Raw genomic sequence first — 72,089 nt, 5'->3', positions numbered from 1 at the left:
TTGCAAACATATATGTGTGCTATTATTGCCTATTTTATTATGTGAAGTAGCCTAAGAGATGTTCTATCATGTTTTTATGTTTTTCAAACAAATCTTCTTTAAAATGTAAATGCCTTTTCAAGAAATTTTTAAAATTATCTTTTCCAGAGTTTTATGTTTGGGATCTTGATGTTGTAAAACTTCAACATTCGGGATTAAAGCATCTGGGATTGCATTTTTTGAGATTATGGCTGAAACGTGCAGAAAATAGTGCAAGTGCATGAGTTAAAGAAAAACCTTCCCTAACTTCCACAGAATTTCTGTAAGCTTTTAGTTATTTATGTAATCCTGGAGTCCTGGATACTGATCTATAAGCAGATGTTATATCCTTTTCCTTCTACTTAGCAGATACGATAGTTTCCCTATGTGGAATACAGTAGTTTAAAATGGTAACATTGCTAGATTCTAAAAGAAAAAAAAAAATGCTTTGGAGTCATTTTCCTTGAACTGATCTGGAGTCTTTGTGATGGATCTGACAGCCCACTCCAAGGGCAGAAAATGGTACCACAAAATTCATAAATGGTGTCCACACTTTATAAAATGCCAGGAACCAAAGTGGCATCCCTGATGTGAGGACACATTAAAAGGAACAGCTTCCTGAGGTGGCAGAAAAGGGCACACCTGAGACTGAGCCCATAATTAATCCATTAAATAAAGATCTTTTCTTTGTAGCTAATTGAAAGAGGCCTGTCTCCTCGACACACAAACTTTCATGTGCACACTCACCATGAGGAAAACAAAATTCACTTGAAAGCTATCCCTTTATTTTTTTTCTTTTCATACAAGAGTTCTGTTTTCTAGTCTGTTCTTATAATCTTTTTTTATTGTTGGTTGTTCAAAACATTACATAGTTCTTGATATATCATATTTCACACTTTGATTCAAGTGGGTTATGAACTCCCATTTTTACCCCATATACAGATTGCAGAATCACATCAGTTACACTTCCATTGATTTACATATTGACATACTCGTGTCTGTTGTATTCTGCTGCCTTTCCTATCCTCTACTATCCCCCCTTCCCTCCCCTCTCCTCCCCTCTTCTCTCTCTACCCCCTCTACTGTAATTCATTCCTCCCCCTTGTATTATTTTTTCCTTTCCCCTCACTTCTTCTTGTATGTAATTTTGTATAACCCTGAGGGTCTCCTTCCATTTCCATGCAATTTCCCTTCTCTCTCCCTTTCCCTCCCAACCTCTCATCCCAGTTTAATGTTAATCCTCTTCTCATGCTCTTTGTCCCTACTCTGTTCTTAGTTACTCTCCTTTTATCAAAGAAAACATTTGGCATTTGTTGTTTAGGGATTGGCTAGCTTCACTTAGCATAATCTGCTCTAGTGCCATCCATTTCCCTCCAAATTCTATGATTTTGTCATTTTTAAATGCAGAGCAATACTCCATTGTGTATAAATGCCACATTTTTTTTTTATCCATTCGTCTATTGAAGGGCATCTAGGTTGGTTCCACAATCTTGCTATTGTGAATTGTGCTGCCATGAACATCGGATGTACCAGTATCCCTGTAGCATGCTCTTTTTAGGTCTTTAGGGAATAGACCAAGAAGGGGAATAGCTGGGTCAAATGGTGGTTCCATTCCCAGCTTTCCAAGAAATCTCCATACTGCTTTCCAAATTGGCTGCACCAATTTGCAGTCCCACCAACAATGAACAAGTGTACCCTTTTCCCCGCATCCTCTCCAGCACTTGTTGTTGTTGGACTTCATGATGGCTGCCAATCTTACTGGAGTGAGATGGTATCTTAGGGTGGTTTTGATTTGCATTTCTCTGATTGCTAGAGATAGTGAGCATTTTTTCATGTACTTGTTGATTGATTGTATGTCCTCCTCTGAGAAGTGTCTGTTCAGGTCCTTGGCCCATTTGTTGATTGGGTTATTTGTTATCTTATTGTCTAATTTTTTGAGTTCTTTGTATACTCTGGATATTAGGGCTCTATCTGAAGTGTGAGGAGTAAAGATTTGTTCCCAGGATGTAGGCTCCCTATTTACCTCTCTTATTGTTTCTTTTGCTGAGAAAAAACTTTTTAGTTTGAGTAAGTCCCATTTGTTGATTCTAGTTATTAACTCTTGTGCTATGGGTGTCCTATTGAGGAATTTGGAGCCCGACCCCACAGTATGTAGAGATCGTAGCCAACTTTTTCTTCTAGCAGACGCCATGTCTCTGATTTGATATCAAGCTCCTTGATCCATTTTGAGTTAACTTTTGTGCATGTCAAGAGAAAGGGATTCAGTTTCATTTTGTTGCATATGGATTTCCAGTTTTCCCAGCACCATTTGTTGAAGATGCTATCCTTCCTCCATTGCATGGAAAGCTATCCCTTTAGAAGTAGTGGAAGATAAAGCCGACTTGCCTAGGCCTCCTGTGACAACCTGTTACAGAACTATTCCCTTTAACTTAGCCTGAGGCCAATTCATTTCTAAAGATTTCTCCTGGTATAATTAAAGAACCACTGCCACACGCTGGCAAGCTTTACAAATGTACTTTTTTAAAAACTTCAAACTCCATTTAACTGGCATTTGCCTATGTTTCCTCTCTTGTCATCATGGATCAGCAGGATATTTATATGTAAACAGAAGCTGTCTCAGTTCTAATCAGCCTGCCCATTGCCTCTGGTGACTCATGCAAGAAGCACCTGCTGTGGCCACAGCTGGTCAGCTGGTTGGTCCACAGTAGCTTAGTGAAGGGCAGCTCTTCGGTCTTGGGCCTGAGGTGGTTAGTGAGCCATGGCCCCGGGTCACAGACTTTATACACATTATTTTTTTGGAAAAAAAAAAACCAATATTTTTAGGAAAGAACATTTCCTGTACATTTTTTAGTGCTCATATATTGCCTGGCACATAGAAGAAGCTCAATAAATATTTATTAGCTGAATATTGAATGTTTTTTTTATTTTCCTGATATAGAAGCTCAAGTTCAGCAAGGTTAACTGAGTTGGAATCAGATGAAATTATAGATCTGAGTATTTACAGCTCACCCAACCTGTACCAGAGACTCCATACCTTGTGTTATTTGTGCAGGGTCTTTCTTTATCTGTCTTAGCAATTAGGCCTTTCTGATCAATCATATTTTTGTCCTCATGAAGCCCCATTTGCTATGTGTGTCCAGAGAACTTACATGAAGACTCTAGATAATTAAATTCTCATGTCCCTCAGTTGCCATGAGTATTGATGACTTCAAGTGCATGCCAAGCATCATGGTTAGGCTGACTTGTCATTTGTAGCATTTGTGTGGGTTAGAGGAAGCCTGGGGTCAGAAAGTGAGACTTCTGATTTTGACTTGACCTTCTAACTAGAAAGTAAACTTAAATCACTTAGCAGCTCTGATCACTTCTCTTCACTTTTCCCATGAAAATAGAGATGACTGTTCTGCATACTATATAAAATCTTGTCTATAAGATGATTTTCAAGGTATAAAATACTACATTAGTTTAGTTGTTGCAAAATAGTACAACTATGAAGTAAACAACTGGGAAAAGGCTGAATTTATTGCAAACTTTGTCTATCGTGTGTGTGTCAGTATTGCCTGCTAGAAATACAAGTGCCCCAAAGAGGAGAAGGTCAGTGGACTTGAAGTCATGGTGATCAGCATTAACATTTGAAGAACCTTGAATAAACAGTAATGGGGAAAATTAGCAATGCTGATTGACTCCCAATTTTAAAAAAGAACAAAAATATTTGATTGCTATTACATTTGATAGCCTCTGGTGAAAGGTACAATGAAATATTGATCATTCTTTCCCTCATAAAGCTTAAGTCCCAGCAAGGCTGCTGAAGGATGAAGAGGAGACCTACATTAACAAGCAGGTCTTGAGGGACTTTGTGCAGATGACTTCTAAGCTGAGAGGGAAGGAAAAGGCACACAGAGCGGGGGAGGACATATGGCATATTTTGTATTTTCCAAATAATCTGAAAAAAAAATCTGACTGAAAAAAATGTATTACACTAATTTGTTTTTTTAGAAAATAGTTCCCTAGTTTTCCAAAAAATGTAAAAAGCGTGCCCTCTCTGTCTTCCTCTCTGGATTCACTTTCTCATTTAAAAATATCAGTAGGCTCCATCTAGATTGGGATTCTCCACAAGTAACGGAGAATCCCATTACTTCCTCTCCCTCGACCATTTCCACAATTGTGTCACACAATCTAGTCAACTTTAGTTCCTACTTATGTCTAAATGTAGACCCCTCTTTTATCTACCAAGCCTTAGGGAAGAGCTTCATTGTTTATAACAGCCCCCAGGCTGCTCCCATTTTATTCATCTCCCATGTACATTTTTTTCAATGATCTGTAATAGAATTGATTTTCTAGCAAAATCTTTATCAGCTCAATTCCCTGCTTGTATCTAGAAATGACTTTTCTTCACCTGAGAATGGGATAAAAATGCTGCTTGATACATAAGGTGTTGCCTCCTGTGGTTTTCTGTTGCTTGAGAACTTACATCAGCACTCTCTGCCTTGTTTCTGCACATCAGTGGTGAACACTAAAAAGAAGGCCTGTTAGTACCTAGACCAGGATTTGATCGGCTGTGTTCAAGTGTATTTGTTTGTATATCCAGACTAACACTTATCTCTGACCAAAATATGTGTATCTGACATGAAAATATTAAGTAATATAGATTTAAAATCTTTTAATTTTATTTATTTATATTTCCATAAATGTTTCTGGATACACATACATTTAAGTGTATACACACACACACACACACACACACAAAACACACTGGATGTGTTTTATAATAATTGCCATGCATGTTCCTATCCTAATGTTTTCTCTTAATGTGCTTTCAGATATTTTCACTGCTTTTGTCCTTTTCTGGTATAACAGGGTTAAGAAAGATCATCATATGTCCTATTTTTAAAATGCTTGAGTTTTTCCTCTCTCTTTTTGAATGTAACAATATTTATTAGAAAAAAAGTAAACAGAGTCCCAGAAGCAGGTGGGGTCCCAAGAGAGGATTGCCAATAAGTGTCCATTTTCTAGGGGGCTTTATGGGTTTAATCTGTTGTTGCAGATGATAGATGGGATGACATGTAAGTGTAGGATTCAGAAAGAAGTCAATCAACTCTATTTTGTCTTCCTCAGCAATTCTGGATAAAAGTGATTTCTAAGTCTTTATTAGCACAAGGCTGGGGGTAAAGATTTGTTGGTGCAACAGGAAATGCTTTAGAGAAGGTTTTGTGGTTGGTCATTGCTAGGGTCTGTTCAGGAACTGTCCTTGTGGCTAGGACCAGCTGGTGTAAGAAGCCTGATTTCCCATTCTCTCTTCTTCCTTTTCTTCTCTGAGACAATTTTCCTGGCTGCCTATGGGCAACCTATCTTCCTGTCTCAGAGACCAAAGATTCGTCTTCAAGGGACTAACAGAAACTTTGAGGTTTTACAGAAAAGAAGAACAAAGATAAGAGTTGGGGATTCACATGGCGAGGTAGGGGGTGGGAAGTGTGGCTGGTAGAGTAAGTCCTCCTGGTCAGGGCATATTCTGGATGATAATGCTCTATGAAGCTCTGAGGTTATCATCTGAGGTTATTATCCCATCATGGGATGATGGTTTCAGCTTCGAGAGGCGGCTTCAGTTCATCATGCAGGATTGCTCCCACTTACAGGGGCAACCTCATCACACAAAAGAAAGTGTCTCAGGAAGGAAAAAAAAATGTTAAAAAGGCAAATGCATTCAGAAAGGAGCAAAATGGAGTTGGTTAGGTGAGTGATGAGACCCTCCTTCAACCCTACTCAATATAAATATTTTCATTATGCATGAAATCTTCCTTAATACCTCTTTGTAATCAATTTCTCTCTTTACTCTATTTTCCTAGGCAACCTGTGATCTGCTTTTTGTCACTATATATCAGTTTTGATTTTCTAGGTATTTTATAATTAATGAAATCTTAGAATGTGGGGTCGTATTTTCCTGTCTTATTTCAGTCAACATAAAATCTTGAGAATCATGTGTGATATTCTGAGTCTCAATAGCCTATTGATCATTTTGGTTAGCATTTTATTATGTGGGTATACCATAATCATTCGTTCATTTGCCTTTTGGTGAACATTTGGGCATTTCCAATTTGGGGGCTGATACAAGTAGATACAAACACTCACGTACATGTCTTTTTGGTAATATGTATTCATTTTCCTTAATAAATGCCTATCAATGGCTAGATTGCACAGTAGGTATATGTTTGTGGAAAAAAAATAACTTAAAATTCTATATTCAACATATCTCTGAGAAAGCAAATAGAGATGTTGTCGAATATTTAAGAACTAATAATAGGGTTGGGGGTATGGCTCACAGTAGAGCACTTGCCTAGAATGTGAGAGGCCCTGGGTTTGATTCCTATCACTGAAAAAAAAGGAAAACAAAAACACCTCAAGATAGCCATCTTGTACCCAATGTTAAAAGTTATTACAAGGTGTACTTCAGAAAAACCAGGAATCGCAACTCTTCTAGAATGCATCAGAAAACGGAGGTCACAGGGTCACTCACTCTCCTAAAGTGTAAGAACATCACAATGCCTAATGCAAAAGCCAGAACCATGTTTCAGTTGATGTCTGATGATGAAGGTTGTGTGAAAGCTCTACTTTTTGTCAGCTCAGAGGTAGCGCTTCAGTTGTTTGTGTAAAGCAATGGAACTTTATGCTAAAAGAGGAATGGACAAGTCAGTGCATTTGAGGACAAAGCAATTACTGCAGAAGAAAAAAGCCAAAAGGAGCAGTGAGGGCTGTGGAGCTCTGGAGCATTCAGGTCCTTCTTAAGGCTTCTGTTGCTCTGTGCATGGGGCAACCTGAGCCAAGTGTTTTTATTTCTCAGAGGAAATTTCATTTTTGCATGAAATTTCTCAATTTGAAAATATGACAACTACTCGCCTTCTCTCTCTCTCTTTTTTTTTTCCTCTTAATTTCTGTAGGGACGAAACTCTAATCTCCATTCCAAAATTTGTTTCTCTTATGTAAATATGGACCAAAAACAAAGATGTCAATTTAAGGGATAGTTGCACATTGCACAATTCATGTTTTTCCCAAGAAAGAGTATGTAAATCAAATTTGTATAATCAAATAAACTTCTAAGTGCTTCAGGGATACTTAGGATTTAAAGGGACCCTACATGAAATTCTTTGTCCTGCAGACAATTATGCCCTAATTTGGCTTAATAAATTATGGTAGAAAGAGTAGAAAGTGATTGAAGAAAGAGTTAAAAGAACAAGGAATCATACAACAAAAGAATGCATACATTAGTCCTGCCACACACTTGTTGTCTGTACATGACCTTCTATATCTGTTTCCCTCTTGTACATCTTTACATATTGTGTAAATTCGATCAGAAAATATTTTCACTTTTTATTTTCATAAAAGTGAAATGAGATAATACTTGCAAACCATTTAGCAAAATGTTTGATTAAAGGTTGATATTTCTCTTATAAAGTCAGGCCAATCTGTGTCTTCTACAGGCGATATTTCACATAAACATTAATAAGTTCCAATTTTAAGAAAACGTGAGCATAAGAAAGAAAAAAGACAACCCAAGTGTATCATCAATGTTTTTAGGTCCCTAAAAGTGTATAAGACTATCAATTTGTGCCAATTAGTCTGTGCCTATTGTTTGTTCTTGAAGCCACAAAAAGTTTGTCAGAGTTTAGTCCAAAATGACAAATATCCTTGATCTAAAGGTTATTAAATATCTTCACTGTCTCAAAAGACCTTTCAAGCTAGTGAACATTTTTTTTGTAGGGATTAGGTGTTGACAGAGCCGGGTAAAGACACGGACTGGCTAGTTGTCCTCTGTGGGCAAAGACACCTGGCACTTCTGTGACTTCACCTTCTCTGCAGCACAGAGGGATGGTATTTTCCTCCTACTATTAACCTCAAAAGAATTATGAGAGGGAAGATTAGATTTTAAATGGCTCCCTGAGACCTCCCAGAGCACTCTGGAGATAAGTACCCTGACAACACAGAACAATGCCATCCAAGTTTAATGTTGGCATTGAATGACAGGATTTTAATTCCTGTTTAAAACTTAGCCTAAGGCACAAAACAGCCTCCTAGTTACATGTAAAGCTTCTTTTGTTAACTTTTAAAGATACCAGAGCAAATATTTATTTTTATCGACATGTTCACATATTGTCTTAACTATGTTTAGTTAGTAGTGGGTGTACATTCAGGATCATGTAATATTTTCACGAATTTATAAAATATCTTTATAAGATGGAATACTTCATCATCTAAGTAAATAGAACTCAAGTCAGCTGATAAGAGAAAAACACCTGTCTTAATATTTCCTGAAGAGGAACTACATATCAGACTTCTGTTTTCTTATAAGATAATAAAAATTACAAAATAATATTTGACAAGTCAAAAAAAATACGAAAACCATGGATTACTGAAACTCGGAAGAAAAAATGAGGATGTAAATCACCCAAATGAGCTGCATTCCAAAAATAAAAAATAAAAAACCTTTCCTAGGAAAAAGAGGTCATCATCCCTACCGTTATGTGTATCCAGAGGAGCAAGAGAGAAAGTTGATCCACCCAAGGGAGCACAATATAAAGATGACTGTGATTGCCTAGTGTAACAGATTAGAATCCTGAAGAGCTTCAGGTGCAAAATTAGTCTGTAACAGTGCATCTGTTTGCTTTGAATTTTCAGGGGTGACATGCTAAAGGTTGAGGTCGTGGTATGACATCTAAAATAAATCCCTTAGGGGTACTCCTGGTCTCCATGAAAAACATGGCAACCACCTGGCTAAAAATCTGGGTGCTGGACAGCAAGATAAAACATCTTCCCAAGTGCAGATAAGCCAAGAGCAGGATCCAAAAGCAGTCAGAACTTCCCAGTAACTTGAAAAGTTGACAACCAGACTCTAAAACCAGCAATTGCCCATCTTGATGGACACACATCCTTACTTAATGGAAGGTCCTACTCACTTTCTAAAAATGTCTGAAGCATTAGGAAACAGAATCTAACTAAAGCCACCATAAACCAGAATCCAGCCTAGATATTAGTTACATTGACACCAGGAGACTGACAGAGGAATGGATTTGACCTTTATAAAAATAATACTCTTTAATTCAGTGATATAAATAGGTAGTTAGTTCTTCTTTCATATATACACAGAAATAGTTGTAATAATAAAAATTACAAGTTAAGTGAAAAAAAGAGGCATGGTTTAACAAGAATATGATTAACAGATGCAGACTTATAGATGACTCAAGTATTAAAATCATTGAGTGGGGATTTTATAATAACAATGATATAGTTTATAATAGAGTTTGGAGAAAGGGATAATATGTGAAAATGAATGAGTGCAAAATGTGACAAGAAAAATGTAAACTATTAAAAAGAGCCAAATAAGAATGTTATAAATGAAAAATATATTAGGAATGAAAAATTCCTCTAATGTACTTCAAGTACCCTGAACACAGCAGATGAAAAAATTAACAAACTTAAAGAAAGGTCAATGGAAATTAAGCAAATTAATACATAAAAAAATGAAGCAATCAAAATTAAGTATCTGAAATCAGTGAGACTTTATCAAATGGCATAACACAATTAATGTGTGTTGTATCAGAAAGAAAGGAAAGAAAAATGGAGCAGCAGCAATATTTAAAGAGAAAATGGCTGATAATTTTCAAAATTGTTGAAGGGAAAAAATCTATAAATTAAAAGAATGAAGCAAGACAAATACAAGGAAAAGGACATAGTGGGATATTATATGCAGAAAACCATAGATAAAGAGGAATTTTTTAAAAAGCAGTAAGACAAAAAGAGTACACTATATACAGGAAACAAAGAAATGAATGAGGGCTGACTTTTTCAGAAGTAGTTGAGAACAGAGGAAAAATAAGTGACATCTCTAAAATTCTGGAAACAATTTTCTATATTCAGTGAAAAATAAAAACATCTTTTAAAAAAAGAAAACATAGTCAAAAGACAGTCGCTGACACATCTGTCTCCTGTGGAACGGTGTGACAAGAAAGGCTAAGAGAAGATCTCCACGCTTAAAGGAATTAGAACAGATGAATATGTGAATCTGTGGGAGTAATGAAGGGAAATAGTAAATAGGGGAAAAGATGAAGCATCACAATGGGAGACGGATTGTTTTAGAGCCTAAAAGATAGATATATACAGACACCTATATTCTCACATTTCTTTAAAAAAGACATTGTTTAAAGTAAAAATAACATCATATCATATTGTTTGTGTATATGCAGAAATAACATCTGGGGCACAAAAGTGCAAATTACTCTATAGAAGGGAAAAAAATAATAAAACAAGAAAATTGTTTCTGAATGGGGATATAGCTCAATGGTAGACTGTGACCTATCATGTGTGAGGCCCTGGTTTGATCCTCAGTATTGTAAACATAAAAGAAAAAAAAAGAAGAAGAAAGAAAATTTATTTCACCAAATAAGGTAGAAGAAAGGATGTCACAGAGAAATAAAAATCAGATGAAACAAATATAAAACAAAGATTAAGATAGTAGACAAAATTAACTGTATGAAAGATTATACTAAGATTTCATCTCGCTCCAGTCAGAACGGCAGCTATTATGAAAACAAACAACAATAAGTGTTGGCGAGGATGTGGGGAAAAAGTCACATTCACACACTGCTGGTGGGACTGCAAATTGGTGCAGCCAGTATGGAAAGCAGTATGTAGATTTCTTGGAAAATTGGGAATGGAACCACCATTTGACCCAGCTATCCCTCTCCTTGGTCGGTACCCAAAGGACTTAAAAACAGCATATACAGAGACACAGCCACATCAATGTTTACAGCAGCACAATTCACAACAGCAAAACTGTGAAACCAACCTAGATGCCCTTTAATAGAAGAATGGATAAAAAGAAAGTGGCATATACACACAATGGAATATTACTCAGCATTAAAAGAGAATAAAATCGGGCCTGTGACTGTGGCTCAGTGGTAGAGCGCTCACCTAGCACATGTGAGGCCCTGGGTTCAATCCCCAGCACCATATAAAAAAAAAACAAAATAAAGATATGTGTCTACCTATAAGTAAAAAATAAATATTTTTTTTTAAAAAAAGAGAATAAAATCATGACATTTTCAGGTAAATGGATGGAGTTAGAGAAGATATTGCTAAGTGAAGTTAGCCAATCCCAAACACCAAATGCCAAATATTTTCTTTGATATAAGGAGGATGATTCATAGTGGGATAGGGAGAGGAGCATTGGAGGAATAGATGAACTCTAGATAGGGCAGAGGGGTGGGAGGTGAAGGGAGGGTCATGGGGTTATTAATAATTGTGGAATGTGATGATCATTATTATCCAAAGTACATGTATGAAGACACAAATTGGTGTGAACGTACTTTGTATACAACCAAATATATGAAAAAATGTGCTCTATATATGTAATAAGAATTGAAATGCATTCCACTGTCATATATAAATTAAAAAAAAATAAAAACTATCCTAAATACTAGGGTCATAATAGCTCCAATTAAAAGTCATAGATTGACTGATTAATTAAAAAAAACAGCTGCATGCTATTCACAGCCTGCACACTTTAAATATGAAGACATAGGCATATTGCAATGAGAGGGTAGAAGAATACATAAAATGCACATACTTAGCTTATAAAATCATCAAGACAGTATTACCAGAGGAAAAGAGGGGCAATCCATGAAAACAAAAGTAGACCTTCATCAAATTAACACAAAAAATCATAATCACTTATATGCCTTTATTTTTTTAATGAAAAGTGAAAGCCAATAAATCAAGAGAAAGATAAGTGGATTTACGATTTTACTAAGTGGCCTTAAATTAATTCTTCTGTAATTGATAAAACAAGCAGACACACAAATATATAGGTAAAAGCAAAATTTGAACAGCACTACCAACTAAATCTACTTGATATTAGTAGACCACAAGCAATGACTTCAGAATAAATTTATTTTTAGTGTATTTGAACCCTAATAAATCATATGATAGATGTAAATTCCTCAATGATTTTTCAAAGGATCATGATTATACAGAGAGTCTTCTCAGTGGCAATAAAATTAATTTTGATAGATATCAATAACATATAGTTATCTAGAAAAGTATCAAATGCTTGAAAATTAATTAAAATACTTCTAAATAATCCATGTATCAAAAACCACAACAAAAATTAAAATATATTTTGAACTGAAAAAAATAAAATCATAACATATTAAAATTGAAGTATCTACAGTAGCACTTATAAATTTATAGCTTTAACTGAATATTTTAGAAAAAGAAAAAGGTAAAAAATTATTGAACTATTAACTCCTAATCAGAATGATTTGCAGATAATTTCTCCTATTGGCTCGTCATCTGTTCGCTCTGTTAATCGTTTCCCTTGTTGTTCAGAAGCTCCTTAGTTGGAATGTGAGCCCCTTTGTCTATTTGTGCTTTTGTTGTTCCTGCTTTTAGAGTCTTAGCCAAAAATCATTGCCCAGATCAATGTCATGGAGACTTTCCATTATCCTTTTTCTTTTATTCTAAAAAAGAATAAACAAACAGTAGAAATGGAAGTAATATGAGGAAAAATCATTAAAATAAAATGTACAAACAATATAGAAAGCCAGTAAAGTAAAAAAAAAAAAATGGACTCTTTGAACACATTAATAATATTGACAAATCCTGAATGTGACTGGTCAATGAAAAAGAAAGTAAAAATTAAATGTATCAGGGGCTGGGGATGTGGCTCAAGTGGTATCGCGCTTGCCTGGCATGCATGCGACCCGGGTTCGATCCTCAGCACCACATACCAACAAAGATGTTGTGTCCGCCGAGAACTGAAAACTAAATATTAAAAAAAAAAATTCTCTCTCTCTCTCTCTCTCTCTCTCTCTCTCTCTCTCTCTCTTTAAAAAAAAAAATTAAATGTATCAGGAATGAACCAGGGCACATCACACAAAGTTCAGTGGACAGTAAACTTATGGTAAGGGGATACTATAAATAACTTTATCCCAATAAATTTGACAACTTACATTTTAAAAAATCCAAGTATCTTAGGAACCTTAGCTAGCCCAAATTAAAACAAAATAAGAATTTTGACACTATATCCATGAAAAAAATTGATTTTTTTAATAAACAATTCTGGATGTCTTGACTAATTGGATTGCAGCAAATATTTAAGTGGGAAATAATGGTAATAGTATACAAACTCAGAAAAGAGAAACTGAGCATATAGTCTCTGATTCGTGTAGTAAGGCAAGTATAATCCTAATAACATTGAAAGAAAAAAAATTGTGTTAATATCCTTCATTAGAATGATAGTAACTAAAATCCAGCAATTCATGACAAGCTAATGCATCAAGATTAATGAGATGTATCCCAGTAATGCTTATTTTGTTTAACCCATGGAAATCAATGTAAATCACCACATTAAAAGAGTAAAGTAGAATGGATTCTTTAAAAGTAATGCAGGAAAAAAAAAAGTCTGACCAAATCCAATGACGTTAACATGGTCTCAGCCATGAAAAAATAGAAGCACATTTGTTTAACTTTGTAAGGTGTGTCTACAAAGTACTAAAAGTTAACTATCATAACTTTCGTTATGAACAATATCAAAGTATAATCTTTAAGATTGAGAACATGAAGCCAGGCACAGTCACACATACCTATAATTTCAGTGACTTAGGAAGCTGAGGCAGGAGGATCCATCACAAGTTTGAGGCCAGCAGCCTGTTCAATTTAGTGTCAAAATAGAAAATATGAAGGACTGGTAGTAGAGTGTTTTTACAGCTTATGCACTCTGTTCAATCCCCAGCACTGTAAAGAAAGAAAGAAAGAGAGAAATAAAAAAGAGAAAAACATTGCGATCATGATATGGATGTATACTCTATTTCTTTCTCTTGAATATTATACTTCAGGTCTTGATGTACTTGCCAGTGCAATCAATTGCAATACCATGTTTAGAAATAAAATCACAAAAGTAAAAAAGAAGTAAAATTTTCATTATTTTCTGATGAAATAGTCGTGTACTTGCAAATCTTTACAAAACATAATTTTAAGAACTTCTCCTAATAGGAATAAGAAAATTTAGCAACTAGACAAGGTATAAAAGCATATTTAATACAATTACATTTCATGTGTGATAAACTGGACTTATCCAAAGTTAAAAATGTCTATTCTATAGTCTTAAACTGACACTGCCAAAGAAATACAGGACTGGACAATAAATACCAGATTTTGTTTGAAATAAAAAAAAATGAGAAGGAAATATCATTAATTCTCAATGTTGATAGGAATGTAAAATCATACAATCAATTTTTGAAATTGTTCTGCAGTTTCTTACAAACAAATAGGGAAAAAAAATGACCTAGCAATTCAACTCCTTGGTAAATACAAAAGAAAGAAAAGCATGTTTTGTGTATAAAGATCTTATCTGTGAACATTTATAGCAACTTTATTCATAATAGCTGTAAGCTGTAAACAATTAAAATGCCCACTGACAAAGCAATGGATTGACAAATTGCTATGTAATCATACAATGAAATACGACTAAGCAATAAAATGGGACATAACTCCTTATACACTCAGCCTGGATGATCTGAAAATGTTATGATGGGAAACCAAACTGAAACACCAAAAGGGCATGCCGTATGAATCTGTTCATGTAATGACCTGGAACTGACAGTCTCAACTGTGGTGAAACAAGAGTGGCTCTCTCTGGGCTGAAAGGGGAAGCAGAAAAAGCCCTACGAATGTAAGCAAATATCAGGGTGCCCGAAGTGGGGTGTTGGAAATGCTCTGCATTTTGTCCATGTCATCTTTTCATGAGTGTATATTTTATGTATCCATCCAGGGGACAAAATCATTAAAACTGAACATTTAATACCTGTGTATTCTATATGAAATTATTTCAATAAATAAGAATAAGTAAATGCAAAGGAAAAAAAATAGTGATCAAACTGAAAGAACTCAGCAGTACTCTTGGATAATGTTACATAGACTCCACTCCCCGTGGAAAAGTGAACTCTCATATAAACATTCATCTGCTCTGTGGGAGTCTTGTAGTGGGAGAGCATATTGTATAGACAGCCTTGCAAGCGGCTGTGTTTATTTTCCATTTAAGACAATGAGACAATAACAGGCTGTAAGTGTGAGATGAGAATTAGTGTGAGAAGATCTGTTAGGTGTATGAGAAATGGGAAGCGAGAATGTGATCAGAAAAGAGCAGTCTGTCTCCTCAGATGGTTCAACTTTAAAGAAGACAGGAATCAGGGTGTCTTGTGAACACATCGGTCTGTACAATCCTTAGTTTCGAGCATCATCCTCTCAACAAGCTTAAAAAATACTTGGAAAAACTAAATCTGTAAGGAAAAGACAAACCTCCCTGAGAAAGATATCCACCTTCTTCTGTGCAGATCTAAACTCCTGGTGGTCAGTCATAACATGAAAAAGAGTGGCCCTGACAGTCAATACCATTTGTGTTCAAATCAGCATAAGTAATATATTCCTGCAGTTAACAGCTGGACCAGACAGCAATTTTAAGAAGCATTGAGACTCTAAGAATTTTGCATATCTAAATCAATCAAGCAATTAGTGAACTATGGCCAATTTGCTGTGATGAAACCCTGTGCCAAACAAAAGGATTGATCAATGATTTAGAAAGCAAACACTGAAACTTTTTTTTTTTTTACTTTTTATGAATACAGAGGAAATAGTATATTTTAACCAATCAATTCTACCTTTTTAAAAACTTTAAAGTGCTCATATGCTATTATTTCAGTGTTTTGCATTGTGAATCTCTGAGGAATAGAGTAAGTTTTAACCTCCCTCAGCTTTAGTTTTCTTACTTCAATTGAAGTAGATGGGTGGCCTTGTGTCATAAGCCATAAAGCTCTTAACTCTACTACCTCTCTTAATTATACCTTTAATGCTGATGTCATTCCATTCTGACCTTTGTTTTCTGTCCTTTTATGGAAACCGAGCCCCAAGTGTTAGATGTAAGGTAAAATCTCAGCACCAAAGCCCATAAAGCCATCAGTAAGCATGGACCTTCCACTATCTCACTTAAAACTTGATGTAGGAAGAAATCTAAAGAAAAGAAGAAATTTTGTAGACAATCTGTCGAAATGAAAAAACTTAATATATGTGAGAAGAAAGTAGTTGACTAGAAACAGAATAATTGGCTGGGGGAGTTTTAGAACTTATTTCCAGACAAAGTCACTTACATTACTGTTTAGTGATTGCTGTTCCATGGATCTTTATATCGCTTCCTGTCATACTCATCTGGGAGAACATATTCACATAATGCCGACTTAGCTATTTATATTGGATTTTTCTTACTTGAGAGATCCTTCAGGATAGACATCATGAAAAGTTTATTAAGAATGCTGGAGAATAACAATTTCTTGATAAAGTAGTGGCTTGCTGTGACATAGGGCAGACAAGGGAGGGCTGGGAGCTTGTAGGGTGAGAAGGAATCACAAGCTTTTTTTGGTAGGATGTGTTCTATGTAGGACTACAGGTAGGGCAGTGTCAACACAGAGTACTACATACCTGCAGCGGTTGGAGACGGGATGGAAAGCCCATGGAAAAGGGAAGAGCTAGTTAGGTGGCTCTTGAAGACAATTTCAGATGCAGAACCCATCTTCAGCATATTAATTATAAAAAAAAATATTGATTGAGAAGACATAATTTTGCAGACAGTCCTCAGTGCTAGGGAAGCAGGTGTGAAGAAGACCAACATGAGGTGTCAATATCCTCCGCTGTGTCCCTCAGGGGCTCATGTGATAAAGACATGGCCCCCAGGGTGGCGCTACGGAGCGGTGGTGGAGCCTTTAAGAGTTGGGACTTAGTGGGCACCCTATAAGTCACTGGGGTCATGCTCTGGAGGGGGACTGTAGGACTCTGATCCTTTCCTTTTCAATCTTTTGCCTCCTGACCATAAGGGAAGCAGTTTCTCTCTCCTAGGTTCCCCCCATTGCCATTTGGTAGCCCACTGGAATCCTAAAAGCTTGGGTCTGCCTGATAATAGACAGGGACTATTGAAAAGATGAGCCAAAACAACACTTTCCCTACCTAAATTGATACTCTTCGGTATTTGTCATAATAATAGAAAGCTGACGAAGACAACTACATTTGACTCCATAATTGGAGAAAGAAACAGACACGAAGAAGGTGGAACAGTTGCAGAAACATGGAGATGGGAGATATTTCTCCTCTTTTTCTTATTCTGTTCTTTTTATTAATTTTTTATTCTTATTCTAATTTGTTTTGTATGACAGCAGAATGCGTTACAATTCATGTTACACAGACAAAGCACAATTTTTCATATTTCTGGTTGTACAAAGTTGTCACACCATTTGTGTCTTCATACATGTTCTTAGGATAATGATGTCCATCTCATTCCATGGTCTTTCCTATCCCTATGCCCCCTCCCTTCCCCTTCTTCCCCTTTGCCCTATCTAGACTTCATCAATCCTACCATGCACCTCCTCCACTGCAACCCCATTATGAATCAGCATTCATATACCAGAGAAGACATTCAGCATTTGGTTTTTGGGGATTGTCTAAATTTACTTAACATTATATTCTCTAACTCCATCCATTTACCTGCAAATGCCATGATTTTATTCTCTTAGTGCTGAATAGTATTCCATTGTGCATCTATACCAATTTTGCATTATCATTCGTCTACTGAAGGGCACCTAGGTTGATTCCACAGTTTAGCTATTGTAAATTGTGCTGCTATAAATATTGGTGTGGGTGTGTCCCTATAGTATGATGTTTTTAAGTCCTTTGAGTATAGACCAAGGACAGGGATAGCTGGGTCAAATGATGGTTCCATTCCCAGATTTTAAGGAATCTTCCTATTGCTTTCCATATTGGCTGCACCAATTTGCAGTCCCACCAGCAGTGTATGAATGTACCTTTTTCCCCACATCCTCGCCAACACTTATTGTTGTTTGTCTTCATAGTAGCTGCCATTCTAACTGGAGTGACATGATATCTTAGAGTAGTTTTGATTTGCACTTCTCTAATTGCTAGAGATGTTGAAATTTTTTTTCATATATTTGTTGATTGATTGTATATTATCTTCTGAGAAGTGTCTGTTCAATTCCTTAGCTCATTTATTGATTGGGTTATTTTTGGGTGTTAATAATAATAACTTTTGGTTCTTTATATATCCTAGAGATGAGTGCTCTATCTGATGTCCATGTGGTAAAAATGTGCTCCCAAAATGTAGGCTTCCTATTCACCCCAATGATTATTTTTAATTTCTTAGTTTCAATCCATCCCATTTATTGATTCTTGATATTAATTCTTGTGCTATAGTAGTCTTATTAAGGAAATCGGGGCCTAATCCAACACAATAGAGATTTGGGCCTACCTTTTCTTCTATTAGACAAAATGTCTCTGGTGTAATTCCTAGGCTCATGATCCACTCTGAGTTGAGTTTTGTGCATGGTGAGAGATAGGGGTTTAATTTTATTTTGTTGAATATGGATTTCCAGTTATCCTAGCACCATTTGTTTTAGAAGCTATCTTTTCTCCAATGTATGTTTTTGGCGCCTTTGTCTAATATAAGATAAATTTAGTTATGTGGATTTTTCTCTGTGTCCTCTATTCTGTACCACTGGTCTACCATTCTGTTTTGGTGCCAACACCATGCTTTTTTTGTTACTATTGCTCTGTAGTATAGTTTAAGGTCTGGTATAGTGATGCCACCTGCTTCACTATTCTTGCTAAGGATTGCTTTAGCTATTCTGGGTCTCTTATTCTTCCAGATGAATTTCATGACTATTTTTTTTCTGTTTCTCTGAGGAATGTCATTGGAATTGCATTATATTTGTATAGTGCTTTTGGTAGTATGGTCATTTTGACAATATTAATTCTGCCTATCTAAGAACAAGGTAGATCTTTCTATCTTCTAAGTTCTTCTTTAATTTCTATTTTTAGTGTTCTGTAGTTTTTGTTGTAGAAGTCCTTCACCTCTTTCATTGATTCCCAATTTTTTTGAGGTTATTATAAATGGTGTAATTTTACTTCTACCTTTTCAGAGAATTTGTCACTGATATACAGAAATGCCTTTGATTTGGGGTGTTGATTTTTATATCCTGCTACTTTGTTGAGTTTATTTATTAGTTCTAGAAGTTTTTTCTGGTGGAATTTTTTGGGCCTTCCAGGTATAAAAACATATCATTGGCAAATAGCACTAATTTGAGTTCTTCTTTTCCTATCTGCATCCCTTTAATTTCTGTTAATTACTCTAGAAAGCGTTTTAAAAGCTATGTTAAATAGAAGTGGTGAAAGAGAACATGCCTGTTTGTTCCAAGTTTTAGAGAAAACTTTGAAATGCTTTCTTTTTTCTCCATTTAGAATCATTTTGTCCTGAGGTTTAGCTTTTATGGTGTTGAGATATGTTCCTGTCATGCCTAGTTTTTCTAGTGTTTTGCACATGAAGGGGTGCTATATTTTGTCAAATGCTTTTTCTGCATCTATTGAGATGACTATATCTTGTCTTTAAGTCTATTGATGTGATGAATTACATTTATTGATTTCTGTATTTTGAACCAACCTTGTATCCCTGGGATGAACCCCACTTGATTATGGTACACTATCTTTTTGTATTGTATTTGCCAGAATTTTTAAAAAATATTTTTTTAGTTGTAGCTGGACGCAATACTTTTATTTTATTTAATATGGTGCTGAGGATCAAACCCAGCACCTAGCACATTCTAGGCTAGTGCTCTACTGCTGAGCCACAACATCAGCCCAATTTGCCGGAATTTTTATTGAGAATTTTTGCATCTATGTTCATTAGAGATATAGGTCTAAAGTTTTCTTTCTTTGTTGTGTCTTTATCTGGTTTTGGAATCAGGGTGATACTGGCCTGGTAGAATGAGTTTTTTTGGAAGCGCTCCCTTTTTCTATTTCATGAAATAATTTGAGGAGTATTGGTGTTAGTTCTTCAATAAAGGTCTTGTAGAACTCAGCTCTGTTTCCATCCAGTCCTGGCTTTTCTTGATTGGTAGGCTTCTGATGGCATCTTCTATATCATCCCTTGAAATTGATCTGTTTAAATTGTGTATGTCATCCTGAGTCAACCTGGGGAAATCATATGGCTCTAGAAATCTGTCAGTGCCTTTAATATTTTTAATATTTTCTCTCTCCTTCTCTTCATTAGCATGGCTAAGGATTTGTCAATTTTATTTGTTTTTTCAAAGAACCAAATTTTGTTTTGTCAATTTTTCAATTGTTTCTCTTGTTTGAATTTGATTGCTTTCAGCTCTGATTTTAATTATTTCCTGTCTGCTACTAATTTTGGTGTTGTTTTGTTCTTCTTTTTCTAAGGCTTTGAAATGTAATGTTAGGTCATTTATTCGTTGACTTTGTCTTCTTTTAAGAAATGAACTCCATGCAATGAACTGCCTTCTTAGTACTCCTCTTAGTACTGCCTTTATAGTGTTCCAGAGGTTTGGATATGTTGTATCAGTATTCTCATTTACCTCTAAGAATTTTTTTAATCTCTTCTTTAATGTCTTTTGCAACCCATTATTCATTCAGTAGCATCTTATTTAGTCTCTAGGTGTTGGAGTAGCTTTTATTTTTTATTTTATAATTGTGTTCTAGTTTCATTCCATTATGATCTGATAGAATGGCAGGGTAGTATTTCTACATTTTGTATTTGCTAAGAGTTGCCTTGTGGCATGATATATGGTCTATTTTAGAGAAGATCTCATGTGCTGGTGAAAAGAATGTGTATTCTCTTGTTTAAGGATGAAATATTCTATATATGTCAGTTAAGTCTAAGTTATTGATTATATTATTGAGTTGTATAGTTTCTTTGTTCAGTTTTTGTTTGGAAGATCTATCCATTGGTGAAAGAGTTGTGTTAAAGTCTCCTGGTATTATTGTGTTGTGGTCCATTTGATCTTGAACTTGAGAAGAGTTTGTTTGATGAATATATATTCTCCATTGTTTGGGCATATATATTTATATTGTTATGTCTTCTTGGTTATGGTTCCCTCAATCAGTGTGTAATGCCTTCTTTATCCCTTTCAGTTAACTTTAGCTTGAAGTCTATTTTATTTGATATCAGGATGGAAACCCCTGCTTGCTTCCCTTGTCCACGTGAGTGATATGATTTTTTTCCAACCTTTTACCTTCAGTCTGTGGATGTCTTTTCCTATGAGATGAGTCTCTTAGAGTTAGCATATTGTTGGGTCTTTTTTTAAAAAAATCCAATCTGCTATTCTATGTCTTTTGATTGGTGTATTTAGGCCATTAACATTCAGGGTTATTATTGAGACATGATTTGTATTCCCAGTCATTTTTGTTTATTTTTGGTATTTAACTTGACTTGGTTTCTACTTTGATTAGTTTTTTCTTTAATGTAATGCCTCGCACTGCTAATTTTCATCATTGTTTTCATTTCCTCTTCTTGGAATATTTTGCCAAAAATGTTCTGAAGTGCAGGATTTCTAGTTGTAAATTCTTTTAACTTTTGTTTATCATGGAAGGTTTTTATTTCATCATCAAATCTAAAGCTTAATTTTGCTGGCTGGATATAAGATTCTTGGTTGGCATTGATTTTTTTTCAGAGCTTGGTATATGTTGTTTCCATGATCTCCTGGCTTTGAAGGTCTGAGATGAAAAATCTGCTGAGATACAAATTGGTCTCCCCCTATGTGTGATCTGATTCTTCTCTCTTGCAGCCTTTAAGATTGTATGCTTATTCTGTATTAATTATAATGTGTCTTGGTGTAGATCTGTTGTAATTTTGCACATTTGGTGTCTTATAAACTTCTTGTATTTGATTTTCCAATTCATTCTTCATGGTTGGGAAATTTTCTCATATTATCTCATTGAAGAGATTGTGCATCCCTTTGGTTTGAAACTCTGTGCCTTCCTGTATCCCAATAACTCTTAGATTTGGTCTTTTGATGCGAACCCATAATTCTTGAATGTTCTGTTCATGGTTTTTTACTATCTTCACTGTGTAGTCAACTTTATTTTATAGATTATATACTTTGTCTTATTTATCTGATGTTCTGTCTTCCAAGTGATCTAGTTTGTAGATAATGCTTTCTACTGAGTTTCTTTTTTTTTTTTTTTTGGTTGATTGTTTCTTTTATTTCAAGGATTTCTGATTTTTTTTTCAGAGTCTCTATCTCTCTCTTGAAGTAATCTTTTTCTACCTTATCTCTTTGTTGGAGTGATCAATTTTTTACCTGTATTTGCTCATTTATGTCATTCTTTAATTCAGAGACCATTTTAATTATGAATATTAATCTTATAGTACCCATGCAGATGATCTGTACCTCACCTTGATGCTGGGCTTCCAGACCCTGCAGGTGTACCATGATGGATGCTATGCAACTAAAGTTGGTGGCAGCAGAGGTAGCAGTGGAGGTGCCCCATATGGATGCAAGACCTTTCAGAGATGGGGCTGAAATCGTGGCCCTTACACTGGTTTTGGGTTGCCTGCTCCAAGATACAGCTGCTTATAGGCCCTGTCACAAGGTAGAGGCTACTTCATGGGAAAGACTATGGCGATGATTGCAGTGTCTCAAGATGGAAGTGGGATAGGCCTGCCCTCCCGGGTGGTGTTGGGGAATGACAGACTCTGACTTACCCTGGGCCTGGGTCCCACACAGATCTGGGCTGAGCCTGAGTTCTGGAAGGGGTCTGCTGGTCAGAGGAGGTGGTCCTGAATGGGAGCTTGAACTCCAGCAGGTGTCTGTTGGTGGAAGGATGGACTCAGGCTACTCTGGGCCTGGGTCCCGTGCAGATGGGTGGGGGCACAACTTTCTTTATTTTGTTTTTCTTAATAAATTTTCTTTTAATTTCAGGAGCTCTGAATGACCATTGGATTTCTATTTTTGAAAATGTGTATTACCACCCCTAGTTTCAGAATACTGTCAATCTTTCTCTGTGAATCATAAGAAAATTAGTTTAATTATATGATGTTTTCTTCAGCAATGTTCTTTCGTAGTACATTGGATGAGAACTATTTTTTTTCCTGCTGTTCTGTTGCATTCCTCATGCTATTGTACTCGCCTCATGTCCGGGGGTCCCATCTCATTAGATGCTACAGCTCTCTGTGCAGAGAGTTGGCATTATTATGATTGGAACATTATTTATTCCTATTAAACAAAAGGTGGCTTTATGTAAGTGTTAAAACATTATTGCTTTTTGACTCCCTGGATCCATCAAATACCAGCTTGTGCTCTGTGGCCTGGCAGGAAGTAATCATATGTTAACATTCAGGCATGATGTACACAGAAAATGAAACCAGTATTGGTTTGCCTTTAAATGTTAGAAAAGTGATTGCTTCTGATGGCTGTTCCTTCCCAGAACACCAGATAAAGTAAACAGATATCGTTTCTATGTCCTGTGCATGAGAGGAAAGTGGACAAAAACTCTCAGAAACCTAAGCTTGGGAGTTTTGCAAAGGCTTTGAGGAAAATCTAAGTAAAAAAAAAAAAAATGCTGAATTAGCATCAGTAGGACATGGCCAGAGAGAAGTGGAAGTCCTATAATCTGACAAGCAACTGGTAAGCTTCTTCCAAAGAGTATCTTTAAAAGAGGTGGGGGTAAGGTATTTACCCACATTTTTGCCTTAAATTTTTCATTTTTCTATTTGAAAAACCAGCAGTTAACTCTCAAATATTTTTTTTAATTTAGGTATACTCGTGTTACTATTATAAATAGCAAAGCTTTCATAAATATCTATCAAGAGCAACCTGAGTGTGGCAGTTGAGAGACTGGGAACCTAAACTTTGAGCATCACACTGGTGTTTCCCAGCACGTGGGCCCCAACCGGCAACATTCAACACAATTTTTCAGCTTCTGGACCTAAAGAATCAGAAACTGTTTGTTGGGTCCTAAAATCTGGATTTAACAACTGCTGATGGAACACTAATATTTGAGGACCATTAAGAAACAGAAGTTGACTCAGTTTCCTCATCTACCAAACAAGGGACTCATTTAACTATACGAAAATCGTTAGATGTATTATACTCTAATTCATAGTGATTATGGTAGACTATGTAAAATATCTATTGTTCTGTGTCCCCGGGAAGTATAATGCATGGTAAATAGAAGGTACACAAAATAAAGGATGAAACAAGGTGCTGCCTGACCTGGACTGAATAAAACTTAGTGCCTCCTGGGGAAATACTTCTGCAGTATTATTATTAGTCTACAAGAATTGGATCTTCCTAGTAGAATCCTGCTTAGCGGGAGAAAAGAATAGCTCTGCCCAGGAGTGCCAGGAAAGTATTATAAAGGAAGTGAAGGCTTCGTAGGGCTTTTAAAAGTTCATCATAATTGAAGAAAACTGAAGAATACCGAAGGAATTAAGGTATGGAAAAGCATTTTGGGGGGCATTGCTGAAAATGGGATGATGCAAATATAAAAATCAATGATTTCCACACAGGATTCTGTTAAAGAAGGTCACCTATGATTCCCAGACTTTTGTAGTATGTATAAATTTGTAACCACATGTTTGGGTATGTAAAAAAATATTACTTTTTTTTCTTTAAAGCAAATGCTATTTGGTGCTAAAATTTCATTCTGTTAGATATGAAAGAGGTTTTGAAAACCTCATTCCTATATTAGCCTGTTCTTTTCACTCAGGGATGAGCAAAAGCTCAAGTTATTGAGCCAAAGTGAGTATTTTAAAAAGAAGCGTCTATATTATTTCTTTCCGTTCTAACAGTCCTGTGGTTTTTATGCTCCTTAGAACAGAAAATCTTTTCGAAGACTAAGAGACCTGGTGCCTAGGTGTCAGTCTCCATCAGAAGCCAGGGAATGACCAGGAAATAGGTTGTACTTTCTTTCCTATAAGTGGTTGTATAAACTCACTGAAAATCTGAAAAAAACTCTCCATTCTCTTGCTGCCTTCAAATTATTTGCTTTTTTCTGGGGCCCTATACTATATAATTTAAAATGTAGATACGAGATTATCTGACCAGCATTTGTAAAGGGTAGCCTCTACAAAACGATGGCAGGAAAACAAAAAAGAAAACTACAGATGAATATGTCATATTTTGTAAAACAAAATTAATGGCAGTGAGTTCTTTTTGATATTTTCCATGTAATCGTATTTCATAAAATAAAACCAAGATAGGACAATATATCCCAAAGGACAATTATTTTCATAATTAAAAAAATTATCTGAGGTAGAATGGTTTATATGTTAATAGCTTTTTAATAGATAAAAATGTTGCACTGATGAGAGCCCCACAGGTGAAATAATCTAGCCAGACCCAAATTTCTGTTAAGGCACTAGAAAGTTGTATACCTGGGAATGAGTAGCTAAGTTTTCTCTTAATACCAATAGGAGCAAACCATACTTCTGCAATCCAGGCTTATTTTCTGATAGTTTAAAACAATCCTTGGAAAGGTATAAAGGATATTCCAGGAGAAAGCTCTGCTGTTTGGTGTTTATGCAGTTTTGTGAAAGGAATTGCATGTTATTAGACAAGAATCACATGGCTTGCTAAGTACGACAGCCTCACATTCAGGCTACATTATATAATCCCTAATCCTATCCTCTAGAAAATTTTGAATGAATAAATATTTGAATTAACTGTTATTTTATAACAATCATTAAATTTCCCCTCTTATTTTTGCTTTTAAAAATTTCCTAATTTGTAGCTCCCTTTTCTGCTTCCCACAGACACCAGGGACTTAGTCCCAGAAAATGCTATGCCAGGTCTGGAAGACAAGCAATGCCATAAACAGGAAAGATTCGATGCTTCTCTGAAGCATTCCTGTAATTCAGATCTCTGTGTTTTGTTTCTTAACCAAACCATTGTTTGAATACATATCTTCTGGCTACTTTTTCTTTTCTTTCCTTTTAAAACTAGTATTTTTTTTCAGTTTTCAAAGAAATAATACCTATTGACCATAAAGTACTGAGAAAACTCGTAGAAGTAGATATATATATAGATATAGATATAGATATATATAGATATAGATATAGATATAGATATAGATATAGATATAGATATAGATATAGATATAGATATAGATATAGATACAGATATATATTGCATAGTTGCAAATAATCTTTCAGGATGAACCAATGTTAGCATTTTAGTGCTTATTTTCTTGGACATTTTTTCCTCCATTGCATTGTATTGTCATGGACTTAACCACTGTTAAAGATACAGAAAGTTATTTTGTTGTTGTTGTTGTTTTATCTTTGTTTTTCAATTCTGCATGTACACACACACACACACACACACACTTCGCAAAATTGGAAACATACTCAAGATATTAAACTGCCACTTATATTTTTCCACTTACAACATCATAAACATGTTCTGGAATCCTTAAGATTTTTCTAAAGCTGAATGATGTGAACAGAATACCATTTCTTTAGCCTCCTCTTGTCTTTAGTATTCCATTACCATTAATGTCATTGTGATTAACATTCTCAAGATAAGATATTGCCCACATCTAGTTTATTCCTTAGGATGAAACTCAGAAGTTGAATTGAAGCTATGTGCATTTATTAATCTATATTTATAACAAAATTTAAAATATCATTTTTCTCACTCTCACAAACACCAGATATTTTCTTTTTTTATTCTTGAATAATGGATAGTTAAAAGTGGACATAATTGTTGTTTAAACTACATTTCAAGAATTACTGGTAAGATTGAGTTTTGTTTGTAAAAAAAAAAAAATGTTTTTGATGACCCGCATTTCTTTTCTGATGAGTTGCCTCTTCTCAACTTGACACTTTTTGGTTGATTTTATTCAAGTTTACTGGCCAAATATTTGCATTTACAGTAATAAATATAGGTATATAAAACTTGTTGGTAAATGAACTGCTTAAAAACTTACTTTTTACCTGAAAATGAGGAATTTGAGACTCCTCTAACTACTTAATATCATCTATTAGTAAAAAGAAACATTTTAAAATTTTAATAAGAGGAAAATTTGTTTAGGCTTTTTATACCTTAAATTGTGCTAATTTCCTTGCATTTCCACTGCAGGAGTAGCTATCAATCTTCTATTCACAAAAGCAGAAAATATGATGTGGATACACTTGGAAAAAAACATATTAGAACTTCAAATTCTTGAATTCTGTTTGTGTCAAGCTGTTCCCTTAACATTTTTCTATTGTCTCTATGACTCCTTTTCCCTTTAAGAATGTGGGCTCACAGGTATATTTTCCAAAAATGAAAGGATGGACAGAAGTTAAAATGATTTTTTCCTCGTACCAGACTTCTATTTTTCATTCTTGAATTATGGTACAATTTTGCCATGAGAAGTGATTTTTGGTTCCATTTTTTTTTCCTTGGGATTTCTTTGTCACAAGACTGTGGTATCAAATATTTAAGATCCTGTATATTCCATGAATAATAGCACAGTCGATGAGATACAATGACCTTTTCAGTATTCTGTATTGTGACTAGCTATAGTCAATCCATTCATTTTGCTCTTTTATAGCTTCCCTGATCTGGAGAGCAAAGAGTGAAATGGCCATCCGAATCAAAATATGATGTGCCAAAAGGTCAAAACAGTAAAGTACATGAGTATATTTCCTAGAATATATTAAGGTATTAAAATCCTAATATCTTGCCCTGGTGCCAGAATCTATAATGGGAAAAGAAAATGGCAGTTTGGGAATTTGCCCTTGTGAGAACTGGATCAAATCCAAATGGGTATTGACTCTTTTTCATCTTAATCCCAGTAAAATTTTGTTTCTTATATTCAAAAGTCTGTATATGGTATCACATTTTAAAAGCATATGTGTTGAGGGTTTGTTGAGACATATAATCTCACCACTGAGGTGAGAGAACTTGTCTCCTACCATCTGGCACATTATTTCCCATAGTTTCTTTCATCTTTCTAATTTCGTCTCACTATTAAAAAAAAAAACAGTGTATGTGTTTATGTGTATCTGATGGTAAATATATAGAGAAAGACAGATGGGTTGATACACAGATAACACCATTTGCTTTCTTAATGCTTAATTCCTCCCTTTTTTATATGTGATTTTTAAAAGTTTAATCTGAAGTTTGGTATAGATACTATAAAATATTTCTATGGTAAGGATACTGTTAGTGTTATTTCTTTTATTCTCCTAATTATCTTGTAAGAAATCTTGGCATGTTTTTATATAGGGGGTATGTCAACCAACAAAGATGTCAATTGTTGAGCCAATGCTATTATGGCTTAAGGAAAAATTAACTTTCAGTTAAGTGCTATGAAAAACTCAGAACAAAATGTGCTGTCGAATTCATGACAATTTCTTTCAAATCAGGAGTATGGAAAGCTAGATATTTTGTGACTTTTCTCTCTTAACACCATGAAAATATTATTTTCTATTGATTGAAAAATATACTTGTTGTCAACATATTTTGTCTTTATAGAGTCAAATGTTCACAAGTTAAATTACATTTTTTTGAACATTTGGAATATTCACATGTTAACATTCCGAGTGTGAAACATTTCACATTCGAAAAATGTGAAAAGGAAAAAATTATTTAAAATTATAAATATAGAGGAAATGTTTTCAAAATTATAATTTATTAAAAAAGACTGAACATATAATTATTTATACAGAAAAATATGTACTAAAGATTTCTCATAAGGATTCAAGTTTAATATTCTGTTTTAAATAACTAACAGTAAAGGTACTGGGCCTAGTTTCAAATTTAATCGTCCATTTTTATCAACTTATGTTACTTTAACCAATATTTTGTCAGAGAGTAAATCAATAATTTTAAACACATTAAATATGGGATTATTAATATTTATTTTATAACTGTTTAAAAAAATATACATTAACTTTTCTTATGCACACTCATAAGAATAGAAGAAAAATAAACATCGAATTCAGGTTAAAATAATCAAGATTATTAATGTTCTCCATGATAATATTTTAGGATTATTTTGAAGAATAAAGCATTTATTATCACTAATGACAAAATAAATCACCCAGCTGGTATGAGGTTTTCCACCTTTGGATTCTCTGACTCATATTTGTATAGCTAATTAGGTTATTTTCTATGGTAATCCTTGTTGTAGACCATTTGCTTCCTTGCAAATTGTACAAAGTAAAAAGGAAAAGGAAGAATTAGTTTGCATTTCTTTTAACATATGTAGCTTGATCTGTGTGGAAACACCATATGTTTCTACAGTTAGCCCTTTTTTATTTTTTAAAATTTATTTATTTATTTTTAGAATGCATATGCCAAATCTAATAATCAATGAAGTGATAGTGACCATGGGAAAATTTTTTAAAAAAATACATGAACAAATGAGAAATAAATATGAATCCTCGGAGGCAGACACACACACACACCACATCACTGAAAGGAAATAAAGAAAGTTTAAAATAGCTCATCAATTCCTCAACCACACTACCCAGAATCCTTATGATATATACTTTATATATTTTACACAATGATGCAATTAGATAATGAACATTCTTCAGATCATTAATGATGGCCAAGATTACCACACTTAAAAAAAATCAATTGTTTTCAATAAAATGAGTAGAAAAGTGTACTTTACGTTCTTATTTCTTAAATGGATTGTGTTTTAAACAATGACTTTTTTATGCTTTTTAACATTTTGAATGGTCACTATGAATATGCAGTCAGGCAATAATATATTTGGTACTATTTAAAAATTGTCCCAGACTCCTGTATTTTGAAGTCCTCATATATGAGATATGCAGAGGTGTTACTTTTCTATTTATCTAAACTCATTTCCCTTAGAGAAGTCTCTTGGCCTTATGGTGATGTCTTCACATCTTTTTGGCTTCTTAGGTCTTGAAACTTTTCCAGTGACTGTATTTCTGACTCACATATATGTGAAGAATTATGACATAGGCCAAATTTCCATGCAGGCATATAACAATATTTCTTAAAATGTAGTCTTTAAGTACTTGTTCAATATTTATTTAGACACAACCTGAAGAGTTCCCTAGAGAAGGATGGATAAGAAAGACTGCTGGTAGCAAGACTCATTTTTTCTGGTACTGTCTTGATCTATGAAATTTGCCCCATAAAGTTTGTATACTCTTATGCCTTCATTTTATTTTTTATTACAGGAAAGTAGCATGTATTACATGCCCAAATATTCATTACCTGCATTTAACAACTGTTAACATTTTCCACACTTGCCTCGTCTATTTTATTTGCTGATGAAGCTTACAGTAAATTATAGACAATAGGCAATTTCAGTTCTATGTACCTAAATGTGAATGTTCATAATATAAGGGAATTTTCTTGTAAAAACACAATTATTTTTAAGATGGTTAAAATTCAGATGCAGTTTGCTTAGATGGTGACTTACAGATGGATCTCCTGTCTATTCAAACCTGAATCCTGATTGTTACTCCCCCTCTAAAGTCAACCTAAGCTTCTCAAAGTTGTCTCTCAAGCATATCGTTGTGCTTCTCCTGAGAGAGGATGGCTAATGAGACCATCTCCATCTTGTTCCATTCTTAGTAATATTTTAGAGTAGCAGTGACCCATTTAGCAGCCTCTGTTTTGCTCTATCATTCCAGGACTGGGAGGTTAAAAAGAAGGTGCTCTGAATGTATTTGGGGGTGAAGAGGTATCATAACTCAGTCCCACCACTCTGGAGTTCAGAAGACTAAGGATGCAAAGACAGAGACAGAGACTGTGATAGAGCCAGTAAAACAGAAAGAAAAATGACACATTTTACATCTATGAAAGTGATTCTTGCACATGAAATTCCAAACTTTATCATACACTGCAATATGAATCTTAGATTTTTTTGTCAAAATATATTGAGCATCCTCTGTTGTGTGAGCATCTTTCTCTGCCATTCTACCTCTTTGGCAGTAGTGTCAGTAATTTTACTGGAGCTGAAACCCTGTGCACTAAATACTAACTGTCGGCATTAAAACAGTCATGAATCAAGACTAAGACAGAACATATCTTCAGGGCTCTGTGCCCTGAGACGTGTGGTGGGAATGAAAATTGCAGTTATTATACGCACTTATTCCCCAAGGGAAGATGAATCTGGAAAAGGAGAAACAGTTACAGAGAATCGGGAAGAGAAGATAAAATGTCCTTTTTCATCTGTAGGACAAAAACTGATGTTCAAATGAAATAGGGGCTTCTTCATGGGTGATTTCCAAGAGTGATATTAAACATAATAATTATAGAATTAAAATCATTTGTAATGATGGTAGTAAAGTTTATCAAATGTCAATCTTTATTCTTTGGAGAGCTAGATATTTCACCATGGGGATTTTCCACTAACAAGTTACCGTGTCTACTAAGGGAAAAGGGAGGAAAGGCTAATGTATGAAAATGGCAGATATGGAACATAGTTTTCAGCCTGAATTATCACTGCAGAGCCTAAATAATGTCATATGATGAGAATCCAAGTTTTTAGAACATTGGGTCATCAGGAAAAGTCAATACAAAAAGAATGCTCTGTATTATTCTATAGAAATTCAAACAGGTTCAGCGTTGACCTGATTGCATTCAAAATTTCACTTTACAACTTGTTGGATACATTACTAAAAATTAGCCTCTTCAATTATAAAGTTGGAATCTATCTCCCCCCAAAAAAACATACTTGTAAAGATTAATCAAATAATTGTAAGGAAAATTCTTTCAAAATATGTTAGCTGTAATCAATTGGTTTCTTTGGGGAAAAGAAGTCAATTTGACATTTTATAACTTTTATATTTTATAACTATATGTGAGTGCCTTACTATGGAAGCTATCCTCTCTGATGATCCCACCCCATGATACTCATCTCCTGGTGTTTTATGGCCTTTTATAGTTAGTCCCCTTCCATAATAAATGACACAGACATATACAACCAGTAGAAGGTTATACAAATGATACAGTATGATGACTAAGAGTAGATACATAACAGAAATCACAGCTTCTGCCTTGCCCTTCCTTAGATCATTCTGGGGGAAACTAAGCACATGTTGTGAGGAAACACACAGAGACCCATTCAGCAGCAAACTGAGGCCTCCTGAGAGTAACTGGCCAGGGCAAACACATCCTACAAATAACCATGCTAGTAAGAATCTTGAAAGTATGTTTCTTCACATGACTCAGGACTTCGGATGACTGCAGCTTGGTCCAACTTCTTGAATATAATCGTACGAAAAGACTCTGCCCCAGAACCACACAACTAAGCCACGGCTGAATACCTGACCCACAAAAATTACAAGACAATAAATGTTGTTTTAAACCTTTCAAGTAATTTGTGAAGTAGGAATCGATAATGACACCTAACTTAAGCTAGTGTGGAAATAGAAAAGAACCACATGATTATGTTATCATATAATCAGCACTGTGTACCAGGATGTTTACAGGTTGACTGAATCCCTGTTTCAGGTAATGTTTTTGAATAATGCATGGAAATACCCTACCAGGAACAAACTAGCTAGTTCAAAGACCATGGTAAGAAGCAGGAAGTTGGGAACCTAGAAGAGTAGGCAGGGTGGAAGAAATTGAAGGTGCGAGAGTGCAGTGGACTACATGTTTATGTTCTCTTGACATTCCAGTGTTGAAATCCTCCTCCTTAGGATGGTCTTATTAAGAGGTGGGGCAATTTGGAAGTAATTGGTGATGAGGACAGAGTCCTTGTGAATGAGATTACTGACATCATAAAAAGACCCCAGAGACATCCCTTCCCTTTCTGCCATATGAAATTATCATGAGAAGACAATCACCAAATCTACCAGCACTTTGTTCTTGGACCTCCAACATCAAGAATTGTGAGAAACAAATTTCTGTTGTTTATAAGACTCCTAGTCTGTGGCACTTAGTTATAGCAGCAAAGAATAATACATTCAAGAATACAGAGAACAATCTGGTAACCAGCAATTCTAGCAAGGCAAGGTACATGTGTGACCTTTCTCCATAAGAGAGGCCAGCCAGAAGTCACGGCAGACTAAAATTGGCTATTTAAGACGTGGCAATATATATATATATATTTTTGGCAAGAATACTACAGAGTTTGCATGGTGGCTGGGTGACTTTTCACTTCCTATTGTTCCCTTTGGGGATGTTTGGAGGTTCTGAAACTGCCAGGGCATAGGTTCAACCCGCAATTGAGAGGGAACGAAGGAAGCCAGGTACCCTGTACATATCATTACACTGAGGCAAAAGACAGGATAGACCCTCTTTTTTAACCTATCAGCCAAGAAATTTGTAGTCATATGAACCAAAAAAAGGTACCTGTTGCTGTTTAGGTTTTAAAATTTTACTAGAAATTCTAGAGACTCCCTTTACCTCCTCTCTGCTACCTTACTCAGTTTCCACTGTTATTAGCATCTTCCCTTACCAAAACTACATATGTGACTATCAGTAAGGCCACGTGAATACTCTGCTGTCAGTGGGAGTAGTTTTCTACAGGATTTACTTTGTGTTATACATTCTACGACTATGGCAAATAAATGCTGATGTGTATTCACCATTGCATTATCGTACAGAATACTTTCATTGCCTTAAAAAAACCATGCTCCATCCATTTACCTATCCCTTTGAACCTATGATAACTAGTGATCTTTTCATTGTCTCTACAACTTTGTCTTTTGTAGAACATCATATAATTGGAAATACATACAAGCTGTATTCTTTCAGATAGGCTTCATTCACTTAGAAATATACATGTAAGGGCTGGGAATGTAGCTCAGTGGTAAAGTGTTTGCCTAGGATGCATAAGGCCCTAAGTTCAAATCCCAGTACCACAAAAGTAAATAAACAAATATTCATTTAAAAGTTTCTTCATATCTTTCAGAGACTGTATAGTTCATTATTTTATCACTGAATAATATCCATTATAAAGTGCACAACAATTTATTTGTCCATTCGGTACTTTATTCTATTAAAGGATATCCTACTAGACTCATAGAATTTGACAATTATGAATAAAAATACAATAAATATTCGTGTGTAGCTTTCTGTGTGAACACAGATTTCCACTCATTTGATAAGTATAAGAAATGCAATTACTGAAACAAAAGTCTGCTTAGCTTTGGACTAAGCTGTTGAACTGTCTTCCAAAATAGATATATGTCATTTTGCATTCAAACCAATAATAAATGAGAGTTCCTGTTGTTCCACATTGTTTGTATCCCTTGGTGTTGTCAGTATTTGGAGTTTTAGTTATTCTAATAGGAATATAATGGTATTCCATTTGTATTAATTTACAACCACCTATTGACTTAGAATGCTATGCATATCTTCACATGCTTTTGGTATCTGTTTATCTTCTTTGTTGAAGAGTATGTTCATGTCCTTTGTAAACTTTGTTGAGCTGCTCATTGTCTTCTTTGTTTTTATTTTTATTTTGGGGTACTTGAACCCAGAAGCACTCAACCATTGAGCCACATCCCCCAGCTCTATTTCCTATTTTGTATTATATTTAGAGACAGGGTCTCACTGAGTTACTTACTGCCTCACTTTTGCTAAGGCTGGATTTGAACTCACAATACTCCTTCCTCAGCCTCCCAAGCCACCGGGGATAACAGGCATGAGCCACGAGTCCTTTGTGTATTTTGGATTGTAGTTATTTATTAGATATAAATGTTGCAAAAACTTTTTCTTTGCCTATAGCTTTTCTTCTCATTCTCCAGTAGAGACTTTTCCAAAGGGAAAGCATTTAGTTTTAATGAAGACCACTTAATTTTTTTTTTCATGGATTGTGTTTCCGTCATTGTAATGCAAACCTAAAATCACTTAGATATTTGTCTTTGCTATCCCCTAGAGATTTTATAATTTCATATCTCAGAGCTAGGTCCACAATCAATTTAGAGTTATTTTTTTCAGAATGTGTAAAATTTTATTTAGACTCATTTTCTTACATGTGGATATCCAGTTGTTCTAGAAATATTTATTAAACAAAACTATATTTTTTCCATTCCATTTTTTTCTTCTCCTTTGTCAAATATAAGTCAACTCTATTTATGTGTTAATATATTTGAATATTTAATTATTTCCATTCCACAATTTGGCCATTCTTTCACAAAAATGACTTGATTATTGTAGCTTTATGTCAAGTGTTGAAGTTGAAAAACATCAGTACTTTGATATTTTTTCTGTCTCCTTCAATATTGTTTGGGCTATTCTGGGTTTTTGCTTTTCCATATAAAACTTAGAATCCATTTGCTGATATCCACAAATTTCTTTGCTGGAATTTTGAACAGAAACATGTTGAATCTACATATCAATTTGGTTTGGGAAGAACTAATATTTTTGTAATGTTGATCCTTCCTATCCATGTGCATGGATTACCTCTCCATTTATTTATATTTTCTTTGATTCTTTTCATCAGAATTTTCTGGTTTTCCTTCTAGGGATCTTGTACATTTTTTGGATGTATGCCTAATTATTTTTTTTAATTTTATCATGCAAATGTAAATGGCACTGTGCTTTCAATTTCAAATTCTACTTGTTCATTGCTAGCATATAGGAAGGCAATTGACTTTTGTAAATTAATCTTATATCCCACAATCTTACAATTATGATAATAGCTTATTAGTTCCTGGAGTTGTTTGCTTTGCCTATCCTTTCCAATTTTCTACATTGACAATCAGTCATCTGTGAAAAAAAAAGCAGTTCTATTTCTTCTATTCAATCCTATAGTTTTTACTTCTTTTTCTTATCTAAATTATTAGATAGAATTTCCAGTACAATGTTAAAAAAAGGTGAGTGGGGACATCATTGCCTTAATCTTGGTTGAAAATCTAGTTTCTCACTATTGAATATGTTAACTGTGTGTTTAATGCATGGTCTTTATGAATTTGAGGAAGTTTCCTGCTATTCCCAGTATGCTGAGAGATTTGTCATGAATGGGTATAGGATTTTGCACATCTATTGATCAGATCATATTTCTGATCTTTAGCTTGTCAATATGATAAATTGCATGAATTCGTTTTTGAAAGTTGAACCTGCTCTACATACTGTCTAGCAGAACAGGAGAATAAACTGAAGATTAGAAAAGGATAAGTCAGTGTCAATATGAGTGGAGGGCACAAGTGTAATTTTGCAAATCAATCTTAAAACAGTAGATGCCTCAATGTCCCTCTCATGCTCTTCTGGGACTATGGTCACATGCACTGAGAAACAATTGGCAGTGTCCTCTGTCATGTTTCACGAGAAAATTTGCTCACCCTCCCACTTCAAATCATCTTCTGCTCAGACGCATTGGGGTATGAAATTCTACTGATAGAAAGAAATCATTAAGTTTTCCTCTTTTAAAACACAAATACCTCTGAGAGGATAAAAACATTTATTTTACCAGTGTTTTCATAATCTATCAGTGCTTTACTCCTCTTAAGAGGAACTAGATTGTGAAAATTGAGCACTCCTGGAGAGAGAGGAAGAAGAAAAGGATTATTGAATTTTGCAAATAAAGGAGGCTAAAGGACATTTTGATTTTTGAATATTTGTACATCTCTGCATACAGGCATATACCTTTCATTATAAGAATGGTCTCAGTGGTCTCAGCATCATTAGAACTCCATATCATTTTATTTGCACCTCTTATATAATTTATTACAAATATTTATTGCATATAATGTCTAGGCTTATGTTATCCCTAACATAACATAAATTCCTGAAGTACAAAGTCAGCTCTTACAGAATGGGGAGGTTCAATGAAACAATTCATTGTTCATTTATCTTTTTTTAGGCAATTTTATATGCAAGATGTATGAAGTTCTAGATCTGATGTTTGAAGGTAGCCATTTATAAGTCATGGTAACAATTTGCATGTAGATGATTTCTGTAGGAACTTAATACTTTCATACACAGAAGATTTTGAGGGACTAAGTTTAGCACCACAACCAAAAAGAAATAGACTCAAGAACCAATTTTGTATTATAAAGTTAGAAAATGCCCTTGGCAGTTCTTTCCAGTTTCTTTTAGGTACTTACTCAAAGGCAGGTTTAGGAAAAAGGGGAAATCATAAAAGATCCTTAATACTATGGCAGAGTACCTGGTCTCTTGTTGATATTGAATCACATATGTGTTACTTTGTAACTGAATTCAACTTAAATTAGGGAATGGATGACCAGAAATATTCTGTGGTTTCTCAAACTTTGGAGATCTGAAAGCAGTTCACCTGTTAGCCTGTGACAGACTTGTAAGAAGAATAAGATATTAATGTATTTTTATCAACACAATTTTAATCAAACACAAACCAACTATTTTTAATAGTTCACAAGGTTTTGTATCTTTCCTATGTGCTATAACTTAAGCAGATATCTTTGTAATTTTGTGGTTTTAAACGGTTAGACAAGATAATATTGTCTTCAAGTAGTTATTATTCTGACACACTTGTCCTTTTAACATTATTGTGCTATAATATGAATTGCCATATGCCTTTCTCTTTTTCTCTTAGTATTGTAGTTTATTGTATTCAAGCATAATTAAAATAGAACAATCTAGAACTATCAGAATTCTGATCCTGGGATGTTGACTTAACTCTTTCAGTATTTGAATGTCTACATTTGTGGTACAGCACCAGGGTTGTTTTAGGTTCCCAAACACAGTAAAAACTAATAAGTAGATGATGGGAAAGTAGATAGGCAGGTAGCTAGGTAAATAATATGTTAGTAGGTAGAAATATAAAGATGCTAGCTAGTTACCAACATGACTATCATATTATAATAAAATATAAACTCCTGAGGGCCAATAGGTAGATAAATGATAAGATGAATAGATATATGAAAACAAGTTTCTCCATCTCTACCTCCCTATAGCAATACCATTGGATGACTAATTTCTTACTCACACAAATGAGAACCAAATCGAGAGGAAAATTCTTTTTCAGCCCCTTCTCTTAGGCTGGCTTGTTAAAGTCAGGACTCCTGGGCGCTCCTGATATTGACTAATATTAACATTGCCATTACAAGCATCATTATAAATCTACCAGTTTCCAAATTTGCCCAGAGAAAAAAGTAATTTTGGTTATTGTTAAAAACAAACACTAGCTACCAAACACCATCTATGATACCAGAATTTCTCAGGGTAAATAACTGTAACGTGTGTGTTTGACAAAAATTGATCCTAGTTATCAGGAAAGATTGAAAATATTGATTGTTTTCTTTAAAAAATTTGTCTGAGCAGCTCTCTGAAGTAAGAGCGTAGAAGATATGACAATTATTACAAATGAGCAAACTGACAGAGGCATTTAATACTTTGGTGAAGGTCATATAGTTTAAAAGCAAAATTACATGTTAATAAAAATATTAAATGCTTAAGGAAATGGAAATGTTAAGTACCCTAATTTGATCATTACATATATCAATCATCAGACTGTACCTCATAAACTTATAAAATTAAAATAATATTATTGTCCTGACTCCATTTTTCAATACTTCTCTGCCAAATGCTAAACTGCTTCTGACATGACTGGACACATAGTTGCCAGTCAGGATAAAGCTCTGACCAAATCAGAAAGTAAAAAATAACCTTCTCTCCTCATTCACTGAGGTCCTCTATCATTACCTGTTATCACATTTCTTGCAAAGATTTCTGGAGACCTTTGGTTGCCTGACACATGTTGTATTGCAATCTACTGTAAGGACCTTCCTTCCTCTTGAAGGTCTCAGGCTCCAATATCAGCCTCTCCAGACTCGCATTCTTTCCTCCATCAAGATGCTGCAACACCTGGTGAGTCAACGATTCTTTCTGTTGATTCTGGTCAATTCTGATCAGAGTGTTGGACTGAATATTTAAAGAACTACAGCTAGAAAATTGAGCTTTCTTGGTGGCTTGAGGCAAAACGTTTCACCTCTGCAGGTCTCTCCTATGTGAACTCCATTAACCTGATCAGAGCTAGAAGTATTTATAAAGACCATGTGGTCAAATCCCATATTTAAGAAGAAAAGAAACTAGAAAAACACTAAAAAGTAATTTAGTAATAAGATAGTAAACTTAAAATGTGTAAAATAATAAGTTTAAAGATAAACTGACTTTTTTTTACCTCTTTTATAAGCTTAACCTTACTTTTCCTAATCGATGTAAACTATAAAGTCACTCATTCTTCTTTTTTATACAACTTTTCATGCCAGTCTTTGCACTGAGTAACTCATATACCTTATTCTACTGAGCCTCATTCCAAGCCAAATATTCCAATCTCCAATTGATTTGCAAGGAAACTGAGTTAGAAGATCGAAATCTGTTACTTTTAGGGGGAAAAAAAGAGAATAAGATAGAAACAAAATTGACATTCTATTTGTTTTGTTTACTTTTTAAAAAAATTTTCAAAACATGCCAAAGCAATTGTGCATACCTGTAATCCAAGTATCCTGGAAAAACAAAGCAGGAGTTTCATGGATTTGAGATCAGCATAAGCAATTTAGCAGGACCCTTTCACAAAATAAATAAATAAAATAAAATAAGAACAGGGGATGTAGTTCAGTGATAGAGTGCTACTGGGTTCAATCCTCATACTAGAAAAATATCCAAAACATGCCTCTTAACACCTTCTCAAATAGTATTACTTTACAAATTCTTCTTTTCAAAATGCATGAATTCTTCTAAAAATATTTGAAACAAACATAAGCTAGGAAACATAATGAATTTTTGTACAAACCTAACAGTAGGGATAAGGGAATAGAATAGAGTAAGAGATTCATGACACAAAGAAGCCTCAGTGGGTCAGATTAATTGACCCAAATGAACAGAAAGAAATGTTGACCTACTATGTAAATCTACATTTAGGAAGTTGTTCAAGTGATGCAGAAATACTGGATAAAAAAAATCCCAATATGACCTTTGGTCATTCAAAAAGTACTGAATATTTATTATTGGTCAGGTGTTTTGCAGGTTTGGGGAGTATAGCATCTAATATTTATAGGAATATATTTTGGTATGAAGGTGAGAAATGTGATAAACATATAAAACAACAGCATCAGCAAAAATAAGCTAGATATGATTAATTAAAAATATAATAGATCAAAAAGGTAATGGGTAAAAAGTGACTGAAAGAATTTCTTTAGCTAGAAAAACCAGGGAAGGCCCTTGATGGGGAGGTAATATTTGCACTAAATCCATAAATAAGAAGGAGCCAGTCATGAAAATATGTAGAAGGAAGAAAATAGTCCAATCAGAAGAAATGGTAGTAGCACAGACACTGAAATAAAAAACACTTTGTTATGTTCAAGGAACAGATAGAGAGGCAGTGTGGATGTTGTAGCATAAGCAATGGAGAAAATGAATATACTTAAATTAGTAGACATAAACACAGACTAGATCATGTAGGGCCTTGTAGGTCATAGTAAGATTTCATTCTAGACGTAAAGAAACACCATTGTGGGTCTTAACATTGATTTACCTTTGAAAAACTCACTATGGCTGCTTTGTGGAAAATGATCTACAGAAAGAAGTGCTTGATAGAATTTCAACTGGAATGAAGCTACTGAGACTATCATACAATAGTGAAGATAGTAGGAGTCGAATTTTAGATATCTTTTGGCAGGACAGGTTATAGGACTTAATTAATAGATTGGGTTTAAAATACGAAAGAAAGAAAAAGCATTAAAATTTACTAACTACTAAATTTGTAGCCTGAGATTTTAAGTGGCAATGGTGCTATCATTTCTTGAGATGATGAAATACCACGAACTAAATTGGAAGACTATAAAATCGATACGTCTGTTTTGGACATATTCAATCCGAGAAACCTGAAAAACTGTTCTAATAATGATCATTTGGCTATGTTAGTTGGCTATATCATAGCACTGGCAAAACTTTTGGATGGAGATATTTTAGAAGTTCAACTGAATACAAGTAGTATTTGAAAGAATGGGATTAATTGTAATCACTAAATAACAGTATAAACCATGAAAGTGAGGCTACAGGAGAAAAAGAGTTCTAAAGAAGAGATTCATAGCATTAACTTTTTCGTCTTTGTTAAAAACATGCAAGATGATTAAAATTTCAAGGCTAATTACTAAAAGAATAAAAACAATGTATAATTTTCAAACCAGTAGATGGGTAAGTGACAGAGGGAAAAAACAAATAAAACCCTTTATTTTTTTGGAAGGTGGGAAGAGGCAAACAACAAGACCGTGTCTCAATATTAAAAAAAAAAAGAAGAAGATTAGGAGGCTGAGGGAAGAGGCCAGAGTCCTAGGGCATTCTATCAATTAGAGATTTAATAGGTAACATGGATTTATGAAAGATTGGAACCGCAGCTAGTGAAGTAAAAGGAACACTAAGAAAGCATGTATCCTGGAAGCAAAAGAAAAACATGTTTCAGGATGGATGGCATGAACACTTACATTTGAAACTCTAGGTAACACTATCAAGATGATAGAGAACTTGCCATTGGCCATCAAGATATAGATTTTAATGATCTTGTTAAGAACTATGTATAGAGTCAAAGGTCCAATAGGAATAGCTGGGAAATAAAATGTGAGATGTATATGTAGAAGCCACAAATATAAAGAACTACTTTCATGACTGTTTTCCATGAATAGAAGTTGGAGAGTAGAATTCCAAATGCAAAGTTACATGAGTGTAAGAGACAATATTTGCTATGATGTTTTGAAAGAACCAGCAAACAATGAAAATTTGGTGAATTAAGAGAGAAATTGTATATTCAGAGAAATTCAACTTTTAAGATTGCAATAGTAAATGAAATTTAGGGCACAAATGAACTTTATCCTGAGTATGGATATAATTTTTACAATAATATGGGAAACTATAATATACAAACCTTAAAAAGGGGGGAATACCAGAGGATAATGAAATTTTTTGCTGAAGATAAACTAATTCTCTTTGTATTCAAGGTCAACAGTTTGTGGGAATGGATATTAAAGATTCGCAATAAAGACATGTATCGTCACTTTATAAAATGACTAAGTGAATATAATAGGAAAGAAAGGAAACCCATTACTTTCACAATAAGTATACACTAATAATTATGATAAATAATAAAAGAAAGAAAGAAAATTTAGCAGAAACATTTAATAGGAAAGTCAATGCTGAGTTTCCTTCTGATACTATGGATTTCAATTTGAGTCCAATTGGTGAAACTTCTATGTTGAGGTACTTGTTCACAGGTACAAAATAAAAAGGCAGTTCAGCTTTATCAGAGTGAGGGGTATTCCAGGTGAAAAGATTGTCAGAAGAGAGTTGAAAGAGAATTTCAAAAGTCTGCAAGGGTTCACGGGGCTGGACTAGAGACTCTGGACTTCTATGGAAGTGAAATCTGGAATATTTGATGGATGGAAAAAGGTATTAAAATACATGAATTGCAGGTTTCTCATGAGATTGAAGAATTGTTGAAATGAAAACATTATATTAAGTTAGTTGTGGAAGAGAGGCTGATAAGTAAAATTAAATATTTGAAATTAACATTTTGGGAGGAGTATAGCTATAGGGGATGACAAGGACTAAAAAATACATCATGAAAACAGGTGGCCCAATGCGGTTGAAGGAAAGTTTTGGAAACAACTAGGATTCTAGGAGTTGGATGTATCATCTACTTACCCATGAGAAATTCTGGAAAAATCATAACTCATGAGCAGAAGACAAGAGAATGATGCTCTATGAAGGGCAGAAATAAATGATAGCAAATGGCAGTGACTGTGATAGATGAGAAATCTTAAAAAGTATGTTTAGCTGAATCTGACAAAAGATAGTGCTTTTAAGAGAAAAGAGATGGTTTTCAATGGTTTTGAGTTATGTATAATATAGATGAAAAAACAAGCAAACAGTGTCCACTTAATGGATTACAGATATTTGGTTTCTTCTATGCAGTCCCATTTCAGTTAAGCAAGAGGATAAAGGATTTGAGCAGGTGTTGACTTTACCAATAGGATTAATTATACTTCTAATATTAAGTGTACTAATAATCATACCACAGATTTAAATTTTAGTCATAAGAAAATCTCTAGATACATGTGTATATTATCTACAAGAGCAAATTATATTTTTAAGCAATTATAAGAGAATGTTGAAATAAATCATACATTCACAAAAAAAAAGGATTTGAGTAGGTGAAAGGGTTGGGAGTTAAGATCAGATCAGGAACTATGACAATTGTATTGGTATAATCATTTATATTGTGCTATAAGGTATTGAAACTTGGGTTTCTGTTGATGTCCAAGGACATAAGCACAATGGAGTAATTCTGAAAGCCATTAAAATGATTAAAGACCATGAAGCATTTACTCATGGTCCTTTGGGGAATAGTCAACTTAGCATAAGTATAAGTAGGGACTGAGAATTGAGTTTTGCCCTGAGCAAAGGGACTACCTCTAAAAAGCACATAGGTTATTGGATGAGGCAATTTCATTTGACAAATGCACAAAAGATGTGAAGTTCTCACTACCAGATGAATAAAAGCAGAAATGTGACTTCACTAAAACAAATGAACAAAAAATGCATTATTTGCCTGTATCAATAGACATTTACTGTCCAGAAAATGCAAATAAACTCACTGACTAGTTGAATGAATTCAGACCAGCATGGCTAACTCTGGGCCTTATTCTTACATTAGTAAGTGAGATTGCTAATTTGTGTAGTAGGGGGTCATGGATATGTAAAATGATAAAGAGGTTGTTGGGGAATTAAACAAACCTTGTATCAATAAATAGAAAGTACCAACTCAGTAAATACACAAGTTTGGACCTTTCTGTATACACTAGGACCTTTTAAAAGTTTAAAGATGGATTGTTTGGGAAGTTTTCTCTCTACTTCTAGTGATCTTTCTAAAAATGTAGTCTGTGGGCCTTAAGTTTCAGAGTAAACTAGGAAGGTTATTTAAAGTTTGTGTCCCTGGGTCTTATGCCAGACCCATTCAATCAAAGTCACTGAGCTTGGATCCACAAATCTGTATGTTTTAACATTTTATCACAACTTCTTCCACAGTTTAGTCTCATGAAGACTCAAATCATTAATATGTAAATAGGAGACAATTGAAAGGTTTTAAGTTTGATGCACCATGACATATTGAGCACTATCTGGGTTTATAATGGCTCTTGGACATATCTTGAGGCCCATATAATATCTGACACACAGTGGATACACAAGAAATATTTGATGAATAAATGATGGATGGAATGGATATTTTCTCAAATTGTCATTTAAGCCTTCTTTTGCCTGAACTCCAACCTACAATATTGATATTGATCAGAAATATGTTTATCAGTGTCTTCTAGCTAGAGACCTACAAAAACTATGTGCTTCAGAGTTTCTCTAGGATTGACTTCTGTCCACTTAACTTTCCCTTAATTCCTTCATAATTTTGATCTCTGACCTTTGTTGGAAACTCACTGACCAAGAAAGGTAAGCCCTTTCATCCAGTTATCCAACCCTGATGCTATTATACATGCTTATCCAACTTACCAGACTGGATTTTAAATATTCAACAATAAATTGATTAGGATAGTGTCACCTGCTCTGAGAAGTCCTTGGGATTGGATCAAGTCTGTCACGGCCAAATATGATCACTTCTGGAAAAAGTGGAAATAATATTTGTCATTGCTTTAAGAATGATCATTTCTTTCAAAGAATTAAAGAATTTAACCCATGCAAAAGAAAATAGGGTTATTCTGAGTTTACTTTAAAATATAGATTTATGGCCAATAGGAATAATTTATAGAAAGAAGACTTTGATTCAAAATAAAGGAGAACAATCTAAGATTAATCTCCCTGCTATGCCTTCAACTGACTCAAAGTAGCCAGCTCCCATTTACTAAGAGAATTCAAACTGAAGCAAAATAGTTTATCTGGAATAGAATCATAAAGCTTGAAGGAACTTTAGAAATCAATTTCATATTCTATCCCAACCTCATCTTTTTATAAGTATGGAATCTGAGATCCAGAATAATTGAGACCTATCTAAATCCATATGCTTATTAAAGTCAGCAATAGGGACATAACCTGGCCTGAGGGCTTTGTCCACTATTTTCTCTAATTGTAGAAGTAACACCTGCTTTGGTGAATATGACTCTAAAACTATTGTCTAAATTCTAGGACTCAATTCCATATTTTCGAATGTACCATTTTTCCTTCATTTTTTTGTTTATATTCAGCATTTTATAGTTAATTAATTTTACATGGAGATGAAGTGAATCATGACTCTCAATTTGCATATTTGCAAATTGAAAAAAAAAATTAAAAAAACAAATCTTGCCTGAAAACAGCTTATGACAATCTGTTATTTACTGACAAAGAAATGTACTATTTTTTTTTTGGCAGGTGAAATAAATTAAATGGCATCTACCTTCTTGTTGTGTGTAACAGGATCCTCCCTTTGGGCCTAAAAATATGATTTTGCCAATGGTAGGAAAAGGAAATAACATTTGCAGAGCGTCTGCTTGGTAGGTGCTTCATATGTGTAATCACATCTAATTTCATTTAATCCACACAATATCTCTGTGAAATGGACATTACCACTACTTAACAGATGAGGAAATTGGATCTCAAAATGGTTTAGTGCCATGCTTAAAGTCCTGTAGTTGATGTATGGTAAAACAAGATTTGAAATTAGGTCTTAGGGGACCAACTGTTCTGATTAGCCTAGGGCTGAGGATTTTCCCATCACGGGCCTTCCTCTGTTAAAGCTGGGAAATTCCTGGCACATTATGTTGGTTGCTAGACCCTGGTCATTTCAGAATCCAGGAAAAAGTGAAGAAATTTCTTCCTCAGGTTTACCAAATGCCAATGATTAAATTGGGAACTCAGTGTGGGTTTGAGATATAGCATGCTAATACATACAGATTTCTGGGACCATTCCATCTGATTTTGATTAGAAGAGTTTGGTATGAGACCCCAGAATATACACTGTTAATGTCTTTCTAAATCATTCTGTTTTCCATTATTCATAGATCATATTTTTAGAAATATCCAAAAAATGAGAATAAAAATCAAAGAGATCAGATTTCTCAAGAAGACTATCTTTTATATTCTTAATGGCTCCTACAATATCCATAGGGCCTGAACATCTGTATCTGCCAGAATTATTAGTAATATTTGATTGAAAGATCATCAGTCTCCTGGGGAGCCCTGTGTCCAGCTATGTTAGGCAGTAAGTGGATAACTAGCCTTTTCTATAAGGGAAGGTGGAAACCCATTCTCTAATTTTTGCAACCCAAGGCCAAGGTTGAGGAACACTAGATATGCACTATAGCCATTACTTAGGCTACAGAATGACCCTGTCAGCCCAATAGTTCTCAAACTTCTTGTTTATAAGAATCACATAAGTGTCAAGGGCAGCATGCACATTCTTGTGCTCTGATTCAACTGTTTGAGTTAAGATGCAGGAATGTGCATTTTGCATAACTTTTTTCTTGGACCAGGTGATTTTGAGGTCTTCTTGATTTCCTGATCTAATCCATAGTCTTATATTAATTCTCTACTTGTTCTGTACCCAACATGACACGGGATCCTGGCTGAGGGAGGGAGGTTTAGATAATAGCAAATTGTACAGAAGTAAGTTTAAATTGAATAAAGAATGTTTTTACCTAGATGACAATGAATTCAATCATATACCCGTTTTGTTGTTGTTGCTGCTGTTGTTGTTCATTAGTGAGAAAAATATCCATTTTGAAACTTTCCTAAGAAAAAAGCATCTGGATGAGAAAAAAATTCTTGAATTAGGTATTTTACTGATTTCTTCTCCTTGTCATTCATATTTCAATGCTTATTTTCTAAAATCTTTTACACAGAACAGTTTTAAATTCCATACAAGGCAAATTGGGCAAATTCCATTTCAGAATTGCAGTTGTGTTGACACACGGTAATCTTATTAGCAATAAAAGGATATTACCTATAATTGAATAGCTCTGCAATTAGCAAATTTCAGAGCCAGAGAACACAATCATTCTTCAGTTTTACATTTGTTTCTACCCACAGCAGGAAATGTTTGAATTACCAACAAAACTATTAGCTCCACTAAATGAAAAAATAACTTAATAAAAAAACTGCTTCACCCAGAATAAATATTAAATACAGTTCACGCAGATAAACTTAACTTTAGCAGTTAGTTCTGTGTTGTGCTCATACTTTGGCAAATTATGTGGGCATTTATTTCAAGCAACATAATATCTGTGTCACCCTGAAATATGATTGGATACAATTCTCTGACAATAATCAAGGCTAGGCTTCAATTTATTTAAACAAACATATCTGTGAGAAAAATCATTAAAGTATTCATCTGGGGAAGTTATATTTGGTGTCTCCATGACAGTTACATAATTGGGTCATTCTAATATTATAACGCACACACACAAACACATAATTTCCTTTCAAATGGATTTAGGTGTGTTCCAGGGCTCAACATCAACCAAGGAACAAATTACATTAAAATTACAATTAACTTCCGCTCAACTGTCAGCAGAAATCGATGTTGCTGTGTACATACTGCCTCTTCCTCACTTTTATTAAGCCCCTTTCAATTATGAAGGGACATAAATTGGAAGGATGTCGCTATGTCATCTACAGTATTAAAATGTACGAGGAACATTGACCCTGGCCTCTAGAGATTATGTGAAAAGTCATTTATATGCACAGCTGTACAAATTGCCTGAGTTTAATGCTAAATTCCATGGAAAATCATCTTTGCTGCTCTGCATTGGAGGAAGGACAAGGTTTAAATATTTAATATGTTCCCTTACTAGACAAGCTCAGTCAGCAATGAATTAGCAAACCCGTCAGTACAGAGAGCTCTTTTTTGGAGTGACAGGTTTTGCCTTTAAATGCAAGAACTGACCTGAGTTCACATTTCACAAGCAACAGCCAGGGAACGAGTGAGCAAGGTCAGTTTGTGTCGCCTTCACTGATACTGCAGTTGGTAAAACGACTCTCAGATTGATTCCAAGGTTCCTGTCTGCAACTTGTTCTTGAATGTTGGCAACAACTGTGCCCCTTCTCCTTTTTCATGTGTCTAATCTTTCTTCATATACATGGGCTGGTCTTGAAAATATATTTTTCTGGGCTTGGTGGCACATGCCTGTAATCCCAGTAACCTGAGAGGCTCAGATGGAAGGACAGTGAATTCAAAACCAGCCTCAGCAACAGCGAGGCAGTAAGCAACTCGGTGAGATCTTGTATCTAAATAAAATACACAATAGGGCTGGAGATGTGGCTCCTGGTTGAGTGCCCCTGAGTTCAATCCCTGACACCCTCCCACCCCCCCACCAAAAAAGGAAAATTATGTTTTGTATATATTAATAAAATAATGCCATTTCACATTTGTAGGGGGGAAAATTAAAGAAAAACCCAAAATACCTATTCATGGATGGATATATTATGTTGGAATGCAGCTACAGGAACAATACTACAGCTTAAATTTCTCTTGACAATCGACTGGCTGCCTGTCCATTTACATTTCCCATACACCTCAGCTTTTTCTTCTACAACTACTAAGAAAATTTATTTTTATTTTTTTCAAAACTGGAGATAATTGTAACATCTTAAAGGATTGTTTTGATGCAAAATTCTTAGTGAATAAAATCTGGTATTCTTTTTTTTAAGTTATCTATCCTCAAGAGACACTAATGACATCACAATCTGTTTTTAAATTATCACACAGTCTTCTTTATAATGATATAAAATCTCTCTTCTTGGTGCCTTTACATCTTTATTGAAGACTCAAAAGTAGGTACCAAAAAATTATCAAGCTTTCACTTAGGTATTCAAAAAGCTGGTGTTAATGTTGCAGAGAGCATTAAGCTTTGAAGGTACAATTATACCAGACCAACCCCTGAAGGAGATAATAAAGGGCAGAAGGAGATAAGAAAAAAATGGACATGAGATGAGGATAATAAAGTGTAAGATAGGTTCCCAAATTACTAGGAAACATTTTCAAACTGTAATTGTTAAGGGGGTATAGGAGAAGGAGTCAGAAGACAAACTAGTTTTCTTAATCCCATTTTGAACATTACTAGAACAATGGTACCCCAGCCTGTATGCTCACTTGAATTACTCAGCCAGACTAATATCCTGAGTTAAGACTGGAACTGTTTACCTAAATTGCAGTATTAACCCTGCAAACATTTGCCACTTGGTGGGTGCAAAGGTACTAGTGATCAGACATCACCCCAAGTCAATTAAATCAAAAGCATTGTGAGATGAGAAAAATGTTGAAGCTTTTAAAAAGTTCCCAGGGTAATTCTATTGTGCAGCCATATTTGCGAATCAATGATCTATAGAAATTTACCTAGATGGCCTTTGATGTTCCTTTTTAACCTGTATATCTGTAACTTGCAGCATCCTAAAACTAAACAAATGAAAACTTCCAAAATAATACTGATTCTATAGACTAGGATACATATCAAGATAAATTCTCTAGATTGCAAATACAAAGCAAATTAATAGTAGTAATATCACTTGGTGGATAAGGTCATTCAACTCTCTGACAACCGTAGAGCAAGATTCCACAGTTGAATGAGAGGCCAAGCATCAAGTCCAGGTCTTTATGCTCTCGATTTAGTCCTGTTTCCATACTATTACACTAGATAGTTTCCCAGGTCTATTGGTTTCTAATCCTACTTGCATTAAAAGATCATGATCCCTCTTTTTAAAAGTATTTCATGGCAAAGACTAACTAATCGGTTTGGGATCCAAGCCAATCTTTAGCCTCTAACAAACTTCCAGATCAGATAGATGACTTAACAACTTTACCTTTTGGAGTCACAGAGGACTAGTGACTAAAATAAAATGCCTCATCAAAAAATAGAAAAGAAGAAAGAAAGAAAGAAAGAAAGAAAGGAAGGAAGGAAGGAAGGAAGGAAGGAAGGAAGGAAGGAAGGAAGGAAGGATGGATATAAGTAAGGAGGAAAAATCAAATGGAAAGTTTAGAATTGAAAAATACAATAACCGAAAGGGGAAAAAAAATGACATGGCTCACAATGGGGCAGAGGAAGCAGTGAGTGGAAAGAATCAATGACCTGCAAAAGAAAAAACAGAAATTGCATTTTTTAAAAAACAATAAGAAAATAGTATAAAAAAATAAAGAAAACTAGCCACAAAGACTGCTAAAACTACAAAAAAGATTGAACATTTATATAATCACAGTTCAAGAAATAGGGGAAAAAAAGGTCTGATTTTAAAAGATCTTGAAAAAATGGCAACAACCATACCAAACGTAGCAAAAGATGTAAACCTACAGATGAAATTATGTGAGAAACCTCTCAACAAGATAAACATGAAGACATACACACCAAGAAATTTCATGTAAAATTTACAAGAACTAAAACTAAATAAAAAATATCAAAACAAATATAGAGGGAAACCCAATTGAAAGACTCAAATGACAGTGAATTTATTATGAAAAACTATGAAAAGTAGAAGGAAATGGCACAAGATTTCCCAGGTGCTGAGACAAGCACCATCAGTTCAAAACTATCAGTTCAAAAATTTTATAGCCAGTGAAAATATCTTTCATGAATTAATCCAAAGTTAAGATATTTTTTAGAAGAACGTGGAAAACAAAGAGAATCTGTCACCAAACTCTCTGAAGGGTTGAATGAACATTAAAAGAAATAAATTAATAGGGAATTTTAGAGCATTAGGAAGAAACATGTTAAGCATTTATATCTTTAGGTATTATAAATTTAATAAAATGTTCTGTTATAAAGTTTCTAAATTATGTTTGGCAATTGAAACAAATTGTAGCAATGTTTTATTTTTTTCTGAACATATTATAGAGGAAATATTTAAGATAATCATTTTATAAATGAGGAAAATTAGAGGCTCCTAACTCTGCTTGAACTGGAAAAAAATGATGAGACTAGTAAAAGATATATAATGCAACAGAGCAAACACACACACACACACACACACACACACACACACACACACACACACAGGCTACAAAAACAGAGACACTAAAATCGCTATTGAAAGCTAAGAGTAGTGATGCAGGCCTTTAGTCCCAAGTACTGGGAAGGCTGAGGCAGGAAGATGGCTTGCACTCACACGTTCCAGACCAGCCTAGGCAACATAGCAAGATCTTGTTTCAAACAAACAAACAAAAAATAGTAATGAAACATAATATAAAAATAAAATGAAATGATATAGATAAATGAAATGGAAAGCATTCTCTAGTATAACAGGGAGGCAAAATAAAGAACTCACACCCCCCCCCAAAAAAATGAGACAGAGAGTAGAGTACAATATCTGGTTGCTCTGTGGCTTTGGATTCAAGCAGCTTCCCAATGAGGTAGGTAACAGAGGGAAAACACTAAACTTCCATGTGGGAATTATAGAGATGGAAATTTAATTGCTTTGAACATGGAGCAGGAAAGAATATCTCATAAATCCAGTCAAAAATGCCCGGGTGCAGTCCACCATGGAGGGAAGGGACAACTCAGGCAGAAAGATTGAATCTGTGAAGAAAATTTGGCATGGGGAACCCATGAAACAGAGGATGGTCTGAATTGAGTGACACAGGGAAGCACAAAGAATAAGTGTGTGAGGAGTACTCTGTCCTTCTATGACAGATGGCAGAGAGCTGAGGTGGAAAGCCACCTGGGAGTAAGTGCATGTGACTTTCTGCTGTAGGACGCAGCAGCATTGGCCGACTTTCCTTTCATGTGCCTACCATGAGATCTGGATTCATCCTGGAGGGCATGAATGAAATGGGCACAGAGGAGTTTAGAACCAGAAGATTCAGACCAGGAATATGGAGCAGAGTGCTGATCACTTTCCCTTTAGCCTTTGGAATTACTGGAGAGAACCCAGAGACTGGAGAGGCACGTATATTCACACTTAGGATATCATCCTGAGAAGACAATATTTGAGGGCAGTGACTGTGTAGAAGAGTGGAGGGTTGGTTGCTTTGCCCCAAGATTAGAGTTCTTAGTAGCCATTTCCCCAGATTCAGATGCCCAGCTTAGATTGGCATCTGCCCATCTGTAGAGTGCGTGGAGCCCTTTCCTCTAGAGCAGATACCTCATTACAAAACTCAAAAGGATGCTCACATCTAAAAGCCAGCAGCCTGATCTTTTACATTTAGAACTCTGCTTCATCCCTGGCCTGGGAGTGCACACACCTAGTGCACATGGACAAAACTTTGTCACGACTTCTCTTTATGTCCTAAATTAAATTGGTGAGAAGGCACACTGAGAGCTATCATGAACAGCTTCAGTTCCGGACCACTCCAGCTCCCAACTTAGTAAGCAACTCAAAGACAAGAAGTTTAATCACCACCATCCCTTACTCTCCCTAAGGAATACAAACAAAGCCCAAGAAGAAATAGAAAGAAGGGCAGTGTGGCATATAAGCAGTGAATATCCATTCTTGACAAAAGTTTTGACCCCCATCAATGGAAACAATCCCTGCAATTTTTTTCCAAAGATTTTTCTTCTTTTCTTTTCCTTTTTCCATTGAGTTGTGAATGTGTGTGTGTGTGTGTGTGTGTTTTCTAGCTGTGTTAATTGGCTCACACATATGTGTGTGTCTGTATTATATATGGATACATATGCCTATGTACATACTTACTTTTTTACTTCCTTTTTATTAACTTTTCACCTTATTTTTATTTTTTAGTTATTTATTTTTCTTTTATTGACTTTTTAAAATCTTGTTTTAGATTTAGAGAGGTTTTTTTATGTGTGTTAATTTGTTTTGGCTTTGTTTCTATTTCTCTTACTCCTTATCTCCTCTCTTCTCTCTTCAGTGACCAAATTTGTTTTCTCTTTCTCTCTTTCATTTTTTATTTTATTACCTTTATTTTTAATACTCCATCCATAAAGCAATTGCTTGCTACCTCTCTCCTGCTATATCCCTGTTCACCTTTTGAATTTTTTAAACGTTTATTTACCTTTTTAAGTCATTTTTCCCCTTAATGAACTCTAATTTTACCATGTTTAAGAACAACTTAGTATATAGAATTACTGCCCCTACTTTTCATATTGTTGCACTAATTAGTTCTGGAGAGAGACAATTGACAGCCATTATATACTCTAGTGCTAGATGTAGTGCATGGCTCTTTACTGTTATTGCTGTTGTTAAATACTGACCCTGCCATTCCTTTTTTGGTAGTAACTAATGAGACAGCAGGCACCAGATATTTTTTCTATTACTGTACATTGGTCACTAATATCATTGATGTTACTTTTTCCCCCTTTTCTGAGCGGGTCTGGGAAGTGACTGGTTTACTATAAGTTCTTAGGGTAGTGACTTTGTGGCTGAACAACACACATAATTCAGCAAAGTGACAATGTACCTTCCTTCACACACAAACTAACCCCACTTGAGTTTCAATGAAACTTTAACACATAAAATAAGGGGGACAAAAACGCCAAACCAATGACTGTGCCCTAAGTGGGAATGATTAGAAGGGGATATTAGATCCACTCTTGGTTATCTACTTCTCTAACAAAATCATAAAAAATTCCAAAATGATGGCTCTGAAAAACCCACAGTGCTATAACATCTCTTGTGAATTAATTCAAGAATTCTGCAATGGCAAACTAAGTGGTATTAGTGATTAAAAATAACTCATATATTACTCTGAGCACTCATATTGAAGCTAAGAGATAACAATACAGTATTTATCATAAAAGAAGTAACTACACATTAAAGGATATCCTCAGAAAGAAAGGAAGAGAAATCTATCTCAACAAGTTCAACATGTCCAAGTTCAAGATCTCTAAAAACATGAGAAAACAGGAAGATAAAACCTCCCCTCAAAATTTATAATCGTACAACAAAGATATAGACATTGATGGGGATGAAATTATCGAGAAAGTCTTTTAAATTTTGATTATTAACATGATTAAAATCTAATAGAAGATTTAATTTAAAAATTATGGGGTGAATTAAGAGAGCAATTACAGGAAATAAAAGACCATTTCAATAAAGAGAGACATCCTGAAAAGAAACCAAATTTCTAGAAATGAAAGATTCAATAAATCAAATAAAAATTTCATTTAAAAGTTTTACTAACAGACCAGATTACATAGAAAACAGAACCTTAGGTCTCATATAAAGTATATTTAAGCTGGTACACTCAGTACACAGTAAAAATAATAATAAAGATCATGTAAGAATATACAAGAACTCTGTGACAACATTAAGAGACCAAATTTAAGAGTTAGCTAAAAGAGTTAGATTTCTAGCACAAAATTAAAAAATTTACAGAACAGACAAGATTCTAAACAGTCTGTTCATGCTAAAGAGATAGAGGTCCTAAGGACTCTATTTAAGAAAAAGAGAACATCCTGGAATTCACCAAATTGAAACTGGAAAGAGCAGAAGATCAGAGTTCAGTAGAAATGGAAGACTTTTTTTTTTTTTTTTTAAATGCGGGAAGCCAAAATAAAGCCTGGTAGCATTACCAGAGAGTTCCAGAGGAAAGAGCTAAAGCTTAGTAAGCCTCAGGAAAATTTGAGTGAAGTCAGTTATGTGAAAGAGGCTTTGGACAAAGACCTTCAGATTTTGAAAGAAAAATTTGCTCATGTTTCAGAGGAAGTGGTCTCTGTTGCAGTAGCAGTAGAAAAAGCAATATCTGTAAAAAGAATCTCTACTTTTCATCCTCAAATACTCAAGAGGAATCTGTGGATGACTTTTAAATTGTGCAACATGTTTGGGTGAATGAGAATAAGACTGGACTTATCCATTACTTGGAGAAACCCATGCATGCCAATGAACTTGGATTATTTTAGGTGAACCCATTGGCAAGAACAATGATTTGGTGGCAGGAATTTGGCATTTCCAAATTCTGTTGGAATTGGGAACTTTAAAGGGAATATTTACCTGACCTTTAAGATTAACAAAGAAGGTGCAAACCAAAGATGAAACCAACATCCTGCAGATGGCTCAAACATAGAAAGCTGTTTCTCTTCTCTCCACTTCTGCAGCCAAGGTTGTGTCCTTTTCCCCAGCCACCCCCTTCAATTATTTACCATAAGTCATCCCAGCCAAGAGCAAAGGAACATTCAACCACATCTCAGTTCAGCAATCTTACGAAAACTGCTAATGGATCGATCTCTAATCTTTCTGAGGCTGGCTCAGTCAAGAAAGGAGAATGAGGGCTCAGAATTGGAGACCAAGTATGGATTGGTGGCACCACGCCTAGTGTAGTCCAGTTCCTTGGGGAGACCAATTCTGCCAAAGGGGAATGGTATGGTTTGGAGGTAGATGAAGAATGATGGTATAGTTGCTAAAACAAGATATTTTCAGTGCCAACCTAAATATGTTTTTTTGCTCCAGTCCCCAAAGTTACCAAGATTGATTTCCCTTCCACTACATCAGTCAAAGACACGGCTGCCACTAGGAGATGCTGAGGGCCACTGTTTCCACCAGCCTAAAGTACAGACCATCTGCCTCCTCCCTCAGCTTCATGAGGAGTTCCATAACGTCCTCTGTGCATAGCATGCCCAGTTTGACAGGAGTACATGCCCTGAAATTGAAAGCCAAGTTGGACCAGCAACCAACAATGGTGGGAGCAGCTGACAGGGAGAAGGTAGAGCAGGAAGGTTGAGGGCCTGCAGTTCCAGGTTGAAGGAGAGTCAATTACCAAAAGTGATCTTGAGGTGGCTACAGTGTCAGAAAAGTCATGTATAATGGAATTAGCGAAAGAGCTGGCACTGGGAATGCAGAATGCAGCTGAACTCAGATAAAGGCTGGAGTCCAGTGAGCCTGCTGAGGATGTGGCTATGGCACTTCCCCTTTTGAAAAAGATAAGCTCTTTGCAAGAAAATTTAGAAATCACTCATACTGATCACCAATGAGAAATAACTTCTCTAACAGAGCATTTTGAGGCCTGAAAAGAGACATATTAGGGGATAAAATCTTAGCACACAGCCACAGAGAAGCTTTCCAAAGATAATAAGTCCTTAAGCAGCAAGATTGACCATGTCAATCAGAATTCAGATGTGATAGTCCTATGGAAGTCCAAACCAGATACCACCATTACATACCGTCAGTCAGCAGGCGATATGAAGGAGCTGAAGGTGTCCCTTAACAAAGGAGTTGGGATGGAAATGGCAGAGTTTACATTGAGTTAAAGATGCAAATAGAAAAACTGAGTTAGATTTCTAGCACAAAACAAAAAATTTACAGAACAGACAAGATTCTAAACAGTCTGTTCATAAAATTTACAGAACAGACAAGATTCTAAACAGTCTGTTCATGCTAAAGAGATAGAGGTCCTAAGGACTCTATTTAAGACAAAGAGAGCATCCTGGAATTCACCAAATTGAAACTGGAAAGAGCAGAAGACCAGAGTTTAGGAGAAATGGAAGACATTTTTTTCAAAAATGCAAGAAATCGGGCTGGAGATGTGGCTCAAGTGGTAGTGCGCTTGCCTGGCATGCGCAGGGCGCTGGATTCCATCCTCAGCACCACATAAAAATAAAATAAAGATGTTGTTCCACCAAGAACTAAAAAATAAATATTAAAAAATTATCTCCCTCTCTCTCTCTCTCTCTCTCTCTCAAAAAAAAAAAAAGAAAAAAAAATTGCAGGAAGCCAAAATAAAGCCTGGTAGCATTACCAGAGAGTTCCAGAGGAAAGAGCTAAAGCTTAGTAAGCCTCAGGAAAATTTGAATGTAGTCAGTTACATGAAAGAGGCTTTGGACAAAGACCTTCAGATTTTGAATGAAAAATCTGCTCATGCTTCAGAGGAAGTGGCCTCTGTTCAGAGAAGTAAATAAGAAACCATAAATAAGTTATACCCACAGAAGGAAGAGTTTAACATGCTATTTTAGTCAGCCCTTTCACTGCTATGACTAGAAGACCCAACCAGAACAATTATAGAGGAGGAAAAGTTTGTTTAAGTGCTGGTGGTTTCATAGGTTTCAATCCATGGACAGCAGGCTCCAGGTGAGGCAGGAACCACAGGGTGGAAGAGTGTGGCAGAGGGAACAAGTTCACAAGATGTTTAGGAAGAGAGGTCTCCACCTGCCAGATACAAATATTTACCCCCCAAGCCACGCCCCAATTCCCACCTCCTCCAGCCACACCCTACCACTTCAGTTACCACTCAGTTGATCCTTATCAGGGTATTAATTCACTGATTGGGTTAAGACTCTCATAACCAAATCATTTATCCTTGAACCTTCTTGCATCATCTCACACTTGCTGTCTTCCTAACTGAAGAAGTTAAGATAAAATTCATCGGATATGGAGGCAAAATTTAGAGAGAGGAATGAAAGAGAAGAGCAGTTAATAAAGGCAAAGGAAAAATTGGAAAATGCGGAAGAGCTGAAGAAACCAAAAGAAACTTCTTACTAGAGACAATAAAAACATGGAAGGATTCAAGAAAGAAATGTAAACCCGAGGCAGACATCAGCTCAGAATTCCCCTCAGATTGCAGCATTGTAAGAAGAGAGCGTCAAACTTGCTGAGGAGCTGAGGAGAAGCACAGATGAGGCCACAAGTCATCAAAATTGGGAAGAAAACTCTGTGCTCAATAATCAGCTATTAGAAATGAAAAGGAAAGATTCCCAGTGCATAAAATACACAGGTAAAATAAACTGTCTTGCAGAAATCCATCAGTATTACTAATGACTTACAGAGAAAGAGGCAGCAACGGAAAGGCTGAGAAATGAGGTTACAGGGCTCAGGAGAGAAAGTGCTTCTGCCACATCCTTGTCCAGTTGTTCAGATTCTGGAGTCTGATAAGGTGTAGCTTGGCTGCAGCAGCTCAGCCACTCCTTAGGATATCAACACAGATATTCAGGCACAAGAGAATGAGAAAGCCCAGGAGATCCCACTGACTTCAGTAACAGTGGACCTTCAAAGAAAGAATCAAGGCCTTGGAAGGTGGAGATGAGTCATCCCCATAATGGCTATGGGGATGACTCAAACAATTACCATAGGGCTGACCAAAAGAAACCATCCAAAAAGAAGCCCCACCTCGTCTGTGACATTTGTGACTGCTTCCATCTTCACAACACAGAGGGTTGTCCCATCCAGGCACAGAAATATGAGGACCCTCTGGATTCCATGCACCATGGCATGTGTCGGTGAGATACATTCAAGCACTGGGCAACCAACTGCAATGATAACTGGACCTGCTGATGAGGCTTTGAGTGCAGAATGGGCTTTCAGAGATGCACTAGCATTTAAGCAAGTTAACATCCACAATGCATGCAAAGACATCAGGAAAACTCATGTTATTTTGACCCGTATAGAGAAGTGTAAGAAAATATTTTGGTCCTCAACAAATCACCCTTTAGTCTCTCCTTATAAGTTGGAATAATAAATAAATATTTAGTAGGTAAGATTTCACCTTTAATTTTGTTTCCCTGATTTTTAAGACATGGCACCAGATGCTGTTACATTTATTTTCCTAGAGAAACCTTATAAAACAAGCCCGACTCTTATAATACCTTATTTAAGAAACTTTAAATTATGCCATTATTTTTCATATTTGCATAAATGTTTCTGAGCTGCATCTGTATATTTAGATTTTTTGGTTAAGCTTTAACGCTGAAATGAGTTGCAAAAAAAAAAAAGGTACCATTAGGCATATTCCTTTACTCATTTAAAGTATTTTATCCTTAAGAAATAACACAGATCTTTGCCCTGTTATCAGTAGCACTGTTTTTTTATAGGATTGACAATAAGTGAGACTATAAATCATAAAATAGGTAAAAGGAGAGGAAACTCCCAAACTGTACTGGGGACATTTTATAATCTGTATGCTACACCCACTTAGTCAATTCTGGTGGCTTTTTTCATTGGTTTTATATAATTTTAGTTTATATATATATATATATATATATATATATATATATATATATATATACTGTGTATTTCTTTTCATATTTTTACTTTATAAAAAAGAAAACACTTGTAACAATCATCAGGAAGTAACAGACTAGGCCAAAAATAGCATCATGTAGCTTCACAACTATTTTATCTTTTGTTTCTACTTTGCTTTTTTATCTAGGTCTAAATATCTCCGATCTAAATAGCTGGAAGAGTTTCCTCCAGTTATTTTATCCTTCTCTAGCAGATAAGCCCAACAGCAAATTACTAAATCATTATAAAACACCTAAACTAGCCAATCTACAGGCTTCCTTTATAAGTTTTTTAAAAACTGTTTTTACATGAATGTATGATGAGAGAATTAACATTAACAATTTTGGATTTTGTTATCACAAGATAATAAAGTGAAGGACCTCGACCTCCAGAATACTTTATCAACAAGTCTGGATTTATTTATCTTTATTTGAATGTCTTCCAGAATATGTGAAGAGTAATAAAATGTATCTTCCATGTTACGTGTAAATGAGAACTTCTATAATTGTAGATATGCCTTTGATGCATTTCCCCCTCAAAATTATAAATTATGTCTTTGATAAATGAATATTAAATTTGTTGCTAGTTGGAAATCTTGGTTAATATAAATGGTTAATAAATGGTTTATGTTATAAAAAATAAAACTAAGAACCAATAAGTGGGATAACAGTAAATTTAAAAGTCTCTGCACAACAACCACAACAAAATAAGAGTATGAAGAAAGAGCATATAGAATGGGAGAAAATCTTTGCCAAATATCTGACAGGGGATAATGACCAGAATATAAAAAGAACTCAAAAAATCTTAACAAAAACACAAAAAACCCTAATATCCCACTCAATAAATAGACAAAAGATCCAAAGAGACATTTTTCAAAAACAGAAATACAAATATATATATATATATATATTTTTTTTTCCAATATTCTTAGCAGTTGAGGACATGCAAATCAAAACTTTCCTGGGATTTAATAGTCATAATAAAGAACACAGAAAAACTATTGCTTGAAAGGATGTAGAAAAAAAGTTACATTTATATGTTGTTGGTAGAGCTACAAATTAGTACCACTTTGAAAAGTAGCATGAAGATTCCTAAAAGATCAGGAAGAGAACCATCATAAGACCAAGCTATCCTACTCTTTGGTATTTATCCAAAAGAACTAAAATCAGCATAATACAGCAATGCATGCATACCAATTTTTATAGCAGCACAATCCACAATAGCCAAGTTATAGAACCAACCTAGATACCCATCAACGGATGAATGAATAAAAATTCGTGGTAAATATACACAATGAAATTTTATTGAGTCACATAGAAGAATTAAATTATGTCATTTGCTTGTAAAGGATGGAACTGGAGAACATCATACTAAATGAAATAAACCAGGATCAGAAAGTCAAGCATCAATTATTTTCTCTCATATACAGAAGCTATAAAGTTAAAAGGAATTTAGAAAAGGGACTCTTGTGAAAACAGGAGAGATATCAGTAGACTAGAAGCAGAGGACTAAGGGGGAAGGAAAAGGGAGTGAAAGGGAAAACTGGGAAAATAAACTGACCAAATTAGGCTATGTAGACATAAGAATACATCACAGAATATTTTAATTATATGCATAGATCTAATGCAGCAATTTAAAAAAATAGAAGGAAAATTAATGGAAAAGAGAAATAAGACATAGAGAAGGAAGAGAGAAAGAAAAAATAAATACTGGGGATTGAAATGGTGAAACTATGTCATATGTATTTATGCATATGTCAAAGTGAACTGCACTATTATGCATAAGTAACTCACCAAAACAGAAAAAAAACCCACAAAATAAAAATCTAATCCAAGATAAACAAAAGGAACACATAAAAAAACTAAGAACAGAGAAAAACATAAGAGAATAATGATTTTATTCTCTTTTATTGCTTAGTAAAATTCCATTGTGTATATATGCCACATTTTTTTTTATCCATTCATCCATTGAAGGGCATCTAGGTTGGCTCCACAGTTTAGCTATTGTAAATTGTGCTGCTATAAACATTGATGTGGCTGTGTCCCCGTAGTATGCTGTTTTAAGTACTTTGGCCCATTTGTTAATTGGGTTATTTTTGTTTTTTGTTTTTGTTTTTGTTTTATTTTGTTTTGTTTTGGGTGCTTAGCTTTTTGAGTTCTTTATCTACCCTAGAGATTAGTGCTCTATCTGATGTGTGAGGGGAAATATAATGCTAAGTGAAGTTTGCCAATCCCAAACAAACAAATGTTTTCTCTAATATAAGGAGGCTGATCACAGAGGTGTAGGGAAGGGAATCATGGGAGGAATAGATGAATTCTAGTTAGGGAAGAGGGTAGGAGGGAAAAGGAGAGAGCAGGGGATTAGCAAGGATGGTGGAATGTGATAGACATCATTATCCAAAGTACATGTATGAAGACAGGAATTGGTGTCAATATCCTTTATATACAAACAGAGATATGAAAAATTGTGGTATATATGTGTAATAAGAATTGTAATGCAAAAAGAAAAAACCAGAATACATGTATGAAGACATGAATTGGCATGAACATAGTTTATATACAAAGATATGAAAAATTGTGCTGTATATGTGTAACAGGAATTGTAATGCATTCTGCTGTGGTGTATATATAAAATAAAATCAATTAAAAAATAATAATGAAATATCAGAGTTGGACCCTGATAGGTCAATAGCTATATCAAATGTGAACAGTCTATGCTTGATATCAGTGAATCTGGTGGATTAAGGACCTAAAAACCTCTCTTCCATATAAGGTAGTAAACATTATGAGAACCAACTATTTTAGAACTCTGGAAACTAACCAAAGGCTTGCAGCACCTAGGAGAATCTTGATTCATAATAAATAAATCTCAGGAAAATAAGTAAACTTTTGTGATATTTTAACTTACCTTACTCCAATACTCTTTCTCACTCCTTTTTATTCTCAAAAACAACAGTTTACAGTCACTAACTAGGGGCTTGCCAGTCTTGGAAGCAGATTGGGATTGGTTTTGGCTTGTTTGTTTTGTTTTTCAATACCACATTTCTAGATAATTGCCATTATTCTATGCATGTCTGGAAAACCTCAATCAGAAGACTGTCTTAATTTGATCTAACTTATTGCTTACCAGCGTGAAACCCCTTTTATCTCAGTGCTTTGTCAAAGTCTATCAGAGGAACTTACTTAACCTTTTGGTTATCTGAAGTACTAAATAACAATGAACAAAGAATAGCCTTTCCAAAGAGCTTAAAAAGAATAGCTGAAGAATGAGATGTATTTTGTTATGGTTGGTATCTGAGGTGTTTCCCCAAAGCTCCTGTGTTAATTCAGTACTATTTAAAGGTGAAAATATTAGATTATGAGAACAATAATCTAATTGGCCTGTTCTATTTTGAATGTACTAATTGAATGGTAGCTGTAGGCAGATGGGGTATGCCTGGAGGAGGTGGATCACTGAGGGTCCATCTTCCCCAAGACCTCTTCCTCTTTGATGCTTCCTGGCTTCCATAAGCAGAACAAAACAACACTCCCTCACCATGCCCTTCTGCCATGATGTTCTGCTTCATCCTGGCCCAAAGCAATGGACGTGGCCAACAGCAGACAGAATCTCTGAAACATGAGCCCAAATAAACTTTTATTCCTCTAAGTTGTTCTTGTTGGGTATTTTGGTCATTGTGACAAAAATCTAACTAACAAATCTACAGAAGGCTGTGAAAAGTTGCAGCATCTGCCCAGGAATCTGGAAGGCCTTATGTGTGTGTATAGGGCTGTGCCCTCAACCAAAATAGGCCAGAGAAGGACCTAAGCTTTTACATGTTGGTAAACGTGAGGTTTTGTAGAAGCAGGAAATGAAGGCTAATGTAGACTTGTATACTTTCTGTCTGAATGTGGGAGACATGTGAAAACACAGCTCAGAAAAGACTGAAAGACTAATTGGATCCAGGCATTAAAGAATCCCTACCCAATCATTAAGGTTTCAATGCCCAAACATGACAAAGGACACTATAGGAATAGTTCAGAGAAGTTGCTAACTAAATAATCAATATAACATACAGCAACATCAAAATACACTAGATCAGCAATGAATCCACTGAAAGAGAAATTAGGAAAACTACTTCATTCACAATAGTCTCAATAAATAAATAAATACAAACATACATACATACATACGTACATACATACCTGGAAATCAATCTAACAAAAGAGGTGAAAGATCTCTACAATGAAAACACAGAACACTAAAGAAAAATATGGAAGAAAACTCAGAAGATGGAAAGATCTCCCATGGTCCTGGATAGGCAGAATTAATATTGTCAAAATGGCCATACTACCAAAAGCGTTATACAGATTTAATGCAATTCCTATTAAAATCCAAATGAAAAAAAGTAATCATGAAATTTATGTGGAAAATAAGAGACCCAGAATAGCCAAAGCAATCCTTAGCAACAAAAGTGAAGCAGAAGGCATCATAATACCAGACTTCAAACTATACTACAGAGCTATAGTAATAAAAACAGCATGGTATTGACACCAACATAGACTTGTATACCAATGGTACAGAATAGAGGACACAGAGACAAACCCACATAAATATGGTTATCTCATACTAGACAAGGGTGCCAAAAACATTTACTGGAGAAAAGATAACCTCTTCAACAAATGGTGCTGGCAAAACTGGAAATCCATATGTAGCAAAATGAAATTAATCTTCTATCTCTCACCTTGCACATAAATCAACTCAAAGTGGATCAAATATTTAGCCACTAGAACAGAGACCCTGCACCTAATAGAAGAAAAAATAGGCCCAAAACTTTACCACTTTGGCCTAGGATCTGACTTCCTTAATAAGACTCCTAAAGTGCAAGAAATAAAATCAAGAATCAATAAATGGGATGGATTCAAATTAAAAAGCTTCTTCTTAGCAAAGGAAACAATTAATAACATGAGCCTACAGATTGGGAGAAAATCTTTACCACATGCACCTCCCATAAAGCATTAATCTCTAGGATATATAAAGAACTCAAAAAACTTAACACCACAAATCCAAATAACCCAATCAATAAATGGGCTAAGGAACTGAACAGATATTTCACAGAAGAAGAAATACAATTGATTAACAAATATATGAAAAATTGTTCAATATCTTTAGCAATTAGAGAAATGCAAATCAAAACTACTCCAATATTTTACCTCACTCCTGTCAGAATGACAATCATCAAGAATACAGGCAATAATAAATGTTGGTAAGGATGTGGTGGAAAAGGTACACTCATACGTTGCTGGTGGGACTGCAAATTGGTGCAACCACTATGGAAAGCAGCAGTATGGAGATTCCTCAGAAAACTGGGAATGGAACCACCATTTCACCCTGCTACCCAACTCCTTGGTTTATACCAGTAAAAATACTCTGTCCATCTACAAATAAAAAGAAAAATATTTAAAAGAAAAGAAAATTTCAATGTAGCAAGAAAGAAGTGACCCATGCTATTCAGGGGATCTACAATTGGTGATATAGGCCAACAGTTGATTGGATAATAGATACAATGGGCTGAAAGATGATTATCCAATAATTCAACAATAAAAGCACTTTCCAAAAAGAAAAGCCAAGGAACAGATGGATCCATTGATCATCAAATATTTAAAGAATAGTTAACAACAATACTTTATAAACTCTTTCAAAAAGGAAAAAATAGAAATAGAAGAAATACAGCCCAGAACATTCTGAGACCAGTTATAAACTAATTGCAAAATCAGACAAAGAGATCATGAGAAAATTGCAGATCAATATTCGAAGATTAATAAAAATTCTTGATGACTAACACTGAAATTTATTCAAGGAGCACAATGTTAGTTCAATGAACAAAAAACCTATTCATGCAATGGATTGTAATCTATTTTTAAAACTGTAGGAAGCCAAGCATGACTCCACATGCTTGTATTCCTAGCAATTTGGGAAGTTGAGGCAGCAGAATCCCAGTTTCAAGGCCAACCTCAGCAATTTAGCAAGACTCTCCAAAAATAAGCAAGACCTTGTCTTAAAACAAAATTTTGAAAAGCTGAGGATGTAATTCTGGGGGAAAGTGCCCTTGGATTCATTCTCCAGTACCAAATAAATAAATAAACAAAAACACAGCCCCACCCAGAGGAAAAAAAAAGACCATGATCATAAACACAAAATAATCAAAGTTTTCCCCCATGAGATTCAAAACAAAATATAAATTCCACTCTTCACACTTCTATACAAAACTATAAGGGAATATTATATTGATGGAAAATAGTCAAGGAAAAGAAATAAATACCATCCAGATCGTATTGGAAGAAATAAAATTATATATCTTTGCATTTGACAATTGATTGTGCGTGTCAGGGGGAAAGGAGTGGTATCCAGGTGTGCTCCACCACAGAGCTACATCTTCAGCCTTCTTCAAATTTTTATTGTGAGACAGTCTTACTAAGTGTCTAAGTTAACCACAAAGTTGTGATTCTCTTGCCTCTACCTCCCTAGTAGCTAGGATTACAGGCATCGCCACCACACCCAGCTGATGTGATCTTGAATATCCAAAATTCTAAGGAATTCATTAATAAAATTATTAGGCTTCATAAGCAAGTTCAGCAAAGTTTCAGGGCACAAGGTCATATAAAAAGTCAGCTGTATTTCTATACACTAGCAATAAACAATCTGAAAATAAACTTTTAAGAATAATTCTACTTATAGTAGTATTGAAGAAAATAAAATACTTAGAAATATTTTTAAAAAGAAATATAAAATTCATACACTGAAAATTACAATGTCATTCAAAGAAATTTTAAAAAATCTAAATAAATATTCAAGGATTAGAAAATTTAGCACTGCTTAGATGTGATATTTCACAAATTCATCTATACTTTCAAACAAACACTAATAAAATCCTGCTGACTTTTGCAGATATTAACAAATTTAATTTAAAATTTATATGAAAATACAAAGAATAATTAAAACATTTTTGAAAAGTAAGAACAAAGTTGATGGACTTTCACTTCCTAATTTTGAAACTGAGTAGAGAGCTATAGATATCAAGATACATGTGGCACTCACATTAGGTTGGACAAATAAATCAGTGGAATAGAATTGAAAGTGTAGAGATTAAGCCATATATTTGATTTTTGACAATTGTTTTTTCTACAATTGTGCCAAGGCAATTCAAAGGAAAGATCAATCATTTCAACAAATAGTGCTAACTGTATATTCACATGCAAAAAAAAAAAATGAAGTTGGACTACTGCTTCATGCCATGTCCCCAAATGAGCTTATAATGGATTGAAGACATAAAAGAAAAAGATAGAATGTAAAACTCTTGTAGGAAAACAAATATGAATCTGTATGATCCTGGGTTAGGTTATTATTCCTTACATGCAACACTTGAAATACAAGTAACTAAGAGACAAGATAAATAAATTGAACATAATAAAAATGAAATACATCTGTACTTCAAGATGTTATAAATTTACAAAGAAAGAACAGAGGAGAAAAAATATCAACATATCATATCTGATGAAGTTCCTGTATCTAGAATATATGAAGAGCTCAAATAACTCAATAATAAAAAGATAAAATAATCCAATTGAAAAATGGATAAAGTATTTGAATAAAAATTTCTTCTAACATATGCAACTGGTTAAATCATATTAAAAATTCTCAACAGCCTTAGTTATTGGGGAAATACAAATCAGAGCTATAGTAAAATAAAATTATACACCCTCCTAGAATGACTACAGTTTAAAAACAAAACAAAGACAATAGTGTTGGTGAGGATGATGGCAAATGAGGACCCTAAAACACTATTTGTAGAAATGCAAAATGTTGTATCTACTGTGGAATATAGTTTGATAGTTTCTCTCTCTCTCTCTCTCTCTCTATTAAACACACACACACACACACACACACACACACACACGGCAAGTGTATATATATATATATACCATCAAGAATAAAAAGAAACAAATGTGTGTGTGTATGTGTGTGTGTGTGTACCCTGGTACTAGGGATTGAACCCAGGGGCACTTGCCACAGCCCATCCCCCACTAATCCCATATTTATTTTTCATCTCGTAACAGGCTCTTACTAAGTTGCTTAGAGCCTCACTAAGTGCTGAGGCTGACTTTGAACTTGATATCCCCCTGCCTCAGCATCTTAAGCAGTAGGGATTAACTGCATCATTCACAGCTAGTTTGGTAGTTTCCAAAAGTGTAAAGATAGAGATCTCATATGAATCAGCCTTCCTCGGGAACTATCATGCTCAGAATTCTAATTTTTTTAATTTTTTATAAAAGAAATGATATTAGGATATGATATTTATTAATATTTTCTTTATGTTAAATACCACTATTATTGTTTTAAAAGTATTAACCATTCAACCCCCAATGGAACTATTTTACAAAATAGACCTCATGAAATTAAGCCACAGAGAAGTTGGTTAACGTGCCTTTGATCAGTTAGCTAATAAATTTAAAATCTTAATTACAATCATAGGATTTTTAGCTTCCAAAACTCCATTATTAAACATTAATAGTATATAATGCTTATCAAATTACAGCACGATATCAGCTTTATGCCATATAAGAATCAAAAGTGAACCTTAAGGATCATTATCCATTGTAGTGATATTACTAATAAGTCTGTTACTTACATGTCACAGTCACTCTAGTGAGGAATGTGGAAACAGAATAAAAGAAGTAAACGGGAACTTTAGTTTTCTCATTGGAAATGTGAGTAATACGAATGAATAATCCAAAGTCCAAATGGTTAATGTCTGGGGAAATTGGAAGCCAAACTGGAACTCATAGGTCTTCTTTTTTCCTATTCTGTTTCTTTTATCCCAATATCCCTCCCTTAGGAAAGAAATATATAATAAGATAGACAGTAAGATACTGTTACTATGGTATCCATAACTAGACATTCTGGTCTTCTTTCCTAAAGCCATAACAAAAGGTATCAAAGCTGAAACAGGTGATCTATGACAACATTAAGGAAGACAAGTGTGGGGCTGGGACTGTAGCTCAGTGGCAGAGATCCTGCCTACCACATGTGAGGCACTGGGTTTGATCCTTAGTATCACATAAAAATAAACAAATAAAATAAAGGCCTGCTGTCCATCTACAACTACAAAACAAAAAAAAATTTAAAAATGAAATGTCCATTTTTTGTGACACTGTTAGAGGGGTCCTCAAAACAGTACATCTGTGCCTCAATGTGTTACAATAATTGGAAAAAAATAATTTAATTCTCTCAAAAAGTATCTATTCCTAATACCTTGATGAACCCAGAGGTCAAGGACAAGGCAAGCAATAGTTAGTTGTTTTCTTTCCTTCTCCCAAAGGAGTTTGCCCAAAAAAATTTTTAGAGCCTCTGCCAGCCCTACTTTTTCACCGTGCCTAACATGCCCAGCCAGGGTAACTTAAGCCATTGACTGTTATTGTATTGCAAACTTGAAGTAGGAGCATGTCTTTTGTACCATGCAGAGATTATTTTCTCTATCTACAAAACTAAAGATTCAACATTTTGACTTACAGCCCTCTGAGTTATTATGAACCTCATCAAAAATTTATAGAAAAAAAACATAACAAACACATTTGATTCAATTTATTTGTTTATACATATATGCAACACACTTAATTTTCTCTCAAACATCTCTCATGTATTTTATAAAATATCAGTATGTTGAATTTAATATTTTTGCTAATAAAACAACCAAACAGGTCAAGAACTCAGTGATCCAAGCAAACTTCATAAAAAATATGTTTTACATAATATTATCTTTGACTCTAGTAGTCAGGGATTTGCACGGATAAGGTGTGATACAATTCTTCCTGTGAGTGTTTTCCTTTGATGCCCGGGTCTGTGCACAGGAAGATATAAATTCATTGTTCTGCATATCAAATGTAAGCTGCTTAAGAATGTGTTCTGATTCAAATAAAGTGAACTGATAATAAATGAGCTGCCCAAATAATCTTCCCCGGTTTCTTCTACAACATAGGAGTTTAGCTTAGTCAGTGTCTCAAGTTTATTGATTTCACAATAACAATCCATTTCAATTTTCCAAAGCTTTTCTGAGAAGGAGGCCCACCTACCACCTCTAACTCTGTAATAACATGTTGTTTAGTGCTGATAGACAGCATGGAAGAATGGCCCCTGATTAAGATTGGCTTTGACCTCAGCATGGTTGTAGAGTTCAGTATTCACCTTGACAACAGGTAAACAGATCAGATTGCAGTAGGCCTAGTCACTAGGTGAACATAAACAAAGCTCCACAGTTCAACCTGAACCATAGAAACGCTAGAACTTTGCCAAACTTGTCTCTGACCTTGACTCTCTGCAAAGACTAGAATAACTAATGAGAGTTTGTGACTACCAGATGTCGAGCCCTCACTATCAAGGACAAGATTAGACTGTTTCAACATTAGGTTACCTAGCTGGTTCCTCTTGATGCCAGCATGCCTTATTCTGAAATTCTAGAGCATTTATTTAATTAAATGCAATTATAACAAAGAACAAGGATCTAATAGAGGTCATTTCTCAGAGTTATATTGTCAGCACACATCTCTCTTCAATCATAATTTAATCACATTTCAAAGAGTTTATTTTTAATTTGTATATCTAGAGATATGTTATATGAAACAAATAACTCAGGACTGAGTACAATATTCTAAGACCCAGTGTAATTTATACAGAAAGCTGGATATTTATTACTGATGTTAGAGGTTATTAAGTTATCTGAAAGGTATAGACTTCATTTCTCCTTTCAAGAAACAGAGATTTATATTGCTTATTTATTCCCAACTGTTGAATATCTGAGTTGTGCTCAGAAAAGAGATTAAAAATACTTGATGATGCCAGTGCCTGGGATAGCAGCAACTCAGAGAATTTCACAGAGTTTTCTTACAGATTGTTTTTGAGTAAGTGTGTTTATGTGTCTCTGAATGTCTGGTTGTGAGTGTCATACCCAATAAAAGACACATGTTCTGACAGATTATTGAGAAATGGTCTATTGTTTCATTCTTATTGAAAAGTTAGAAGGAGGGAAATTCTTCAAGGTATTTTCCAGAATTAGCTTTTTTCCATTGGAATAGTATTAGTCCCTGGTGAAACCCTGACCATTGGACACATATTCATTCCATTGTAGCTTTGCTACAAATTATCTCTATGTCCTTAGCTGAGGCATTTTACTTTTAGTATCTATATTATCTTATTTGTAAAAGGGAAGTTGAACTGTCAAAATTTTATTATTCTACGTTTATGAGTTAAACTGTGAGTTGAGATTAATTCCCAGATAATCTTGCTCTTAGACATGAAGAAGATTAATCTGAGGTGTTGGCTTTCCACTCCACATCCCAGATTTCCCCCTAATACATAATTACTCATTCCATACAGGTTTGAGTTTATAGTCTTCTAAGGGTGTTAGTTGCTATGCTGTGCAATTCTCTAGATTGCACAGGCTTTGGGGATGACTCAAAGCAGAAGACAAGTTTACAACATGTATTTATCCTTGAGGTGAAAAAATGATTCAGTTAATACATCAATCTTTTCAACCTCTTGGGCAATGACAATGTCATGTAGGAATATGGGGAACAATGACATACACTAAGAACACATCACTGTTGATAGAAACATACATTTATATTTATCTCCAAACTTTATTAGAGGAACCTCAAAAATTTTTGGAAACAGGTAAAAGTAGGAGCATTTACAAATCTTGGAAGATTTTTAATCTAGCCTGTTTGGTTAGTGCTGCGACTGAAGGTAAGCATTGTTCTTACTTATAGTGCCCATAACCAGTGGGGAAAAAAGGTGTTCTCAAGAAGTGGAAAGAACAAAGTACTAAGATCCAAGGGCCTTGAACCCTGACTTGAAACTAGTACTGACAAGCTCTGAGACAGAAAACAAATCATTTTATGATCTTTGATGACAATACTTAAAAAAAAGACATTAATCTCCAAACTAAAATTAGATTATCTCTAGGATTCTCTAATATCTTTTTCTTTTGTACAATTATTTTTTGTTAACATGTGGTGTGTTTCAGAGATTGATAGATTGAGTCTTTTTTAAAAAACAAAACTTCTATGAATAGGAATTCTAAGTCAAAGTGCAGAGAGCAGTGCTTCCTTCAAGATCCTTTCCTTCCATTTCTCATTCTGATTTTCCTTACTTTTCTGACCACTTCTCCATTGCAAGTCTCCTCATGCCAATAATGCATCACTCTTTAGAACTCTCCAACTTCTTTTTCTATCAAACTTTGACTTTTCTCTTTTTCATTCTTTCCAGTTTGCTATTCAGTGAACAAAGGTAACGATGTAAACTAACTCTTTGTATATTACAATTAAGGTTTCTGGAAACCAATGTCTTAAGTAACAGGGAAAAGTCAAATGATCTAAAATACAAAGGAAGCCACACCTAGACGTAGCATAGTCAATTTGTTAAAGGTGAAACTGCCCTTCCTTAGGAGGGAATCATGTCAAGAATAACTGCTAACATCATTAGGAACAATGAAAGTTAGAAAAGAGTGGAATAAACTATTTAAAACACAAAACTGTTAACTTGGAATTCTGTATTCAGCAAAGATATCCTTTAAAAATGAGGCAGAGACATTTTCAGATAAAGAAGAGGATTTTTATTTTTTAACCAGCAGACTTTTACTACCAACAAATCAAAGAAATTCCTTCAAACTGAAGAAATTCTGAATATTTTTTGTGGATAATTTAATGCACAGGAGATAGAGCTTAACTTCCCTTCTCCCAAGTTTCAATTTGGGTTGTACTAAATGACTTACCTCCAAAAAAGAAAAAGATTGAAAAAAAGGAGAAAAGAACACTTGCAGTTTTCCACTGGAGAAATCTATAAAACAGTACCTTGCTCAGATAATGAAGGTGAATGTTAAAGATGAGTGACACTGATAGCATGCCTTGATATGCCATGGGAATGACACTTCAGCCCTGTGGTCTTCCTTCCAAAATCCATACTCAAGTCTAACTAGGAGAAAGACATCTCACAAACACAAACTGATGAATCATCTGCATAATGGCCTACCATCATAACGCTCAATCAAACATAAGGAACAACCGAGAAACTGTCATAAGTCCGACAAAACTCATACAGCATTGTGTCAAAATGCAACATTGTCTCCTGGAGAGGATCCTAGAACAACAACCACAAAATGTCATTGAGTAAAAACTAGTAAAATCAGAATAAAATTTCGATTGTAATTGTAGCATACAAGTGTTGGTTTTATACTTGTGGTGACAAATTTACTATATTATGGTAAGGTGTTAGCAAATAGGGGAAATAAGGTGACATGTATATAGAAACTTTCTAAAGGATGTTGTAACTTTAAGCCTATTTTAAAATTTTTTAAAAAATCTAAGGAGAGAGAGAGAGATA

General features: G+C 34.7%; 2 pseudogenes; both read left to right on the top strand.

Moving 5' to 3' along the window:
- Window positions 1-22,341: 22,341 nt before the first annotated feature.
- LOC101967443 (CAP-Gly domain-containing linker protein 1-like) lies at window positions 22,342-56,227 on the top strand (annotated as a pseudogene).
- A 508-nt stretch (window positions 56,228-56,735) lies between these two features.
- On the top strand, window positions 56,736-57,902 carry LOC144370551 (CAP-Gly domain-containing linker protein 1-like; annotated as a pseudogene).
- Window positions 57,903-72,089: the final 14,187 nt, after the last annotated feature.

Source organism: Ictidomys tridecemlineatus, chromosome 14 (genome assembly GCF_052094955.1).
Source record: "Ictidomys tridecemlineatus isolate mIctTri1 chromosome 14, mIctTri1.hap1, whole genome shotgun sequence".
Classification (NCBI taxonomy): Eukaryota; Metazoa; Chordata; class Mammalia; order Rodentia; family Sciuridae; genus Ictidomys; species Ictidomys tridecemlineatus.
Note: the sequence above shows the minus strand (reverse complement) of the source record. Positions and strands in the feature narration are given on the sequence as shown.